The following is a 61,872-nucleotide window of genomic DNA, read 5'->3' as shown; positions in this document are numbered from 1 at the left end:
GATCCGCGCTCCCACCTTCCCCGCCAACTCTCACCCGGCACCACTGTTTCGAACCGGATTCCCAGCCCCGCCCCCGACGCCTGCCCCGATTGGCCCGCACTGTCCCCGCCCCCTTCCCACCCCACAGGGGACGAGAGGGAAGGCGGCCAGTCAGCAGGCAGGAAGAGCTAGTCCAGAGCCCTGCGTCATGAGCCGGGGAGCCAATAATAGACGGAGATGAGAATTAAGCTGCAGTCTGATAGGCCAATCAAGATATGGGGTGGGGCCAGATGTGGTGAATGGCGGGCAGCCGGACCAATGAAGAGTCCAAGGAGGGGTTTGCCCCTGAGTGAGGGCTCAATTGATCAATCATCAACGGGAATGTGGAACAGCAGCACGATTGACAAACCAAGCAGCCAGTCAGCCGAGGATGGGGGCGGGTAGTTCCTTATAGCTAACCAATCAAGAGCCAAGAGAGGGCCAGCAGGCGGGGAAGAGGGGGCAGCTTCCTGGTTCAGCAAAGTGTCAGCTTGGTGACCTCTGACCCCAGAGGCAGGGTTAGGGGCCCTCACGTCACGGGCCTCCCCTCCCCCCAGCAACCTGGTCACATGACCTGACCAGTGCCCTGGGCTGTCACATGGCAAACACTGACCCCAGCTGACCCCCCCCCTCCGTGCCCCCAGGTCACATGATGGCCCAGTCCCCACCCCCCCCATGTCCCTTGTGACACGGGCCCTGGGGTGGGGCCAGGGACACTGCAGTGGGGGGGCTGCCCTGGGCGTGTCCTGTCCCCGAGGCCCCGTACAGCCCAGGGCGGCAAATGTCACCTCAGCCCCCCCGCGCTGAGCCCAGCCCCTTGCGTTTGGCTAAAGCATCTGGGCTGGATGTGAACGGGGATGGGGGGGCTCGTATCACTCTCCCCAGTGCACGCGATTCACCTTCCTGCTCCTCCTCATCCACAGCTCGCTGGGCGCTCGTTTGTCCGCTCTGACCCCTAGATCCTTTTCAATGTCGCTGCTGCCTTGGCTACAGTCCCCCATTCGCGTGCTCTGGCCTGCGTGTCTCGGTCCCAGCGGTATAGCTCTGCATTTGGTTGTGTTAGTGTAACCCACACACCTCCAGGGTGTGGTGCTCTGTCCCAGCTAGTAGCACAGAGACCACTTAGAGAGAGAGAGAGAGAAAATGAGTCTCCTCTACAGCCTTAGCCAACAGCCAGTTGGCTTTCAGCTCAGGTGGTAGAGGCTCATGCACTGAGGTCCCCAGTTCAATCCTGCCCCTTGATGACCAGGATCTGTCAATGTTACAAATGGGGGCTCACCTGGGATATCAACTGGGAAGTCTCTGAAGCTCAGGATGCACTTCTTCAGCTAGGGGAAGTATGTACCCACACACCTCACGGGTGTGGTGTTCTGTCCCATCTAGTGACACTGAGACTATTTAAAGAGAGAGAGAAATGAGTCTGCTCTACAGCCACTTGGCTTTTACCTCATGCGGTAGAGAATCAGAATATCAAGGTTGGAAGGGACCTCAGGAGGTCATCTAGTCCAACCCCCTGCTCAGATCAGGACCAGTCCCCAGCTAAATTAGAGGCTCGTGCACTGAGTTCCCAGGTTCAGTCCCACTCACTGACAAGCAGGTGCTGTTGGTGTTACATTAAGACCTATTTTGTTTGATTGGGCACAGCTTACTCTGACCCAGAGATCCCTTAGCGCCAACTGATGGATGACATAAGTGATGCACAGAGGTTTACAGGCACCCCCTGGGGGTGGTATATGCATAATAATTCACCAGTGAAGGGGCATGTGAGGTCTCCACTAAGCCAGTATGCTGCTAATCAGCTAATTTTTGCAAAATGATAATAATATTTAAGAAGTTACGTTTCTGTACAGAACATTGTGGTCTTCATGTGTGTAAGTTAAGACAGGTCAACTCAAGGTGGAGGTGCTTATCTCTCCCTGGCTGACCATTGTGTATTCCGTCTCTTACAATGTAAATCTATCAGCATTCGGAGCCACCAGCTAATCAAGACTGCAAAGTCAACAAAAGATCACAAAATCTACAGGAAGCAGCACCACACAATAGGAAGGGTTGTCCTGTTTATGACTAAGATCAAAGCATTAGTCTGGTATATCAGGAGGAGCATGCAGAGAGACATACGGTATCCTTCACAGAAGGGACAAGCTGCCTGCCAGCTTTGTCTTATGAATGGAGGATCACAGCTGGCCTGCTTGTTGCTCACTGGGAGAAAGACTTTGGGTGACCTAAACGTCATTAGACCAGGAAAGTGTCTTGTTATTTAAATCTAGACTCTAGAAGGCAAATTATGATTTTGTTTTAAATGTAACCCATTGCTTCTAATACTTTTACCTACTTGCTATTATATGAATTGCTGTTGTTTGCTTTCACTGTACTTCTTTTCGCCATAAACAAAGAGAAGTGCTGGGTGTTAAGCAGAGCAGTGATCCTGTGGTAAGCTGAGGTGTAGCATTCCTTTGCAAAGAGGAGGTCTGTGAATTGTGTGTGTCCAGCGGAACAGAGGCTGGACACTCTTCAAATTTATCAGCACCTATTTACTTCCAGATCATTGATGAAAATGTCAAATAGTGTCTGGCCTAGTACCAATCTCTGCAGAACCCCGCTAGAAACACCCCCATTCAGGGATGATTCCCCATTGACAGCTGCTTCTTGAGAGCTGCAATGAGCCCATTCTTAATCCATTTAACCTGTGCTCTGTTGCTGTTGCATTGTGCTATATGTTTTATCAGAATGTCATGTGAGTCTAAGTCAACTGCCTTACAAAAACCCTAAATATATTACCGCTACCCAACTGCGTTTATCAACCAAATTCGTAAACTTGTTAAAGAATTTAATCAGCTTTGTCTGACAAAAATGTCTTTTCCATAAAACAGTGCGGTCTGGCTTTAACTACATCTTTTCAGTCGTCTTTGTTGATGGAATCCCTTATCAGCTTTTCCCTTATGTCTCCCAGGATTGATGTCACGCTAACCAGTCTATAATTCCCCTGGTCACACAGCTTGCTCGGCACAGTATTAGCATTCTACCAGTCTTCTGGAATTTCATTCCAACATCTATTAAACATGAACATTCGCAGGCCTGCGATCTCCTCGGCCAACTTTGTTAGGGCTTTTGGGGACATGTTACCTGGGCCTGTGATTGGAACGTGTTTAGTAGATGTTGTTTAACATCCTCCTTGGTCATTAATGGACTGGAAAGTACTTCATCATCCTCATATGATAGGAGTTCATCATCCTGCTTCTCTCTAAATACAAAGCACCTTTTGTACATCCTTATTAACAGCTTTACCATCTCCGTCTAGGAATGGAATCAGTCTGGTCCTTAGCCCTACCAGCCTTGGATTTTTCCTTGATGTTTTTAGGTTCCTTTATCGCCATCTCTGCTGCGAATAGACAATCACAGACGATCCTGTCCTACTCCCCACCCTGGTCTCTCTGAAGTCTCAGTCCCAAGCCACGGAGAAGCTGGAGCTGCTCCAGAACTGGCAGGGCTGGGGAGATTCCAGGCCAGTTGTGGTGAGATGCAGCCAGGGCAACTCCCATCCTGCAGTCCCAGGAGAGAAAAATCAGATCTGGGAATCCCCCTGATCCCCCAGAGCCAATGAGGAGCAGCAGGAGATCACTCTGCCCTGGCAATCAGGTAGGAGATGAGTCCCATGAGCAGCGGTACCAGGATGAGCAGAGACACCCAGACCCCGATGCTGAGAAGGGAGAACCGAAAGGACTTCCGGGCCCAGAGATCCGTGTCAGGAGAGTTTGTCTTCCGCTTCTCGTTGGCCTGGGGAGAAAAGAGAAAGTCACCAGAAGCACGGCCTGTCATCCTCCCTCACTGCTACATCCCAGCCCCTGGTAGTCCCCAGCACCTAGACATGGCCCCCTGCCCCCCGCTAAATCCCAGTCCCCAGTAGCCCCCAGCTCTGAAACACAAGCCCATGCCCCCTGCTAAATCCCAGTCCCGGTAGCCCCTGGCACTGAGATGTGGCACAGTAACCCCCGCTACATCCCAGCCCCCAGCAGCCCCCAGCACTGAGACCCGGCCCAATGCCCCCTGCTAAATCCCAGCCCCCAGTAGCCACTAGCACCAAGACATGGTCCCGTGCCCCTCGCTACATCCCAGTCCCTGGTAGCTCCTGGCACCAAGACGTAGTCCTGTGCCCCCCATTACATCCCAGTCCCTGGTAGCTCCTGGCACTGAGACGTAGTCCTGTGCTCCCCACTACATCCCAGTCCCTGGTAGCTCCTGGCACTGAGACACAGCCCCGTGCCCCCCACTACATCCCAGTTCCTGGCACTAAGACAGGGCCCTGTGCCCCCATCACCACCATATCCCAGCTCTTGGGAACATCCAGCACCAAGACATGGCCCCAGCCCCACCTCACCCTATTATATCCCAGCTCCCAGAACCCTCCAGCACTGAGACATGTCTCCATCCTCCCTGCTGTATCCCAGCCCCCCTCACCTTGACAGCATAGATTAGGGCCAGCACCCCCAGGCAGGAGCAGCCGCAGATGATGCTGCCTATGGCCAGGTTGCGGAGGGCACGGGGACATGGGGTCCAGGTAGACGGCTTAGGCCGCAAGGGCCCCTCCTGGATCATCACCACAGTCTCTGCCTCATCCTCTGTGGGTTTCCCAGCGCAGCCGTTCCCCACGCTGAGTGCCATCTCCTCCCCCATGGGGCACCGAGGGCTCCCCCAGCATGGAGCCGCGGAGACACCTACGGGACAGAAACACGGATAGTCACATGCCACACCCCTGCCCTGCTCCAGGCATGACCATGCTCCCCCTCGGGGAGGGGAATCGGGGTGCCGGGGTCAGGGATAAGGTGTTGAGCCCAGAGTTATTAGGGAGAAGACCCCCCAGCACCAGCTCCCTTAAGGCTGGGTCCCCTCTGAGCTGGGTCCCCTCATGCTTCACGGGCTTCCCCTTTTGGGCTGTGTCTATGCCTGGGATTACTTGCGTCCTCCCTGGCTTCCATCGCCCTGAGTCACTGCCTGCAGGGGATTCCCCAGCTTCCCAGGGAAGAGAGGGTGGCACCGAATGCCAGGGCACAGCACATTCCTGAGCTTCCAGGGACAGCAGTGGTCTCAGCCAGCAAATGCCCCATCCCCCAATGCCCCCGAGAGGGGGAAGCCCCCCCCTGCTGAGCCAGCCAGTCTCCCCCAGTCTCTGGTTCAGAATTGTTCCTTCGCTCTTTCTGTCAGCTCTTTCCAAAGGCGGTTCTGAGTGCAGAGTAAACACCACCCCCTGGGTTTCGCAGTCATGTTGGGTGCCTCTCCAAAGCCTGCTGGGTCCCGACAGGGAATCTCAGGGCACACCCAACAGCCCTGGCTGGAAAATCATTAGCCACAACCCGGAGGGGCAAAGGGGGGGGGTGGCCTCTAGCCAAGAGTAGGATGCTAAGGGGAGTAACTATCCCATAGCGCCAGGGCAGCTGTGAGTCTGGTCTGCCCTAGGGAAAGGCAGGGAGTAGACTGGGGGAGGGGGGGACAGCCTGGATGGGCCCTGATGGGAAGTCGTCTCCATCTCTGCTGGGGAAACAGACTCTTGAGGAGGGGGCTGTGCAGAGGAGGAAGGGGTGGGGTGAAAGGAGGGGCCTCTTCTCCCCAGGGGAGAATTGTCTCACCTGGTGGCAGAGTCCTGGCCTGGGATCCCAGCTGCACCCGTCTCCCTCTGCCTGTTTGTTCCTGGTCCAGGTTTGGCAGTGCCTCTTTAGGGCTGGGCCAGCCTCTCAGCATGAGCTCATTGACTCTGACTCAAAGCTGGCCGGCTGCCTCGGCAAATGCCCCCACCCACCTTGCCCCTCTGGTCAAGTCCCTGCCAGATCCCTGGGTGGATAGTCAGGCTGGGCTAGTGGCTTGAGTCTTGACATCCCCCTGCCACTGAGGTGTGTGACAGGAGGGCTGTTTGCCATGGGCTAGGAGCTAGTTTCTGGGGCAGGGGAGCCGTCCGGCTGCCGCCTTCAATTAGCTTGGGAGTTTTGCTCTCTCCATGCCTGGCAGCCCCCTCCCCATGGGCAGCAGCAGCAGGACAGGCGAGTGTCTGTCCCTCTGCCTCTCAGCATGTGTCTATCCAGCAGCCCCAAGGCCGAGCCAATGTGTGACAAGCCACTGCTCCCTCTCCAGGAGGGGCTGAATCAGGAAGCACTTGGGGCCCAGTGCTGGGGATGATCCACCCTGGGACTGCCCGAGCCAGCCAGGAAACCGGTCTTCACTCATTCCTGTGGCATGCCCCGGGGCTGGGGCGCTACAACCCCATGCCCTCATATGGCACAGCTGGGGGTGTGTCACTTCCCCCTGCCCTTATATGGCACAGCTGGGGAGGTCACCCCTTTGCCATGCCCTTATATGGCACCTCCAAGTGTCATGTTCCCAGCAGTGCCATATAAGGGCAGGGGGAGGTGTCAAGCTACCTGGCTGTGCCACCTAAGAACAGTAAGTTCTGCCTGTGCTCTATTTTGCCCATATACATAGTACCACATCTACGTGTGTGAGAATGTTTGTGGTACTGTTAGAGGGCAGTAAATGTGGCCATTATGGGATGCCAAATAATGCTCTATGCAGAGGATGTGCTAATACAATTCAAAGGCCTGCGTAGAATAAGTTTTAAAAGTGTACTCACCGATGGTTAAAGTTTGGAGGGATACAGTTACGATGACGTGTGTGCCTGCGGAAATAAGTTGCCACAAATGATGTTTAAGAGCTTGCAGGAAGCTATGTGGATAATTGGTGTGACTTTAGCGAAATACAGCGAAACAAAGGTGTTCAACATTCCACGTGCCGTTCTGAGTCTTTGCTCTAGCACTCTAGCTGGGTCATCTGCCTCTGGCCCTTTGAGCACCCTCTCTGGTCTTTGAGCTGAGCGATTCTGCAGAGGCACTGCAGTGTGCATCCCAACGTGGTAATATTTAAAACACTCTCCATGCACAAATTTAACACAACTATCTGATTTTATGGTTCACATCATAAAAAACATAAGAGCTGCCATGTTGGGTCACAGACCATGGTCTGTCTTGCTCAGAATCTGGTCTCTGACAGTGGCCCATGACAGAGCTTAAGAGTGTGCACAGTACAGGGCAAATATGGAGTGATCCACCCAGTCTTCTGCTCCTGACTTCTGGTAGTCAGAGGTTTAGGATAACCTTGAGCATGAGGTTCCATCTCTGACCATCTTGGCTAATGGCCATTGGTGGACCTGTCCTCCATAATCTTATCCAGTTCTTTTTAAAAGCCTGTTATAGTTGGGTCATCACCATGGTCATGGCCAGGGGCATCTACAGCACAAACTGGGCAGTCCCCAACTTGCTTCTCTCTCAGAAAGTCATTGGCCTCCCTCAAGGAGGAATTTCTGTTTGGGGCATAGTAGGCCAGGGATCACTGTTGAAAGGGCAAATACATTTGCACACTTAGTTCTGAATTATTTTTCTCATACATGTTGGTAAGTTAGAGTTTGTCAAGAACAAGAGACACGTGGCCCCATGTCCTCCCGAGCATGTGGTAGGTCTATGGGCAGCAGAGCATCTAGTCTGTCACAAAGTAGCCCTCAGCCACTCGACTCCTACCACTGGTGCACATGGCGAACAGTCGATCACTGTCCCCTTTGTAACACCCCGTAACATCTTTGAAGACTGTTATCAGGTCCCCGCTGAGTCTTTTTGTCTCAAGACTAAAAATGCTCATTTTTTTTGCCCTTCCTCATAGCTCAGGTTTGCTAAACTTTTCATCATTTTCTTGATCTCCTCTGGACTCTCTCCAATTTCTCCACCTCTTTCCTAAAATGGAGTGTCCAGAACTGGACACAGTGCTCCAGCTGAAACCTCACCAGTGCTGAGTTGAGCGGGACAGTTACCTCCTGTGTCTTACATACAATGCCTCTGTTAGAACACCACAGAATGACATTAGCCTTTTTCACAACTGCATCACATTGTTGACTCATATTGAATTTGTGATCCACTATACCCCCAGATCCCTTTTTTGCAGTACTATCATCTAGCTAGTTATTCCCCATTTTGTATTTGTGCCTTTGATTTTTCCTCCCTAAATGTAATATTTTTCACTTATCTTTACTGAATTTCATCTTGTTGAATTCAGACCAAGTCCTTAATTTGTCACAGTCATTCTGAATTCTAATCCTGTCTGCCAAAGTGCTTGCAACCCCTCCCAGGTTGGCGTCAGTAACAAATTTTATAAGCCTACTCTCCACTCCATTATCTAAGTTACTAATAAAAATAGTGAATAGTACTAGACCCAGGACTGGCCCCTGGGACACTCCACTAGATACACCCTCCCACTTTGACAGTGAATCATTGATAACTACTCTTCCAATCAGTTTTGCACCCACCTTATAGCAATTTCATCCAGACATTACTCTAGTTTGCCTATGAGAATGTCATGTCTCAAAAGCCTTATTAAAATCGATATATCATAGCTATTGCTTCCACCCTAACCACTAGGCCAGTAGCCCTGTCAACGAAGGAAAATTAGGTTGATTTGGGATGATTTGTTCTCATACTCACTTCCACTTCAGTGGTGCCTTTTAACTCCTCCCTTCCCCCGTCTCTCTACATTAGAATTTTGTCATCATAACACCTGTTTTCAGTAATTTCTCAGCTCTCTCATCTACTGACTTGTATTATTTAATGCTGTCACATATCTAGAGTTACAGCTTGTGTAAAAGCAAAATGTAAAGTGTTATATATTTATATCGGTAAGAACGGAAAAAAAATCATTATTTTGGGGCCCTTGATTGTGATATAAAAACAAAGAATGTAATTGTTGCTTTGCAGATACTGCTGCAAAATATTGCCCATTGTGTGCTCTCTCCTATGCTTTGTTAATGGTATTTATTCACTAGTCTGATAGTCCACGGAACAGTACAACTATATTTGATTAAACTTAACAGACATTTAAGAGGCAAATGTGGAGTAGGTTGCAGTTTCAGACAAAGAAAAATTCAGAAAGGGAGGAGAGGGCATGGAACAATGTCAGAGGCTGCAGCCTTATCTCTGAACCAAATGCAGGCATAAAGCCATGGCTTTTGCTTTTTAACATTTTACTTTTTTATTGTAAAATCCCTGAACTGAGCAGATTTATAGCGTGCTTGGAATTTAAGTCTTTCTTTACAATTGGCAAGTGATGAGCCTAGTAGAATATCAGGGTTGGAAAGGACCTCAGGAGGTCATCTAGTCCAACCCCCTGCTCAAAGCAGGACCAACCCCCAACTAAATCATCCCAGCCAGGGCTTTGTCAAGCCTGACCTTAAAAACCTCTAGGGAAGGAGATTCCACCACCTCCCTAGGTAACCCATTCCAGTGCTTCACCACCCTCCTAGTGAAAAAGTTTTTCCTAATATCCAACCCAAATCTCCCCCACTGCCACTTGAAACCGTCAGGGTACGTCTTCACTATCGCTCTATTGGGGATCAATTTATTGCATCTAGTGTAGACACGGATAAATCAATCCCCAATCGCTTTGCTGTTGACTCCAGAATTCCACGGCGGCAAGAAGCGGAGGCGGAGTCAACGGGGGAGCGTTGGCAGTTGCTCCTGCACCATGAGGATGCGAGGTAAGTCGAACTAAGATACGTCGATTTCAGCTACGCTATTCTCATAGCTGAAGTTGCGTATCTTAGGTCGATTCCTCTCCCGCCCAGTGTAGAACAGGGCTCACTCAGGTACTTGGTAAGAGACCTATGTCCCATCTTTGTCAACTATCTTTAGAGAAGGTATTTGGGTGGTTGGGGGGTTTTCTAGTCTGGGCTATTCATTTAGCCAAAACTTCAAAAATAAACTAACACGATTTTTTAAAGGTAGAGAAAGATCTTTAAAACATTGATACGTAATTTTTATTTCACTAGACCTCTTCATCTTTAACACAAAACTAAAATACTAAACAATCTGTTCCACCTAGTATTTAGCTGTCACAGAATACCTTCCCCAGACCTCTACCTAATTCAACTGATAATGCACAGACTTGGCTCAGCCATATAGAGCAATGGCTTACTGTGTTGTTAAAACAGGGAGACCAGAAAGGAAAGATTTATAGAGGTGTTCCAGCCTACTAGAGAACAACAGATCTTGAAGGGACTTTGCATTGAACACTACAACAAGAGTAAGGAGCATCAAAGCAGATGGAGAGTCTCTGCACAAAATTATAAACTTTAAATTGAACATTTCACCGTTAGTGGCATTAATGGAGGAACTGGAACTTGAGTAAGCAGAACTGCACAAATTGTCCAAGGGCTGCAAAGCAACTTGTGTAGGTAAATTGCTGACCAATGCAAACAAGCCAATGCTCAAGGTATGTCCCAAGATGATTGTACCAACCAACAGTCATGGCCTAACTTGTTTTACACAAGCCGGTGTGATAAGATGTGCAGCACAAAGAGACTAGAAAGTTCCAGTCCCAGCTGCAAAACCTCAAAAGCTGATGTTTCATTCCCTAATTGGATGGCACATTTCAAATCTTTACCATCCACACCAGCACTTCCAAGAAAAGGAATACATGCTGTCTCCTTCAGCACACAGCCACCTGGAAGGGAGAAGACAGAGATCCTGAGCTGATCCTCAAGTCCTCCTGGTGACATGAGGTATCTGTCTCAGATAGGCACTTTTAACTGTCTTAATTTTCCAGCAATTCAGGTTGCCTGCTAATGCACTGGGAAAAGACTGTGGTCATGTGCCTCCTTTGCTCCACCTGTGTTTGCAACATCAGCTCTTACGGTAAATAGTAACAGTGCTCAAAGCTGACAAGTGAGCAAAGATCTGGTAAGTAACACACAGACTTTCTCTTGGGTGATGACCCAAGTCAATCAACTGACCACTTCCTGAAACTGGGTTCCTAATTAGTAAGGAAGTATATACATGCTTGTGTATGAGCTTTAAAGAGTGTCACGGAATGCATTCTTGTTTTGTAGCAAATTCCATTCAAGATTGTTGTACAGTAGCTTTGACATTGAACAAATGACTGCTGGTAACTAAGATGGTATAACACTGTATGCACGTCTACCATAGTTAATGTTCCATACTGGTGTCCCAGTTCAGGGCAGGTGGAACTGTATCTGCCATCAGTGGTTCTGTGAGGGCATCCAATCTTCAGGCTTCCAGCACCACAGCCGTTGCCTTTACTGAGTGGAGCCCTGGGTGTCTCTCCCTTCTGACCAGGGTATTTCCAGGATGGACAGTTCCTTGCCTTCGCTCCCAGCACAGACATGGTGCCCAAACAGACCTGCTTGCTTCCTCTTCAGAGACAAACAGCAACCGCCAGCAATACAAGTTACCGTACAAAGCATGACAGAGAACTATTAAAACCAATGAAAGAACTGGCACCCGTACTAATAAGCTTACCAGAGTTCAACCCGTCTCTTACATAGGCTGTGGCAAGACCCCTCTTTCAACCTTCACTCCCAGGGGCTTCCTTGTGATCATAAGTTCAGCAGAGCTTCAGTCACAAGTACACAGTCTTAAGAGGCCTCGTAGGCCAAGTCCTTCCAATCTACCTCTGAGGATTGGGGCCCTCCATGAAGCAAGGGTCCAGTCTGTTTGCTGGATCAGGAAGAAAGGCCCAACTCCACCTTAGCTGTTGTCTGTGGGGTTCTAGAGAATCCAGTTGGAACTAGTCTATGAGTATCTCCCCAGGGAGGGGGCTTCAAAGACTGAATGCAGGAAGTTAGTTAGCACCGCATTCCCTACTAGAGAAGGTACATACAGTGCTGCAATAACAGACATCTGCATTTTTAATACCATGTACCCCAAAGGCGTTAACTCTGTAAAGTTTCTCTTAGTTGCATATGATTTGTTCAGGACATTGTGGGATATTGTCAGCGTGGCACACCTTCCAGTCAAGTCCTGGGCACATACAGATATCAAATGAGACCAAGCGGGCAAGCTTCTTGATCTCCACTCAGTCTACACGACTCATTAGAATGCAGGAATTCATCTTAGCTACTTCAGAGTGTTAGAGCCTGGAGCTAATCTCACTCCTTGGGAAACAGGTAACAAGGGTTGATTACTATGCCTCCACGGGTGAACTGGCATGTAAGTAATTGGCAGATTGTCTTCTACTCTAGTTTTGGATTGTGTTTCCTCTGATGTTGAGAGCAGCACCAAAGTTGCTGACACCAACAGGCATAAGTGAGACCCAGTTTTGAGTGACTGAGTAAAAGCGTTTTTGATGGCAGTTGTGTGATTTGATTCTGAAAATCTACATGGTTATATTGACCGTGCTAGTTTATGGAGCCACATCATAGTGCAACACTATTCTTGTCTTCTTATGTCTTAAACTCATAGTTGCTGCTAAGGATATTTAATCCAATTCAACTCCCATGACCTTTTCTTTAGTTAAGCAATCAGCATGAGAAGAACCCTAAGAAAGGTGAACCAGGTAATCAGATAATCAGTTGCTTAACCAACGTTTATTTTATACCCTGTATTTCTTACATGGGCCAGCGACTTCTTGCTGTGTTGAGCCCAATGACTTCTGTTAGATCAAATCATTTCAGCCCTGTTGTGAGACACAGGCAGAGAACAGGGGGAACTGAGCTGCCAGCCTGAGGATGTGGCAATGGGAGGGAACTGCTGAGGTGAGATGCCCAGATGACCCCTGCAGACGAGCACCCCATGGTGCAGAGGAAGGAGGTCAGAGGAGATGGGCATTGCCTTGAAGGAATGGGAGAACAGAGGCACACAACTCACTGCAGAGGATGTGCTGGTAGTTTTCTCTCTATTTTTTAAAAACACTTTATTCATAGCATTATTCCGAAAAGAGTTTACATCAGCCCTCTGTACAAGTTCTGAACATGCTTCAGTGGGAAAGACAGCTCCACAGGAACACCTCCCCCCACCCCCGGCCCCCCAACCACATAGTCCCTGCCCCTTCCCAGAGAATGGCTGCTGCCCCTAGTCCTGCTACTGAGGGGGAAACTGTTGTGTTCCCTTATACAAAATACTGAGGAGTCAATTTAAATTACTGATCAATGGCACATCAGCTAACCATGCTCGGTCAGTTTATTAAGCAAAGACAGATCAGCACAATACAGAAAAGCAAAGGTTAGCACTGTACCAGCTGGGGATACAGGCTCACAGTTTTCAATCTTTTCCAAAATCATGAGCTTAGCTGACATATTTATATCCTACATTTTCAACGGCAGAAAACCAGCATCTCACGGTCACATCAAAGATCTAATTTCCCTATTGCTATCTACTTTCCCCACCTGTTTTTCAAGGTTTACCGACATTTTCACCCAAGATACCTGCACCAATCATTCTTCTTACTTTATACCCTGTATTTTGTACACTGTTATTTGGCAAACCTTAAAATATACATCTCGTTTGACAGTTCCTACACTTACAAATACCAGAAGTTATATACAGCTCACTCCATAGTCTTTTGATTAAGTTAGAGTGCACAAATCACTGATCACGGTACTCACACAGCTACGTAAAATTTATCACACTGACATTGGTGGGTCTCACACAGATCTGAAGACGAGTTAATACTCAACTGAAAAGAAAACAGCAAAATGGTTCCTTGCCTTGCACATGCTCACAACCTCATGGAGACCACCAGAAGCATCACAGGTGAAGATGGAAGAAACAGTAAGTGGAGAAACACCATAAGTAGACATGATTCCACTATCCTGTCATCTTGGTATATGGAGTTGGTCTGACCAGCTTTTAACTCATTTTCCAAACAACCCACCAAATTATTTGAGACCGTAAGCAAGCCATTCCCAGCAAAGAGAAAATAGTTTCTTTTTAAATATGGACCTTCCAAAAATCAGCTCAGGGATCACAAGTCAACAACTGTAAGCTTAGCATGAACGTAAAGCATGCTAGGAGTCTGCTTCATAGTTACAGAACTTAGTGTAAGTGCAGAAAATACAAAACTGTCAGAAATAAGATATTGGCTAATACCCCCCCCGCCCCATTATAGCAACAGGGTGACACCCTGGGGGAAAAAAATGTAGCTGATGTGAAAGCATTTAAATTAAGTTTAGGCTGTTTTAGCAAAATACATGACAAAATAAAACTGACAAACACAAAATCAATACAATTAAAGCCTTAAGAGTAATCTCTACCCAAGCATTAAACTAAGTATTTCTACGTCACCATCATGCCTGATTGTGTGTAGCCTTTTCTGCTTTGTGCATGACATTGCTAATTTGAGTAAGATGCATATCTCTTCAGTCCAATGATGTTTTTACATTTGAGGTTAGTGGATCAATGTGTAGGTTAAACAACTGGTATTTTTTAACTTCATCCTGGTGATGTGGTTCACTGTGGATAATGGATTCATTGATGCCTGTTTCAACCTACACATTATGGTTTGACTTGCAACACTGTGGGTCAAACAAAGTTGGAGCGGTGATATCACAAGCAAAGTCTCTATAAAAATTTTTTTTAACTGATTACTATGCAATACCATCTCTCCAGAGCCTAGGTCGCCCTAACTGCTGGTTGTCACCACTGGATGAGCCTTGCAGGACAAGAGGCTGTAGAATCTTGTTCATCTGTCTCATTGAGCCATGTCAGGCTGGCATGGACACGGACAGGAGTTACGATGTCAAAGGCAGCAGGCTACGTGTAGTGGGCTCCAGGTTAGTACTGCTGAATGAAATACCAGCAGCTGTGGTACATCCAGACACTCGCTGTAGATGTTTTCTTCCAGGTAATCAAGTGACTGGACAAATGCCAATTTATTAAACATGGCAGCACTAAAATTTGGACAATGGAAGCCAAGACTGTTTAGATCAACACGTACCTCTGTCATGATGAGGTATCACTGACTCCAAATTAAAAAATTGTGCTCAAGGGAATCTGTTTGCAGGATCTGAGACACTGACGGTTTACAAGAGCCTTTGAATACACTGAGGGAAACACCAGTTAGCTACTTCTTTGTCATTGATAAAAATCAGGAAATTTATCCACTTCAACATCACCTGACAAACTGGTTATGGCAGTTAACACATAACTTCCGTAAACTGTGCAAATAATCTCCTTACCTATCCCATGTTCCTTTTCTTTCCTGTTATTTATTAATTAAGGAATTTTCGTGTCCAGCTGAACAGTTTAGCAATGTCATGCTTATTATACACACACAAAATATACCTTTCCTCAGTAGTTAGGCCATTAATGCCATATTATAGGTTTAGAAACTGTTTCCACTGCCTGGTACTTGAAATAGTTAAATAAGTCTTTTTATATTTTCCAGATCTTGCCTATTCGAAAAAGGCATCCCTGATCCAAATAATCCTAAAATGGAACAAACAATTCCCTCAAAACTTCAGAGTTGCCTATTTTGAAAGATACCAGACTATGTAATAGTTTATTGAGCAGCTCCCAGATTTTGCACTTGTCCCTGATAAAATGCTATTAAGTCTAATAACAAAGATGCGTACAGCACCAATACACTGGTTTTTACACAGTGGACAAATTCAGCAATATTTCATTGAGAAAGATTTAAAACAACAGATACATGCATAAACTGCACATTATTAAGCAAAGCACCAGGGACTGAAATAGCAGTTAGACCAGTAGGCAAGCACAGGTCCAACCTTAGGGCACTGTAACATCTCTATAGCCAACTGCATACTCAGTTCTAACATAGTAGATGGAAGTGTAATTGGCTCATCTGTAGGTTTATCTTTCCTTCCGATGCCTGGGGGTTTCTTCACTGTGCACTGATATATCTCTGTGTCTTTGGTCTCTAAAACAGCTGAAGTTGGGTAGCATGCTAAACTTTATACACATTTCTCTTATTTCCAGTAATCCGAGTACACATAGATGAGTTTAATTTACCCACAGTTCATGTCATGCTTTTCACTTTGATATTCCCAATTCATTAGCTATGTACACATGTGCTCGTTTAAGGTAGTCTTTGAAATTTTTTACACAAAACATCCATTTTTATTCCCTCAGTCCTGTGCATCATTAGTTTTTATAGACGCTTTGAAAGTCTCATTTCTCCATGCATCATTACCTCAAACAAAATGCAATTTCTTTCACTAGCAAAGCAGCCCAGTTAGCATGTGAAGTAATGGAATGAGACTGTCCTGGTCTCTTCCTTTTAGAGAGAAACTTTCTCAACATCAGTCTGACTATTCTGTTCATCCTTTCCACCTGTCCTGAGCACAGTATGGAATGTGGAACTTTTGTTTTGTCCCCAACAACAAAAGACAATTTTCTAAGATTTTTTTCCTGTAAAATTAGTTCCTCAATCTGATTTCAATTTTGCCAGTAGGGCCCAATAGGAGAATACCTGGACTACAACACACGAGCCGTTACTGAAGCATAAAATATTTATTTCCTTTTTAACTTGCAGGTAACAGTCCCACCAAATGAATCTGCAAAGGAGACCATGGCCCTGAATCTTTATGAGCTGTAAGGGGAGCACCGTTCTTATTACTTCAAGATCATTTTGAGCACAGATCAAGCAATCATCACAGTATTATTTCACATCATTTCCTATCTCTGGCTACAAACCTACTCTCGCCAATCTTTGCCTGGTTTTATCAGTCCCTTGCTATCCTCCTGAGGGAACATCATGAACCAAATAAATCCAATTTTCAATATTTGCTCTGGCACCAGTCATATTAGTGCCCCATTCCCTTTTTACATTAGAAAGCAAATCTCCATGGCTCTCTATTTCGGTATGTAAGATTTTAAAAGTGAGTCCTATGATAATTCCTTCTTTGCCTGCACCTGTTTTATTGTTTCTGACAACACAGCAATCTACCTCTGCAGAGCCTACAAATCAGGTACGGTCTCTGCAAGACTGATTGCTAAAACAGAAATGCTCACAATTTTATGGAAAGAGCCCATCACTTCCTGGACACCCCTGAGTACTTGGTGTAGCAAAAATTAGCGATAAGATTTTCATTATGAAATGGAGCCATCTTCATTAGCACAATGGTGACTATCACTGCCCATCCTGCAGCAGACTGGGGTCTGATTCCCAACAAGGAGGCTGCACTTCAAGGTTTAGGAATTTACCAGTGACTCTGGTAAGAACAGAGCACCTTTAAACAAATCAAGTAATGAAATGAGAAGGGCGAGGTGAGGGACACAACAATAAAATGACAAAGAATGCAAGCACCACAAAAAAAAAAAGTAAGAAAAAATCTGAGGAGAGCACAGAATACAGAAGGAAAAGCAATTTATAAGCGATGGGAGGAGAAAGTCTATGCCCAGCGCAGGAGGTCAGACTAGAAGGATCACAATGGTTTCTTCTGACCTTGGAATCTAGGAAACCTTTAGAACAATGGGAGAGGATGAAGCGAGGGAAGCAATGTAGGAAAGGAAAGAGGCAAGATCAGGGGCAGGTTTATTAGAAAGGCTGGAATTCGGTGGGGGCATTACAGAGCCATGCAGAATTGGAGAGCGAAAGCAAGAGTATGAGGAAACCAGTGGAGCATTCCAAAGCACAGGCAACAGCACCAAGTTCAGCACCCTGAGTTGAGCGAGGAGAGAAAGGAGCAGACCATGAACACCGAAGCCTTTGAGTTAAACTGTTCCCATCAGACAGTGCTGTGGGAATTTGAAGATTTAAAGGCTGCTCTTTTTTCCCTTTAGACCTGTTCCTTTCTTCTCCTTTTCTACATTCTGAGTGAGCCACTGATGGGCCCCGTTTTGCTACTGCTAACTGCTGCTGTGCTACGGGTGGAACGGACTGGAGGGTGTTCAGAGGCACCGCTTTCCCCCAACGAGTTGCCATCCGGCTCTGCTTCAGGGGCGGCATTCTGGGGTGGGAGCAGGGCCGAGGTCTCACTGCCCAAGTCTGGTTTTTCTTTCTGCCAGAGCGGGGCCACCCCATCCTCACTATCCAACGAGCTCTCGCTGCCGGCCAGGACAGGCTCCTCCTTCCTCCACCGCCTCCTCCTCTTGCGGCCAGGTAGAGGTGGCTCATTCTCAGCAGAGGTGTCACGGTCTGAGGCTGACCCGGAGCACATGACTGCCACCTCTATGCGGGGCAAAGCTGGGCTCTTGGAGGGCCGGCCCCGCTTGCGCTTGGAGGGTGATTCAGCGGTGGGGACAGCCGGGGCCCAGGGCACTTTGGGGGGCCGGCCCCGCCGGCGCTTCTCCAGGGGCTGCTCACTGCTTACTGTCTTGCTTCTGGACGAGGCTGGCTCAGGGGCACTGGATCCTGGCTTCTGGGCATGTGGCTTTGGGGTGCTGGGTGAAGGCTGTGCTTCCCCCTCCCCTGGCAGTTCTGAGGTCCCGCTCCCTGGTGAGGAGAGTTCAGGCATCTTAGTCTCCAGCTTCATGACATGGGACGTGGGGACACCGGGTGGTGGTTGCACATCTCCCTTGTTGATTTCTGGAGATTTGTTTTTGGAGGGCCGGTGCCTCTCATGGGGCAAATCAGTATGGGGGATGACCAGGGCACCGCGCACCTTGGGAGGTCGGCCCTGCTTGCGCTTCTCCAGGCGGGAGTTGCTCTCACAGCTGTCTGTCTCGCTCCCGGGTGAGAACAATTCAGGGGCCTTCGTCTCCAGCTTCCTCATGTGGGACTTAGGAGTGCCAGATAGCAACTGCGCCTCCCCCTGGCTCAGCTGCTCCAGAGACTTGATCTTGGGAGGTCGACCTCGCTTGCGGGGAGACTCAGCACTGTGGGCGACCGGGGCACACCCTGCCTTGGGAGGCCGGCCCCGCTTTCGGGGTGATTCAGAACTGGGGGTGACCACTACCAGGGAACGCTGTGCCTTGGGTGGCCGGCCCCGCTTGCGAGGTGACTCAGAGCTGGTGGTGACCACTACCATGGAATGCTGTGCCTTGGGAGGCCGGCCCCGCTTGCGGGGTGACTCAGAACTAGGGCGAACTATGCAACACTGTGCCTTGGGAGGTTGGCCTGGCTTGCGGGGAGACTCAGCACTGGAGGCGATTGGGACACAGTGAGCCTTGGGAGGCCGGCCCCGCTTGCGGGGTGACTCAGCACTGTGGGCAACCAGGGGACATCCTGCCTTGGGAGGCCGGCCTGGCTTGCGGGGAGACTCAGCACTGGGGGCGATTGGGACATGGTGCACCTTGGGAGGCCGGCCCCGCTTGCGCTTCTCCAGGGGAGAGTCATTCTCAAGGATCTTCTTGCTTCTGGGCAAGAAAAGCTCAGGCGCCTTGGTCTCTGGCTTCATGGCCTGGGACTTGGAGGTGCTGGCTGGGGGCTGCACCTTCCCCTGGCTTGGCTGCTCCACAGACTTGTTCTTGGGGGGCCGGCCCCGTTTAGGCTTGACAGGTACTGGAGACAGGCTGAGGGCCATCTCTGGCTCAGAAGCTTCGTCTTCACTCTCCACCTGAATCTTGTGGCTGGTGGGCTGGCTGCGGCGCTGCAGCAACTCCTCGCCGCTGGAGGACAGCGCCAGTGCTGAGATGCTGCTGGCCCAGCTGCTGCCGCTGTCATTATCTTTCTGGCCCAACTCCCTCCTGCCACCGAGTTCAGGCAGTTTGTTCTCAAGCCCCATGTCCTGGGTCATGCTAGTCAGCTTCTCCTGGAGCTAAGCTCACAGACCTGCAGGCCAGCTGGGGGAGGGGAGAGACAGACACCAAGTGGGGAGGGGGAAGTGACTCACCTCTATCTGCACTTCCCCGTCCCCAAGCATTAGAGCCCCACCCCCAGGTCCCCCCTCCTTCCCTAACCACCCCCGTCAACCCAGCCAATCTACGTCTAGCTCCCCCCTCTGCCAATCAACCGTATTCCCAGATACCACTCACCTCCTCCCAGCTCCCCCTAGCCAAACAACCCTCTCCCCCAGACACAACTCACCTCCCTCCAGCCTCTCCCCCCCGCTCCCCCCTCAGCCAGCCAACCCCCCCCACACCACTCAGCTCCTCCCAGCTCCCCATAGCCAGCAACCCTCCCCCAGACACCACTCACCTGCCCCAGCTCCCTCCTCCAGCCCCTCCCCAGCTCCCCCTCAGCCAACTACTCCCCCAGACACCACTCACCTCCCCCAGCTCCCCTCCTCCGCCCCTCCCCCGCTCCCCCTCAGCCAACAACCCTCCCCAGAACACCACTCACCTCCCCCAGCTCCCCCTCCTCCGCCCTCCCCAGCCACCAACCCCCCCAGACACCATTCCCCTCCCCAGCTCCCCTCCTCCAGCCCCCCCCTCCCCCAGTCCCCTCAGCCAACAACCTCCCCTTAGACACACTCACCTCCCCCAGCTCCCCTCCAGCCCCTCCCCAGCTCCCCCCTCAGCCAACCAACCCTCCCCTTAGACCACTCACCTCCCCCACTCCCCTCCTCCAGCCCTCCCCCCAGCCAACCAACCTCCCCCTTAGACACACTCACCTCTCCCCCAGCTCCCTCCTCCAGCCGGCCTCCCGCACCAGACCACTGGCACCTCCCCGCAGTTGCCCCACCCCCGCGGCCGGAGCCCCCCACGCGCCCAGCACCTCGGTTCCAGGCCGCGCGACTTCGAGTGGGGCGCGCGCCGAGCCCGCTTCCGGAGCGGAGACTGGCTGCCCACGCGCCAAGGAGGCAAGACAATCCGCGGGCACTGGCAGTGGGCGAATGGAGGGCGGGCCCGGGGAATGGAGCGGCAGCCGGATTGACCAATCGAGCTCCGGGGCTGGGCCTCGGTGGGTGAGCAGCGTGGAGCGCGGCCAAACAGAAAGGGAAGAAGGAGTTTGAAGATGAGTGACGGCTGGGAAAGCCAATCATAAATACAAGTACAGCGCCCCACTGTGATTGACGAGCCACTCAGCCAATCAGACGAGAGGAGGGAGCTGTTATCGCAAGTAGCCAACCAGTCAGGAGCCAAGCGACGGGAGCCGGTCAGCCAATAGGGGAAGAGAAGGAGCTCTTAAATGGATAGTTTCCTGGGTTAACATGGGGTCAGTCAGGTGACCTCTGACCCCAGAGGCACGGTTAGGGGCCCTTACGCCAAGGGGGGGGTGTCACCACTGCAGCCTGGTCATGTGACCTGACCACTGCCCTGGGGTGTCACATGGCAAATGCTGACCCCAGCTGACCCCGTGGTGCCCCTAGGTCATGTGACAGCCCAGCCCCCAGTGACCCTTGTGACATGGTCCCTCGGGTGGCTGGGTCACGGCCAGGGATGCCGCAGTGGGGGGCTGCCCTGGGCACATCCTGGCCCCAGCCAGGCCCAGGTTCCCTGAGGCCAGAGGGGCCCGTTAGGCCCCCGTGCCGAAGCCCCCTAGAGCACCCGTGAGATCAACGCACATAACATATGTTCGGGGGTAGCGTGACCAGGTGTCCGGTTTGTGACTGGAACACCCAGTGGAAAAGGAATCCTGGCCGGCCCACAACATTTTGGAACCTGAGGCGCGGAGCTCAACTGACGCCCCCATGCCCCCTCGCTTGGCCCAAAACTTTGAAAGGTTTCAATTCTGCCTTCTTCCTGTTCTACTCCTCTCATGGTACTGCTCTGCTGCCTACCCCAATAAAGGAGAAATAACAACTTAAAATGCCTTGTTCAAAAATTTTAACACTTAACTTTCAAACATCTGAACAGCAAATGTAACTTGTCTTGTCTGCGTAGTAAACACTGGCATTTTTATCTGTTTGAATTATCAAAGTGGTGCTTTCCGTGTCTTCTTAGTTGCAAAGGTATGAACTGCTTCGTGCTGAAGGTTCACAGTCTGGGCCAGCTCATGCTCTACTATAGATGATTGCAAGGCTGACCAGCCTCTCCTGTGTCATTGTGGAGCGTAGATGTGTTTTTATTAACTTTTGCTTGGAGAAGCTGCATTCTCCACTGGAAACTGTTACAGGAAGTGTTAGAAGTATGTGCAGAGCAACAAAAGCTTTTGGAAAGAGGGTGGTCATCTCATTTGTGCACATATATTCCAGAACAGCCTTTGGAATTGATTCTGCCGAAATGTATCTTGAAAGGGCTTTCAGTTCATCACCTAAATCACTGGCATCAATATCGCACATGTCATCATGTGTCAGCACTGTCTCTAGTGCCCTGCATTACTGGTGTAGGTCTTCTCAGGTACAGTGAGGAGTTTTGGATTATCATACAACATCTCAAATATACTGCTGTGTTCCTTAAGCTGCATGAAACATTCTTTAACTGACTGTATTGCTCAATCTAGCACCTGGTTAAAGAATTCAACTTTGAATTCTTGTTTGGGATCTCTTATGGGCTTATCCTGTATCTCATAATCAAAATGTCTTCTTCTTCAGTGATTTTTTGTATTCTTGAATGGGTGGGAAAATAGCTTCAGTGTGAAGTTCCTCTACCAACTTCTGTGCACTCTTCGGAACATTTTGAAATCCCTCATCTGACCGGTAAGACTGTAGGTCTGACTTTGCTTTGTCCAGTTGTTCCATTGCTCCAGATTTATCAAGGTCAACACCTTGGAGTCTCTTGCTTACAACATTTATTTCAAACAGTATGTCAGGCCACAACGCTAAGCCAGACAGAAATTTGAAGTTATGTTTCTGGTGATTCCATTTCCCTCTGCCACAGGTCTCCCAAGAACAGTTCCTGTCATAGCATTATCCTCCATAATAGCAACTATGGCATCATCTGTCTTCCCAATTTGGTGTTTGATAGGCTTTATCGGCTCCACTCGACTTTCCCATCATGTGGCACTCAGTGGTTTCAGTGTCAGAGAGGATGTTCCCAGATGTTCCTTCAAAATTTGCCGTTGATGAGTTGATGCAGAGAAAAATACATAGATGCTTTGAATTACATGAGAAAATTCAGCAGTCTCACTAGAAGGTGATGCTGCATCACTGACCATCAGGGGTGATTCTATGTTTTTTGCCGCCTCAAGCATGGCAGTCAGGCGGCCTTCGGCAGCGGTTCTGCAGAAGGTCCGCTGGTCACACGGATTCGACGGCGTTCCTGCGGGTGATCTGCTGGTCCTGCGCCTTCACCGTACCCGCCGCCAAATTGCCGCTGAAGCCGCGGGACTGCCGGACCTCCTGCAGGCATGCTGCCAAAAGCTGCCTGACTGGTGTCCTCATGGCAACCGGCAGGCCGCCCCCCCGCGGCTTGCCACCCCAGGTACACGATTGCTGCACTGGTGCCTGGAGCCACTTCTGCTGACCACCAAGTTCAATGAATGAGAACTGCATGGGACAAAAAAAGCTTGAGGGTGTCTGCGCTCCTCTGTTCTTTCCTCTCATGTTCTTTCCTCTCATTATCATAGCTCTGACCTCTCATGTCAGCTATCGCAATTCCCTTATCTTCCAGCTTTTTAAGAAGCACATTTGTCATACCAGTTCCTGTAATATCATCAATATCAATACATTCTAGAAAATGCTCTCTGACAGTTACCATTGCAGGGACATTTTCACTAGGTTCTCTTCTTGTTACAACACACACCATTAAAGTCATTTGTTCCATATGGCTGATGTCAGGTGTGCAGTCCAGAATAACAGAGTAATGTCTTGCTGACTTCCGATCTGCAACAATCTCCTGTTTGATTTTTGTTGCCAGTAACTGTATGATCTCATTTTGAATTGTTTTTCGAAGGTAGTGAGGTGTGTCCATTTCTTGAGTGGGGCCTCTTCTTAGATGCTCCTGGAGCTCAGCATCAAACTCAGTCATCAGCTCCACAGTTTTAAGGAAGTTTCCATTGTTTGGCACAGGCAGCTGATTTGAAGTGCCGCGCAGTGCTGGGTTTTGGGTAGCAAGCACTCTCACAATGGCAAAGAGCCTTTTCAGAACTCTGATGCAATCATCTCTTGATGGTGATCATCTATGGTGGCCTTTAACCTTAGTCTCATCTCAAGCTCTTTCCACCTTTGGAATGCTCTCTGGTGATTTGCTGCCTTCTCATGGCATACCACACCACATTTCTAGCTAGATTTTTCCAGTCCTTTGTTCCTGTAGAACACAATGTGACTGGACCATTAGACTGGAAGAGTTTGCAACAAAACCAGTATGCAGCATTCTGGGTTTTGAGTACGTAAGCCATGGCCTCTCCACTTTGTCACCATTGAGGATTTCACACCAGTAATGTTGTTTAATGGAAACTTCTATTTTCATTGCCTTTGGGGAACATGAAGTTTTTCACTTGCTGTGGCCCGTGCAGTACAAGGAAGTCCCTCAGGCTACTGCTCAAGTGGGTCCACAGTCCTGGATCATCTAAGACTTAAGGAACTAAACTCAGCAGCAGCTATTTCTTGTGCCTCCACTACACTCTTCTCTGCTCTACACTTTTCTTCAGGAATGTGCAGGGTTACATCCATTTGAGATGGAGATAAGGATGCTGCAGTTGCTGCCAGGTCACCTGCACTCTGACTAACTGGAAGATCAGAGAATCTCCTCACCAGTCACATCCTCACTGGGGCTGAAAGACTCACCATGAACATTTGTGTCTCTGTATCTCAGGAGAGCTCCTTCCTGCTTAGACAGAAAAGCTTCCTTTGCTTTCTCTCCTTTTCTGAATGCTGCCGCAGAGGGGCGTTTTCTTCTTTCACTCATGGCTGCTGTTCTGTGCCAGCTAGAGTGGCTCTCAACACTCAGTTGAAGGGGACAAATAAGCAGGCTGATAGCAGGGTCTGAGTGAGGGAAGATATCAGCGTCTTAAGCGCCTACTCGGCTCCTACTACTTCAGTTGACTGCCTGTTCTCCTCAAGCGGGTTCAGGGAAGCAGCAGGAAACAGGAAGCTCCCTGACAAGCTGGTGTTAATCAGTCCAAGCTCCTTGGGGTGCTCGAGAGGTACATAAGAGGCTCCTCCTCCTCTCTGTAGGGTGACCAGATGTCCTAATATTTAGGCGTTTGTCCCGCGTCGATATTTCACGGCTTTGCTTCTTTTCTTTTTTTCACTCCGTTGGCGGCACCCGACGTTTTTTTTTTTTTTCCTGCACTGGCAGCCCCCCCATGTGTCCCCACTATTTCTTTCTATCATCTGGTCACCCTACTCTTCTCCCCTGCAGCCCTGCTGCTTCTGTTATTCCTCTCCCCTTTTCTCCTGTCTGCTGTTATGTCCTTGTGCCCTCCTTCGCCAGCACAGCACTCCACATCTCTGTGCGTCTAGAGCAGAGAGAAAACATATGCACCCCAGCAGACACAATTTCTACACTCTGGGTCCTAATGGTGCCCGCACCCCCAGTCTGGCACCTGAGGCAGCTGCCTCGGTTCGCCTCATGTAAGGCCAGCCTCCCGCGCGCTGGCCCCACGCTGGGGCTCTGTTCTTGGCCCGCACATGGGGTCCTGGCTGACAGCCCGCCCAGGGATCTTCGCCTGGCCCATGCCTCCCCCAGCTGTGGCCTCGCCCTTACCCCTGTCGGGTCCCCCTCTCCTGGAGACACAGCCCTGTTCCCACCTCGGGTGGGATGGGCAGCAATAGGTGAGGGGCTGGCTTTCCAGCACCCCCACTACTAAAAATGTTCTCAGCGCCACTGGTGGCAGACAGGCAGGCAGTCTGCCTTAACCGCCCGCCGCTGCACCACTGATGGAGCCACCCGAGGTAAGCCAGAGCCCAACCTGAGCCCCCAACCCAGAGCCCCTCCTGTACCCAAACCCATCATACGTCAGGCCCGACCCAGAGCTCTCCTCGCTCCCACCCGCCCAACTCCCTGCCCCAGGAGCCCCCTCCCACACCTTGAACCCCATAATTTCTGGCCCTACCTCAGAGCCTGCACCCCTAGTAAGAGACCTCACCCCCTCCCGCACTCCAACCCCCTGCCCCAGCCCAGTAAAAGTGAGTGAGGGTGGTGGAGAGCGAGACACAGAGGGAGGTAGAATGTAGTGGGCAGGGGCGGGGCCTCAGAGAAGGGGCAGGGCTAGGATGTTTTTTTTGTGACTAGAAATTTGGCAACCCTAGAGGGAGGGCTCTCATGCCAGGCTATGGGGGTGGCACCATGCCAATAGTGTGGGCACAGGAATAAGTAAAGACCAGATGACTCTGCAATTTCCCTGGCTTGGGTGGTCCCAGGGTGGATCATCCCCAGCACTAGGCCCCAAGTGCTTCCTGATTCAGCTCCTCCTGGAGAGGGAGCAGTGGCTTGTGATATGTTGGCTTGGTTTTGGGGCTGCTGGACAGACACATGCTGAGAGGCAGAGGGACACATGCAGAGACTCACCTGTTCTGTTGCTGCTGCTGCCCATGGGGATGGGGCTGCCGGGCATGGAGAGAGCAAAACTCCCAAGCTAATTGAAGGAGGCAGCCATAGCTGATCAGACGGCTCCCCTGCCCCAGAAACTAGCTCCTAGCCCATGGCAAACAGGCCTCCTGTCACTTGCACCAGTGGCATCAGGATTTAAACAGAAATGCAGCAACAACAAGGGGGAAACTGAGCCACAAAGAGGGGACGAGACATGCATTATGAGACAGAGGAAAGGCTAGGAGCCCAGGCATCCTGACTCACAGGCCATCCTCTGGTCTAACCCACAAGCCCCACAGATTCCTGCCTAGCACTGTGGCTAGAACCCTGGAGGGCACATTCCCCGTTGCCTGAACCAGCCTGAACGTCTACCATATCCTGGGGACCTGGCAGGTACTTGGCCAGAGGGGAAAGGTGGGTGGAGGCGTTTGCCGAGGCAGCGGGCCAGCTTTGAATCAGAGTCAATGAGCTCATGCTGAGAGGCTGGGCCCAGCCCTAAAAAGGCACTGCCAAACCTGGACCGGGAACTCACCGGTGTGCAGACAAACAAGCAGAGGGAGACGGGTGCAGCTGGGATCCCAGGCCAGGACCCTGCCACCAGGTGAGACAATTCTCCCCTGGGGGGGGGGTCCTCCTCCTGAGGGGTTTGGGCTGCAGGAGGGTGCTCCAGGCTGGGATGTGTGGCAGGGGGGCTCTGGGCTGGGGCACGGGGGTTGGGATATGGGCTCTGGGCTTGGGGGTGCAGGCTCTAGGGTGGGGCCAGAAATGAGGGAGGGGGCTCTGGGCTGTGGCAGGGGATGAGGGGGCTCTGGGCTGGGGGTGCAAGATCTTGGGTGGGGCTGGGGATGAGGGGTTTAGGGTGCAGGGGGAGTTGGGGTTTGGCCTCTGGGTGGCTCTGGCAGGTGCAGTTTGAGGAGGCTCTGGGAGGCATTGACCTCAGGTGGCCACTTAGCAGACCCACCAGCGCTGCCCTGGCATTTCCTGGGGGTGGAAGAAGTACATGCGGCTCCCAGGAAGCAGCAGTATGTCCCTCCAGCTCCTAGGTTGCGGAGTGACCAGGGGGCACCATATGCTGCTCCTGCCCGTGGGTGCCACCCTGAGTGCCTGCTCCACAGCTCCCACTGGCCTCAGCCATGGTGCCCCAGATTCGCACCCACCATGGCTTCCCAACTAATGGCACCTATAGAGCTGGCTCTCAGGGTAGGGGCAATGCACGGAGCCCCCCGGCCGCTCGTCCGCCTAGGAGCCAGACATGCTGGCCGCTTCCTGTGAACTGCGTGGAGCTGGGCAGGGAGCCTGCCTTAGCCCCGCTGCGGCCAGCTGGCCTTTTCAAGGCCTGGTTAAATGTACTGACTGGAGCTGCTAGGGGCCCTTTTTGAAAACCAGACACCTGGCAACCCTAGTCACAGCTAAACAAGAGGAGCAGATAGTTCAGCATAAGCCAGTAACACCTGTGCTAAGGGCCCATTCAAGATGAAATGGCCCGTTAGTTGGAGGGTGTTTGAAATGGAGAGAGAGAGAAATTCGACCCGGGGAGGGGAATTGATTGTGAACCAGAGACTGGGGGGGACTGGCTGGCTCGGGGGGGGGTCTTCCCCCTCTCGGGGGCACTGGGTGATGGGGCACGGCTGGCTGAGGCAGCTGCTGTCCATGGAAGCTCAGGAATGTGCTGTGCCCTGGCATTTGGTGTCACCCTCCCTTCCCTGAGCAGCTGGGGACACCCCTGAGGAAAACCAGGAGGGGCCACGCACAGATAGCCCGAAATGGGGGCCCCGCAAAGAACAAGGGTGCCCAGCCTGGGGCTCCTCCCAAAAGGAGAGTGGAACCCTGCGGGGCTGCTTCATCACTCTGCTTAGCACCCCCTCCTGGAGCTGCTGGGGACCCTGGCACCGATTTCCCTGCCCAAGGGAAGAGTGGAAAGCATACCGGGACTGCAGCAGCCGAAGCGGGATGGGACAGGGTAGGGCCACGTGACTGTTCATGCCTTTGTCCTGTAGGTGTCCCCCATGGCTTGGATCTCAGTCCCACCCTGGGGGAACCCTTGGTGCCCCATGGCGGAGGAGATGGCACTTGGCATGCGGAATGGCTGCGCTGGGAAACCCACAGGGCATGAGGCACAGACTGTGGTGACGAACCATGCGCGGACCTCACGGCCTCAGACACCCGCCCAGCCCCTGTGCCATCCTGGTGCTGGAGGTTCTGGGGGCTGGAATATAGCAAGGGAACAGGGCTGTGTCCTGGTGGCAGAGGTTCCTGAGAGCTGGGATATGGTGGGGGGATAGGGCTGTGTCTTGATGCCAGGGGCTCCTGGAGTTGGGTATAGTGGGGCTGAGTCTTGGTGCGAGAAGTTCCTGGGGACTGGGATATAATGGGGGGGTCCCACAGGGATCTTGGCCCTATGCTATGTAAGATTTTTATGAGTAGCCTGGCACAAAACAAACGCCTCACTGATAAAGTTTGCAGATGACACAGATCGGGGGAAGTAGTAAATATAGACGATGAGAAGTCGCTGAGTCAGAGCAACCTGGATTGCCTGGTAGATGGGTTGCAAAGAAATACTGTGTGTTCAGATACAGCTAAGTCTCCATGTGTAGATCTAGAAACACAGAACGCAGGCCATGCTGAGATCATGAGCCAGGCGGAGAGTGCAGGGGCTGGGTGTGGAGCAGGGCGGGCTGGAGGCAGTGTGTGTGGGGCACAGGACAGGGTAGACAGGGATCAGAGTGGGCAGGTGAGGCGCAGGAAGGTGGACTGCAGGGTGGGCAGGAGGGCATATGGATTGCTCAGACAAACCAGGCTCTACGATATATGGTATTAGGGAGACACGTGTATGTATATTTCACACACACACAGAGAATACTCTGAAGAGCACGAGGAGCCATCATGTGCCAGGCTGTTACTCCGCCAGCTGTACCATGTAAGGGCAGAGAGAGGGTAGCGTGGAGTCACAGGATGTGCTGTCCTGGCCATTAATGTGCCAGACACTCAGGGCTACTGCTGTACCACCACGGCAGGGCCCATCCTGACCGGGTCTTTGAGCTCCAGCATCACGTCTCAGTAGTGAAGCCAACAGAGAGCAGTTTCCTGAGGGAGCGATGCAGCCAGCAGTCTTCGGATGATGCTGCATAACCTTTCCAAACAAGGCAGCAGCCGTTAGTCACCTAGACATCAGCATGAGCAAGTCCTTAGGGTGTCATGGACAAGCCAGGTTTCAGAGTCCCCACCGGAAGGGGCCATGGCCCCACACTGCCCTGCTCTTGAGATCCATTCTGGCTCCCTGGCACACACCCTGTTCCTCTGTCTCCTGCTGCGGGTCATTTCCCCCCATGGGATCATGGCTTCTACTTTGCCAGCACAGGGTCTGCCCTTCAAGGGGTTTCCAGCCAGTTCTCGGCTCAGCTGAAACCCTAGCCCTAATCGCCCCTGGCCAAGGGGTGGCCATACCACGTGGGAAGAGGCCCTGAGTCACTGAAAGCACAGGGAGGTGTCATGCCCCCGGCTGTGCTATGCCCCCAGCTGTGCCACACAAGGGCACAGAAAGGTGCGACTGATAGTGGAACCACAGGTGGTATCTGGGGTGGAGGGTAGTTTACATTTAAAGCCTGAAGACCTCCAAAAGCCACTAGTGAGCTAGGCCAGACGGTATGAAGCACACAATATTCACAGCCCATTGCAGCAATACAGGGGATGAGAATTTGTGGGAAGTTCTCACACCCCCCTCTTAAGTGGCTAGTACTGGGCACTGCCAGATGGGATACTTCTGGCTGCCCCGTCCCTTCTCAAAGACATGCTCTAGCCTGGCCATCAGATACAGGGTTCAACCCAGGAACTGGGGCCTGGACTGCTCCAGATGGGGCTGTTCTACAGATTTAAAGCCCAGGAGGAGGCTAACAGAGCATCTACTGTGACTCACTGTGGAGTACAGGCCATTAAATCCCACCCAGTTCCCCATGTTGAGCCCCATGGCTTTAGTTAGCCCAAAGCATTTCAGTCTTCTGCTGAACCACAGAGAACCGGGGTGGTGGTGATGGGGAAGACAGGTGAAGGGCAAGATAGGTGAAGGACCACCAGTGCCCAAGGCCCTTGAAATGACAAGAAATACCCCCGATCCCAGTGTGTGAACATGCCAGGCTGCGGTGGAAGGTGAAAAGGCAGAGTGGCAGGTCAGATGAGACACTCATAGCCACCAGGGAAGGCTGAGACAGTGGATGGGAGACAAGAGGGTACAGGAGGCACAAACCACACTGCAGAGGCCGGGGCTGTGCTGTCGGTTTTTCTTTCTTTCTTTTCTTTTTTTTTTTTAAACACTTTATTCATAGCATTATTCTGAAGAAAGATTACATCGGACCTCTGTACACGTTCTGAACATGCTTCAGCAGGAAAGACAGCTCCATGGGAACACCTCCCCCCTCCCAGTCCCTACACCCCCTGCTCCCCAACCACACGCTCCCCCCCAACCCGAGAACCGCTGCCACCCCCAGTCCTGCCATGGAGGGGGGAATGGTGTGCTCCCCTATACAAAATAACCTTTGCATAGATTATGTTCAAAAGAACCTATTTTACAACAAGGGCTGTACATAAAGAGAAAGGTGAGGGGGGGCTTGTGTGTTGGGGGGGTCCAACCAATCAGAGCCCCAAGAGTCCTTGGAGCTGTGAGTCTGAAATGTACATAATTAAAAAGAGGACAATTTCTCCTGTCTCTCTGTGTTGGGGGGCCGCTGCACCCCGTGTTCCAGTCTGTCCCCAGCGGCCAGATTGGGCTGCCCCAGCCTGACAACCTGGCTCCTGCATGGAAGAGCAGGAAGGAAATCGAGAAAAACACCAGGTGGGAGTGGGAGGCCGCGAATTTGGTTGCATCAGTTAAAAACCAACCCAAGCTAGTTAAAAAGAAAGGGTGAGTTTTTAGAAATAGGGGGGGAGCTCCCTCCACTGGGGGGAGCAGGAGGGAGGATCTGAACCAACTCTGGATTGGGCAAGAGGATAGAAATAAAAAAGGGGGTGAAACGCCTGGGCCAATTCAGCCAGGGCCTTGGGCTAATCCCACGACCAGAACCAGGTGGAGTCGCGTACACCTCCCGCCCTGGTTGTCGCCCTGCCTGCTCCGTGATGCCAAGGAGCCGAGCCCTGTTCCTTCACAGGCCGCGTCTTCCCCAGGGCAGAGCAGCATGCCCCCCCCCCTCCCCAGGCTGCCGAGGCTTACAGCTGGGTTAGCCTGTGCCCAGAGCCAAGGGAACCAGACAGCCATGCCACCAGCCCCCCCCGCGTTCAAGTAGTGGTTTAACAGTCCAGACGGGGATGGCAGAGATGTGGGAAGCCCAGAGTGGCTGTACTGCTGTCCAAGAAGGGCGAGGATGGGGGTGAGTGGGTAGGTGAGCTCCAATCTATCCCAATGGGAAGCGACTCTGGCATCTCCCAGACTGTGGTCACGTTTTGGGCTTGCGGCCTCTGATACTTAGTGAGGAGGTAACCATGGCGGCAGGAGCAGCGGTGGCCGACGGGGTGGGGGCTCCAGCCACACCCCCCGGCGTGGGGCCGGTGGCCGAGCGGGTGTTGCTGGCTGGGGTGGCGGCAGCGCTTCGCAGGACGCGGTCGGCCGAACTGCCCCGTGGGCACTGCCGCCTCCTGCTGCCAGTGGCTCGGCCTGCGTGACGGCGGCGGCGTTTGGGCCGCCGCTCACCCTCCTCGCCGCTCAACTCTGCTGAGGACTCTGACTCGCCCCCCCCGTCGTCCTCCGATGAGCCGGCCGCCCTGGGGGACTTGCCGCCCTCTGACAAGCACCCCCTCTTGCGCCTTTGATGCTCCTGCTCCAGCGGTGGCACCAAGCTGCCAGGGCGCTGGCGGGTGGAGCGGGCCGGGGTCTGCTCGGAGGTGCTGCTCTCCCCTGAGGAGGTGCCGTCTGGCTCCGGCTTAGGGGCAGCGCTCTGGGATGGGAGCAGGGTTGAACACTCACTGCCCGACTCCAGCTTCTCTTCTTGCCGGAGACGGGCCAGCCGGGTGAGGGGGCGGGCCTCCTCGCCATCCGACGAGCTCTCACTGGGGGCCTGGCCAGGCTCTTCCTTCCTTCTCCACCTCCTCTTGCGGCCAGGTGGGGGCAGCTCCTTCTCGGCGGAGGTGTCGCGGTCCGAGGTTGAGCCAGGGCGGGGGGCTGCTGTCTCCACGCGGGGGGAAGCTGGGTTTTTGGGGGGCCGGCCCCGCTTGCGCTTGGGGGGTGACTCAGTGCTGGGAGTGGCGGGGGCCCAGTGTGCCTTGGGGGGTCGGCCACGCCGGCGCTTCTCCAAGGGGGAGTCATTCTCACTGCTCTCTGTCTTGCTCCGGGGTGAAGCTGGCTCAGGGGCCTTGGGTTCCAGCTTCTGGGCACGTGGCTTCAGGGTGCCGGGCGGTGGCCGTGCCTCCCCCTTACATGGCTGCTTCAGGGTCTTGGGTGAGGATGGCTCAGGAGTCTTGATCTCTGGCTTCCTGATGCGGGGTACATGGGTGCTGGGTGGTAGCTGTGTTTCTCCCTGGCTTGGCTGCTCTGGAGACTTGTTCTTGGGGGGCCGGCCCCGTTTACGTTTGAGGGGTGGCGGGGGCAGGCTGGGGGGCAGCTCCAGCCCAGACCCCTCATCTCCCCTCTCCTTGGCGGCCCGGCTCTCAAGCTCAATCCTGCGGCGGGCAGGCAGGTCGCGGAGCAGTGGCAGCTCCTTGCTGGAGGGGGACAACTCCAGCTCGGAGATACTGTGGGCCGAACTGCTGCTGGGGCTCACCACAGCGCTGCTGGTGGCATCCAGCTTGTGGATGCGGTTGCGCCGGCGTCGGATCAGCTCCTTCTCCTCCACCACAGTGACCAGGCGGCCTGGCAGCTTGCGCAAGACCTTGGCAGCTGGGCCGTCCTGGCCCTGGTGGTTCTGCCGGATCTCTACGTCAGCGCTGGTGCGCCGGCGCGGTGTTTTGGCTGGCGATGGACTGTCCGAGGAGGAGGTCGTCCCTGGCTGCATTTCCCCCAGCCCCAGGGAGGCAGTGTTGGCTGCACTCACTCCATCTGGGTGCTTGGGCTTGTGTTCCTGGTCGAGCCCCCTCTTGGACACCTCCTTCAGGCTGCTGCTGCACCCAATGGCTATCTCCAGTGGCTCTGTGGCACCCTGTGCCAGCTCCCTGGGCTGGGGCTTGGCCAGGCTGTTGGAGAGAGGGGAAGGCTGCTCTAGTCCGTTGTGCTCCTTGCTGGGGGGTGGTGTTTTCAGTCGAGGCAGGGAGTTGTCAGCCTCCACCGGCTGGTTCAGGGAGCCCAAGAGAGGCCAGGCTGGCTGGGGCTCCACCTCTCCTGGCCCTTTGCCCTCTGTGGTGGAGAAAGGCTCAGCAGCGGACAGTTCAACCCCTGTCCTAGCAGCGACGTGGGCAGGTGTCTCCGGGGGGAGCTCTGCTGCGGGCCCATCGGGTGCCAGGCTCTCTGGCTCCTCCAGGGCACGCCTGACTGGCTCTCCCCTCTTCACATCCATACCGTCCAGCTCCACTGGGCGTTGGGCCAGCTCTCCGGCTACCTCAGCTTTGTCCAAAGATCCCTTGGCTCCTTCGGGTGGCTCCTCCCCTGAGGCTAGCGTCTCCGGGCTTGGCACCGGCTTGTGGGGGGCTGGGATCTCCAGGCTGCAGGGGGCTGGTAGGGGAACTTTCTCTGAGGCAGAAGATGACTCCACGCTCCCCATCTTCACCCCCGTTGTGAGCTCCATGGATCCCAGCACTTTTTCCCAAGTGGGTGGGGGTTCCACCCTCGGCATGTGCTCAGCAGGGGGCTTCTTTGAGGCTAGCTCCCCTGTGGGTGCTGTGCTCTCATGCCCTAGCAGGGCCGGCACCCCCAAGACTATCCCCATCTCGGTAGCTTGGAGTGTTGGTTGGGGGGTCTCCTCTCTGACAGGTGCTACCTCAGGTCTTGGCTGGAGGAGCTTCGCACCAGTCACTGGTGCCTCAGGTCTCAGATCCTGCTCCCCAGCAGGAGGTGCCCCTGGTCTGAGCGGGGCCAGCCGGGGCATCCTGTCCCCAGGAGCTAGAGTGTCTGTTCTCAAGGGTGCACTGCGCAGCACCCGCTCCATGGTAGCCAGGGGCTCTGCTCGTTGTGGGGCACCTCGTAGCATCCTGTCCCCGGGGACTAGGGTGTCTGCTCTCTGAGGGATGGCTCGGAGCACCCGCTCTATGGGGGCTGGGGGCTCAGCTCTCTGGGAGGTGCCTCGCAGCACCTTGTCTCCGGTGGCAGGGGGTTCAGGTCTCTGTGGAGAGGTCCGGAGCACCCTCTCCCCAATGACGGGGGCCTCTGTTCTGTGAGGGATGGGCCGCAGCACCCTCTCGCCAGCCCCTGGGACCTTGGTCCCCAACTCCTCCCTCTTGGCCGCGGCCTTGCGGGTCAGAGGTGGCGTCTCCTCCCGCACCAGGTCCCTGCGGATGGCTGCGCCACGTGTGTGCTGGGCCACCAGGGACAGGTGGTCTTCTGCCTCCTCGGCCTCCAGCCTGGCATGGTGGCCCCGCAGATGGCGCAGGCTGGGGAGCCGGGCCTGAGGTGACTCGGTGTCCACTCCATCCGCCTCGCGCAGGGAGAGGCGAGTGCCCCGCAGTCGCTCACTCATGCGTGTGCCAGTGCGCTCTGGGCCCGCACGGCTGGGCACCTTGGCTTTCTTGCTCTTTTTGATGTAGCCTTCCTCGCTGAGCCGACCCTCGTCCTCGTCGTCGGGCAGCTTGAACACCACTTCATCCTTGGCCTGGTCTATGTCCTTCCGGGCAGCCTCCACCTGCTCCTGTAAAGGAGAGAGACAGTGGTCATCTGCCAGGCAATCAGGCATCTCGTCTGGGCCGGGGGAGGGATACTTGGCCAGATGGGCCCATTGGTCTGATCCAGGGCAGGATATTGGGCTAGATGGGCCCATGGGTCTGAGATAGGGCAGCAGGGAGGGGGCAGGGTACAGGGCTTGAGGGTCCTGTGGGTCTCATCCAGGGCAGGATATGAGAGGGGTGTTTGTGCCTCCAGGGTCCCATGGGCATGATCTGGGGCAGAATACAGGGGGATAGATAATCCTATGGATGTGATCTGGGGCGGCAGGGGGGAATGGGATTCCGGGCTAGATGGACCCCCAGATGTGATCTGGGAAGGCAGGGAGGATGGGATAGCTGGCTAGATGGACCCCTGGACGTGATCTGGGGTGGTGGGGGGACAGGATACTGGGCTAGATGGGCCCCTGGAATGTGATCTGGGATGGCAGGGAAGACAGGATACCTGGCTAGATGAGTTTACAGAATGCCTCAGTACCCTGTGGCCACTCCCGTCTCCCACGCAGCTGGTGCCCCAGTGTCATCTCCATGAAAGGTCATAAGCCCAGGGGAGTGGGGCTTACAACAGCCTGGGAGACGGTTGCTGTGCGGCCACACCACCGAAGCTGCGTTGCATGGGGGGAGCCACGCGCTTGAGGTTTGGAGGTGCTGCCGAAGCCACGGCTGTGGACAAAGCTACTCTGGCCAGCCAGGGTGAGATCCCCCACCCAGCTTCAAGTGATGAAAGGGCTAAAGGGAGTCACATTCACCTCTGCCTGCTTCAGCTCCTCTCGGCTGATGTCTTCCAGAGAGGCCTCCAGGAAGTTCATGGCATAGCGTTCAATGGGGGTGAGCTGCAAGGGCAGGAGATGGTGAACAGGAGTTACCAGAGGGACTGGGGAAGTCAGGACTTCTGGGTTTTATCCCCAGCTCCGGGAGGGGAGTGGGGTCTGCTGGACTAGAGCAGCAGAGGGCTGGCAGTCAGGTCTCCTGGGTCCTATTGCACATAAAAGAGCCCTGAAATAGTGGGCACATATTGTTGGCTAAACCCAGAGCGCAGGGTCTGCTGGAAGAGCTTGTGAGATTCTGAACCCACCCACCAAGAGCAGGGCTCATTCCCTCCAGCAGGTGGCAGAAAGGACACAGCCACCCACTCCCTTCCCATGGTCCAACGCTCCCCCAGCTGAGATACACTAGGGTTTGCTCTGCCGCAGGGTAGGAGCAAGGGTAGATCTCTTTCTAGCCAATCTGCCCCCGTCCTGCACCTGCTCCATGAGCGAGGCGATCTCCTGCTCAGCCTTCGACATCTCCTCCTCCTCCTCCTTGCTGGGCCGCTCGTCCGCGTCCAGGGGGATGTTCTCGTTGAACTCTGCCAGCTCTGCCACCTGCTCAGCCTTGGCCTGCGTGGCCGCACGGATGTCCTCAGGGTCCTCAGCCTTGCACAGCGCCTGCCAGCCAGACATACTTGTCTCAGTGGGTGGGGAGGTGGAGCTGAGGGAAAATTGGCCTTCCCTGTGGCTGGGTGGGGCTTACCTGTTCCAGGATCTGGGTCTGCTTGTTGGCCATGGGATCCTCCTCGTCCTCCTGCGCTATGGTGAAGACCTCCCCTTCCTTCTTGGCTGGCTCATCCAGGGGCATTTCGAAGAGCTCCCGGATGGTTTGCTGAGGGGCAGACACACACAGGTCAGGCAAAGATACCCCCAGGTTATACTGAGCTGTGACCTGCTAGAGTGAGGGGCTTTGTAAGAGTAAGAGCAGGAGCAATGTACTCGGCCAGATTTCTGGGACTGGAGTCTCTCAGAGGAAGGGGCTCAGGCTTGGTCAGGAATCCTGGGTTCTCTCCCCAGCTCAAATTCAATGTTGATTAATGCAAAGTAATATACGCTGGAAAACAATCCCAACTGTACATATAAGATGATGGGATCTAAATTGGCTGTTACCATTCAAGAAAGATCTTGGAATTATTGTGGATAGTCCTCTGACAACACCCACTCAATGTGCAGCGACAGTCAAAAGAGCAAACACAACGTTGTGAATCATTAAGAAAGGGATAGATAATAAGACAGAAAATATCATATTGCCTCTATATGAATCCATGGCACACCCACATCTTGAATACTGTGTGCAGATGTGGTTGCCCCATCTCAAAAAAGATATATTGGAATTGGAAAAGGTTCAGAAAAAGGCAATAAAAATTATTAGGGGTATGGTACAGTTGCTATATGAGGAGAGATTAATAAGACTGGGACTTTTCAGCTTGGAAAAGAGACGACAAAGAGGAGATATGATGAAGATCTCTAAAATCATTACTGGTGTGGAGAAAGTCAATAAGGTAGTGTTATTTACTCCTTCTCATAACACAAAACTAGGGGTCACCAAATGAAATTAATAAGCAGCAGGTTTAAAACAAACAAAAGGAAGTATTTTTTCACACAACGCACAGTCAACCTGTGGAACTCCTTACCAGAGGATGTTGTGAAGACCAAGACTGTAATAGGGTTCAAAAAAGAACTAGATAAATTCATGGGAGGATAGGTCCATCAATGGCTATTAGCCAGGATGGTCAGGGATGGTGTCCCTAGCCTCTGTTTGCCAGAAGCAGGAATGGGCGACGGGATGGATCACTTGATGATTCCCTGTTCTGTTCATTCCCTTTGGGGCACCTGGCATTAGTCACTGTTGGTAGACAGGATACTGGGCTAGACAGACCTTTGGTCTGACCCAGTATGGCCGTTCTTATGTTCTCTTCTGGGCGGGAAGTGGTATCTGTTGGGTTAGAGCAGGGGGTGCTGGGAGTCAGGACTCCTGGGTTCCCTGCCCAGCTCTGGGAGGGGAGCTGCGTCTGGTAGGTTGTGGGTGCTGGGAATCACTAATCCTGGGACTCAGCAGGGAGTTTCAGCTTGCAGCCCATGACATAGCTGGTCAGCGAGGGTTGCAATGCAGCAGGGAGTGTGACGGCTGCAGCAGGGCCAGGTACCTGTTTGAAGTAAGCTGTGGTGAAGTTCCCGCCCTCAATGGCCATGTCTCCCAGCATCCTCTTCTGATTGGCCTTCTTCAGGATGTTCTCCTCCACTGTCCGCTCGCTGATCAGCCTGCAGGGGGAGGCAGAGAGGCAACTTACCCTCTGGGACAGTGGGAGGGGAGGAGACATGCACTGCACAGGCTCCCTCTGCTGGACAAGAAGAGTCAGAGCAGGTATCACTGGGTGCTGACCTGTAGATGTGGACATCGCGGGTCTGGCCGATGCGGTGGCAGCGGTCCTGGGCCTGGGCGTCCATGGTGGGGTTCCAGTCGCTGTCGTAGAACACCACAGTGTCAGCGCCCGTCAGGTTCACACCCACGCCTCCGCTGCGTGTCGACAGGATGAAGCAGAAGATGCGCTTGTCAGCGTTGAAACGCTCCATCAGCGCCTGCCAGGGGGTGGGAAGCCACAGTGAGGGGTAGCAGACAGGATATGGGGCAGCTGGGGCCTAGAGGTTACAGCAGCGGGGCTGGGAGTCAGGACTCCTGGGTTCTGTCCCCAGCTCTGAGAGGATGAATAGCAGGAGAGGCCTGGGGGCTCTGAGGAGTCCCTAGCCTGGCTGTTGAGGGAACCCCCATGACACATGGGCGCACGGACAAGGTGACAGCCGGCGATACCTGTCTCTGCTCCACGCGAGTGCTGCCATCCAGGCGCAGGTAGATGTGCCCATGGTAGTTGAGGAACTGCTCCAGCACGTCTAGCATGCGGGTCATCTGGGTGAAGATGAGGACCCGGTGCGCTCCAGCCTTCAGCTGTCGCAGCAACAGGTCCAGGGTCTGGAGCTTCCCTGCAGGAAGGAACGGGGATGGTGACTAGGCCAGCCAAACAGGGGTGGGGACCAAGAACAGCCTGGCCCCTCTGCTTCTCCCTCAGCCCCTGCCTGAGTAGAGCGTCTCTGCCCAGCCTCCCTGCTTCCCACCCCTCTCCTGGATCGGCCAGGGGCTCAGCTAGCCATGGCCCCCACTGCCCGGCCCACCCACATACCGCAGTCATACTGGATGAGGCGCAGGTCGGGGAACTGGGTGCGCATGTTGCAGACGATGCGATGCAGGCCGCTGGCGCGGGGCGAGATCTCCCGCCGCAGTGTCTCCTTGAAGATGGCCTGGTGGAGCAGGAGTGACGGGGGCGGGTGAGAGGTGTGAATGGTGATGGCAGGCGCCTCCACGGGAGGCATAGCAAAGATGAACCTGCAGATACAACGGGCATGGCTGAGGGTGCGAACAGCCGTGGCACAGCAGCAGGCCAGGGGGACGGAGGATGCGCCTCTGCTGTTGTCAAGTTCCAGGAGGGGAGCGGGATCTGGTGGGTTACAGTGGGGTGGAGAAGAGGCCTGGGAGTCAGGGTTGCTGGGTTCCAGCCCCAGGCCTGGAATGGGGCAGGGTGGGCCTGGGAGCCAGGACTCTTGAGTTCGAACCCCAGCTTCCCAAGGCACCTGCACAGATCCCCGTTCCTCACAGAGGGGCCCAGCCGCGCTGCCAGGAGGCGTTACCTCTCAATGATGTCTGCCAACTGCTCAACCCTCTGCTGGGGAGTCAGGATGGCCTGGGCAATGGCTGTGGCCCGCTGCCAATACGCCTCTAGGTGCTGGGGGTCCCGATGCATCTGTGCCATGTAGCAATGGCTGTAGCTGGTCCCCCTCCAGCCATCCAGCTCGGGTGCCACTTCCTGCCCCTCCTCCTCCTGCTCCCGAGGAGGGCCGGGTGGGAAGAGGGTGCAGAGGCGCAGCACCTCGGTGCCATAGATGGGGGCCAGGTTGCAGTGCTGCTCATTGAGGCGGAAGAGCCGGTCCAGGCGCTCCTCCTTCTGCTTCTTCCGCTTCTCTTCAAGTGATTCCTGCCACCGGGACCGCACGGACGGATGTCAGTGCTGGTGACGGGACGCGCCCCCCCGAGGCTGCCTTGCACCTGAGATCCTCTCCCCTCCATCCGGGCCAGTTTGGGCTAGCACAGCTCCCACCTCTTCCGAGATCCTCCCCCAGCCCAGTTGGTCCAGATACTTCTCCTCCCCATCTCCTGGCCCAGTCCTATCCCTGCCCCACCGCACTGAGATCCTCCTCCCCAGGGACTATCCCAGACCCTCCCTGCCCCCACCTTCCCCCCAAGACCAGTCCTTGGCTCCCTGCACATTCACTCACCAGATAGAAGGGAGACCGGGGTGGGGGAGGGGGCTGCCGTCTGTGCCGTGGGGCCCGTGGCGACGGGGGAGGCGGGGTGGGCGTGGTGGACCGTAGCATTAGTGTCTCAGGTTCCTCCTTGGGCCCCGGGCTGGGCGCGGCTGCGGGCCGGGGAGCCAGTGCAGGGCAGATAGCAGCAGCGATGGTGGTGGCAGGGGGGTTGGGGAGAGGGGTGGCCGTGACGGGAGAAGATGGAGCCGGTGCTGGAGCTGCAGAGGAAAGCCAAGTGGGGTTAGTGAGAGTCCTAGGCCACAACGCCCCGGCTAGGAAGGCAAAGACGACCTGCTTACATGACTGCTCCATGCTGGGCACTGGCGCCTGCACCACCCGGATCATGGGTCGCACCAGGGCCTGCAGTGGGGTGGGTGTTCGCACTGGAACCAGTGGCTGAGTGGGCAACCGCACAGGCGGCATGGGTGCCACGGGGAGCTGGGCTCGTTGTGCCATCAGAGCGGCCGGCAGGCTAGGCAGGGTGGTGGCTGTGGCTGGGCGTGGAGGCTGCTGTAGGGCTGGGGCAGGCACCAGGCCGTCCCGTGGGGCCTGCCGCACCACGATCTTCACCACACCAGAGCTGTTCACCATGGAGGAGGGCACTGGGGGTGAGGAAAGCAGGGTCAGAGCCTGGCAGACATCTTCCCCCACACAAACCACTGGACCCCACTCCCTTCCCAGAGCGAGGCACAAAACCTAATTCCCAGCCCCTTCTGCCCTAACCCACTAGCTTCACCCTGCTCCCAGAACTGGGGCTAGAACCCAGGGGTCCGGCCTGCCGCTCGTCCTGATCTGCCCCCAGGCCACTGACACTCACCTTGCGTGGTAGCTATGGGAACGCTGATGGCTGCTGAAGTGGCGGCTGCCGTGGTGGCAGAGGCTGGGGCAGGCAGGATGGTGGTGGGCTGGGGGCCTGGCATGGCCTGCACCCCACCCTGTGCCTGCCCGCCCTGCTGGGTCATGGCCTGGATGAGAGCCACCTGGGCTGGCTGGCTGATGATGTGGTGCTGCCCCCCGGCAGAGACCAGGTGAACTACATTCCCTGCAAGGGAGAAAGCATGAACAGGTGGCAGGGGCGAGCTTTCCCACCAGAGCATGCCCACCCCCTCCGTCCTCTGTGTACCCCCCTGCAGCGACCCAGCCGGGCTGGCAGTGGGCCTTACAGCAGAGTCAGGCTTGGAGTTTTGCTCTCTCCCTCGGGTCAACAGACGCCTCACGGGCAGAGACGGCTGGAGCTTAGAGGGATCCCACCCTGGCCCTCTGCCCCGCCATCCCCCAGCACTCCCTTATGGTGCCCCTCCGCTCTCTGCCTACCAATGCCCCTTGGTTCCCCACTCCCCACCCCACCGGCATCCCTCCGTGCACTGCTGCCCATCGCCCCCAATCAGCACCCCACCGGTGCCCCATGGCTCCCCTTGACCCAATGGCTGTTGGTTCCCTGCTCTTCCTCACCGTGCCCCTCGACTGTTCCCCCACACCCCACTTCCCCAGATCCGTTCTTACCCACCCACCAGGGCCCCCTGGTTCTTCCATCTCCTCCCCCAAGTGCTGCAGTCTCTCGTGCCCCCTCCCTCCACCCTGCCTCGTCAGGTCTAAGAACGAGTGTTCAGCAGAGCTCTAGCTGAGCGGAGGGGAAGAGAAGAGAAAGCAAGTGAGCCAGCCAAGCAGTCAGGGGACAGAGACAGTGATAACTGCAATGGTGGAAGCAGGGGAGCGAGGGTTTGGGTCAGGGAGAGGGCTCTTAGCAGAAGGATCTCTGAGTGTACAGGGACTGATGAGATGCAGCCACCTCTAGGGTGGGGTGTGGGGGCTGTTTACACAGGGATCCCTCACCAGGATGGAAGGAGGGGAGGAGGGAGCAGAGGTGACTGAGGGCACGTGGGAAGGGAGGGGTTTACCTACTTTGCAGCTGTCGGGGCTGGGCCATGGTGACCTGCCGCACCTGGGTGCCCGTCAGGGTCAGCTTGTTGCCTTGGATCTGGAAGGTGAGGGGCTTGCTGCCTGGGGCGCTCTGCAGGGGCCGGTTGGCCAGCGAAGCCAGTTGTGCGATGCTCACCACCTCGCCCGCTGCAGAGAAGAGATGGGGTCAGTTCCCAGGACACCCACCCGCTACCCATCCCCTGCCCTGCAGCGCCCCTTGTACTCACAGGGCAGCCGGGCCTGCATGTCCGGAGAGAGCAGCACCCTCTGCTGCACAGCGCTGGTGGCCGGGAAGTTGTAGCCAGGCAGGGCGCTGGTGGTGGAATGGACTGTCACTGGCTTCATCATGCTCCCCACAGCGCCCGGGTTCAGGGGGTTGGTGGCTAGCCGCATGGCGGGGGCTGGCAGCGGGCCGGGCTTGAGGGTGGAGGCAGCAGCCGCGGTGGCAGGGGCCGGCAGCACGGGGGGCTGGGGGGCATTCGGAACCAGCTGGGCTGCAGGCATCAGTGTGGGCAAGACTATGGGAGGAAAGAGGGGCTGGTTAGAGGGGTGGAGTCAGCCAGCCTAGCCACACCCCTACGGAAGGGAGACAGGGATACCAGCCCACCTCTTCCACCCTCAGAAAAATGGGGCAGGGCTCAAGGAGGTGTTACCTGGCCCTGCCCTGCCCCCCAAAAAGGAGAGGGGAGGGAAATCCTGGCAACACCCCCCCTGCAGGGCATTTCAGCCTTCAGGCAGAGGAAAGGGCCCCGCCCCGGGGATCCCAGTGGGCACCCAGCCCCATCCCACCCTCCCACTGGGCAGGGTCCTTACCCTGCGGGGCGGACACTGGGGCCTGGAGCACTGCGGCAGCGGTGTTGTTCTGGCTCAGCGTAGGCACTAGCGTTGGGCCCTGCGGCCTGGTAGAGGGAGGCACCGGCACCGGGGATGGCGGGAGGGGCAGGGGCAGCGAGATGGGTACGGCCATGGGGTGAGGGAGCAGGGGAGGCTGAACGGGCCCCGGGAGAACTGGGCCCATGGGGTACATGGGGGCCAGGGCCTCTGGCAACACAGGAGTCATAGGTCTCTGCAAGGGGGCTACGGGGCGAGGGCTGTTCACCAGCACCACGGTCCGGTTCTCTGGCTTTGGCACCGGCTGCAGCATCCTGCAGGGAGGGAGGACAGACAAGGTTAAAGTGGTGGTAGGGAAGTGAATTCACCACTCCTGCTGACACGCACTCCCCCACCCCCAAATCCTGGACTCCCCTCCAACCCCCTGCTCTGCGCTATGGAAGCCCCCTCCACAAACATCCCCAAGAACCCTGCTAGCATCGGCTACGGAAGCTTCCTCCACTGCCCCTGAGATCCCCCTCTCCCTGGGCTATGGCAGCCCCATGCCCCCAACTGAGATCCCCATCCCCCCAGCCCATGGCCATGGCAGCCCCCTTCCCTCCCCATTAGGGGGCTGTGGTACCTGTTCACTTTCATCTTGACAGGTTTGGGCCTGGGCGGGGGGTCCGGGGACTCGGCGATCTCCTCAATCAGCTTCCTTGTCACCTTCCACTTAGGCAGGAAGGTGTCGGCCTCGTAGCGGGACACGCGCCCCTCCAGGTTGATGAGGTCGAAAATGCCCATGTCCACATGCTGCAAGGGGCCAGGCCCAGTTAGGAGAGGACCAGCCCTCCCCATGGCGCCTGGTACTTCCCCCTGAAGCAACCCTAACATGTGGGCAGGCGGGAAGGGGAAAAGGCCTGTGTCCCATTCCCGCCTCCCCCTCGAGCAAGCCAGTCCCCGGCAGGGCCGGAAGTCCTAGAGGAGAAAGGTTCCATCTCTTCCCTTCCCCCGGTCTTCCTTGAGCCAGCCAAGCCCTTGTCCTGGGGCTGAAGACCCCTAGAACCCTTTGTCCCAATCCCCACCCCCTTTAAAGGGTTGGGGGCACCTGCCTTAAAGGGATCCTGGTTGAGGGCGCACAGAATGAGGGAGGCGGTGCTGAAGCAGATGCCCTCGGTGATGAAGGGCGAGTGGATGGGCCGGGGGTCGAAGAGGTTGGGATGGTTGCACACCTTCCGCAGCTGCATCAGGATGTTGATGACGCTCATGAAATGCCCTGTGGCCAGAGTCTCCTTGGTGCTGAGACAAAACCAAGAGCAGAATCAGCCAGAGCTCTGGGCTGCCACCACATGCTGCATTTCTGGGCTGACAGGTGGGTAAGAACCACCCAGCAATGCCACCCTGGGATCGACCACCCAGCGCTGAGATGCGGCGCAGCAGCCAGGTAACCACACTGTGACACTGCACAGAAACCCCTCAGTCAATTTGGAAATGCAGCTACCTCTGGGGTAGGGAGCAGTAACAAATTAACACAGCAGTGCAACAGAGCAATTTGGGACAGGAAGTGAAGGTAGATTCTGTACCCAACTAACACAACAGGCAGGAGTTAGAGAGGCAGAATGCAATCACCTGAGTTGGGATCTGGCCCCATCCCTCCCAGAGCTGGGGACAGAACCCAGGAGTGCTAGCTCCCAGCCCCCACTAGACACCCCACACTCCCAAGAGCCAGGGATAAACCCAAGCATCCTGTCCTCTCTGCACTCACGTGGCCTGGGCCATGAAGTCGTCGTAGAGATAGCGCTGGCGCTTGGACAGCCGGCACTTGATGACGTGCTCATATTTCTTTGGCATTTGCTTCTCCACATCCACTTTCACCCTCCGCAGGAGGAAGGGCCGCAGCACCTGGTAGGGGTGGGACAGAGCCATCAGTCTGCATGCCAGCCCCACCCCCAACGGTCCTGATTGGCCACCACTGGCTAGCGGCACTCTGATCCCTCCCAGAGGCACCCCCTAGGAGGATCCTGCTTGGGGACAATGCCTGGCTCCCACTGATTGGCTCGACTATACTATTTAAACCAGCAGGAGCCACAGAAAGTTGTCTGAGCAACCTACTGACTTCCTGACAGGTTCCTGACCTGGCCTCGCCTCTGACCACTAGGCCTGTCACCTTTGCTCCGAGCATGAGATCAAACCACCTACGTCCCAGTCCTGCCCCAATCCCAGTCCCTCGCAGACCCTACCGCAGGCCTGATTCCTAGCAGCTCCCTCTCCCTTCCACTGCAGCCCCAGCAATTCCCACCCTCACCTTGTGCAGCCGCTTGACCAGGCTCTCGTTGTACTCCTGGCTACCCTCAATCATGCCTGTCAGGGGATTGGAGAACCACTCCTTGAACTCGCGGTGCGACTGGAAGACGTGGGGCATCAGGAAGTGCATGAGGGACCAGAGCTCCATCAGGCTGTTCTGCAGGGGGGTGCCTGTCAGCAGCAGCCTCCTCTGACTGGAAGATACACGGGGAAAGGAAGGGCAGAGCAGTGAGCGTGCAGGGCCACACAGGGCCAAGGCCCTCTCCCCCCTCACGGGGAGTACCCCGCCCACCTGTTGAAGTTGAGCAGCGACTGCCAGCGCTGGGATTTGAAGTTCTTGATGTTCTGGGCCTCATCCAGGATCAGGTACTTCCAGTTCTTGCGCCGGAATGCCTGGTGATCCTGCAGCACCAGCTTGTACGAGGTGATGCAGATATGGAAGGCATTGGGCTTGGTCCAGCCCTAAGGAGGGGAGCTGAGTTATATTGGGAGCGGCCAGAGAAGATAGGCCACCCAAATCCCCTTCTCATCCCCAAACCAGGTGGTTCCACAGCCCAGGACAAGACTGGAGCTGGTGCCCCCGAAGGGGAAAGGCCCCACGTCCATTCCCTGACACCCGAGTCAGCCAGTAACCCGTGCAACCCCGCAGAAGTCTGCCTGCTCCTAGAGCAGGAGTGTGCTAATGATACAGACCTGGGAGGCACTGTCAATACAGAAGATTGGAAATATTATACAGGAAGATCGGACCTTGAAGACTACAGTGACAGAAATGGGATGAAATTCAGCAGGACAAAAATACAAGATCCTGCAACTCAAGTCTAATAATAAGAATTTCTGTTACAAGCTTATCAGTTGGAAGCAAGAGAGGAGAGAGACGTGGCTGTGGAGGTCTATCACAGAATGACTATGAGCCACCAATGTGATGCAGCAGAGACAAAGGCAAATGTGATCCTAGGATGCCTCAGGATATGCATTTCCGGTAGAGAGGGAGAAGTATTAATGCCATTGTCCAAGGTACTAAGAAGACCTCCCTGGGAATGCTGTGCACAGTGCTGGGCCCCCCGGTTCCAGAAAGGTGAATTCCAGCTGGAAGAGGTGCAGAGAACAGCGAAGAGGATGACCAGGCAAATGGAGGGCCGATCCTACCAGAGGGGACTGGAAGAGCGTGGCTTATTTAGTCTAGTCAAACAAAGACTGAGGGAGATCTGATTGAGCTCTATAAATACACCAGGCAGTGGGGGGGTGTGTGCGTGTGCAAATACTGGGGAGGGCGAAGAGCTATTGAAGCTAAAGGACAAAGTTGGCACGAGAACAAATGGATATAAACTGGACATGAACAAGTTCAGGCTGGAAATGAGAAGGCGGCGTCTAACTATCAGGAGGGTGAGATTCTGGAACAGGCCCCAGTAGGAGTTTTGGAAGCAAAAATCTTCATTAGTTTTAAGAGAAAGCTCGGAAAATGTATGTGTGCGATTGTATGAGGGGGTTGTTTGTGCTGGCAGGGGGCAGATTTATTTCTTATGTTCCTAAAGCTCATGCTTCAGAACTTCGGCCAGGGTCTGGAAGGGATTTCCTCCACATATTCTGTTTTTGTGAGGCTTTTATCATCTCCTTCCTCTGAAGCATCAGGGATGGCCATGCTGGAAATGGGACATTGGGAGGGCGGGCCAGGGCACTCGGATGGCACCAAACAGTCTCTATCTCCAGTGCTTGGCTGGCTGGTTCTTGCTCCACAAGGGCTGAGTCTCACTGATCGCTGTATGTGGGGTTGGGAAGGAATTTTTCCCCAGGTCAGACTGGTAGGAACCCTGGGTTGGGGGAAGACGACTTCCCCTTCCTCTGCAGCGTGTGGATGCAGGTTGCATGCTGGGGCCATCTGGGGATCTTGCATCTAATCATTTCCCTGCTGGTGCCAGGGCACCAGTCCCTCCTATTCTGCCCATGGCACACAAGAGTTTAGTCAATACGTTGGCCACATTTCGCTGGCTGGATTAGTGTGTGGGTGCTGGTGGCTTGTGCTCTATATGGAAGCCAGACTAGATCTAATGGTCCCTTCTGGCTTACACTCTATGACTCTCATTCCCCATGCCAGGGAGAGTGGATAACTCTCACCCACTGTGGGGAGGCAGTCTTGTATCCCAGCTGGGGGGTGCACTTGGGGTGATGGAGGGGCCCCTGGTTCCTCACCTGACGCTTGAGCTTGCGCTCCTTCTGTGCCCCATAGTAGGTGAGGATCTTGAAACTGGGGCACCAGCGCTTGATCTCCATCTCCCAGTTCAGCATAACACTGGTGGGCACGATGATCAGGTGGGGACCCCAGCTACCTGTGGGACCAACACAGAGCAGGGCTGCTCTCAAGCTGTGGGTTCAGGGATCTTGGAGCGCCAAGGTGGGCAGAGCCTGGGCAGTGGCATGGCAATCTCTGCTATGCACCCTCCTCACCAATGAACCTCCCCGAGCCAAGGAAGCTCCACCTCCACAGTCTGTCAGCCCTGGGTCTCTCTCCACATGCCACCAGTGAGGTAGGTGGCTATTGCAATCCAGGCATCTGGGCCCATCTAGCCCGTCCCCACCTGGGGCAGGACTGTCCTCGTCTATCTAAACGCTGGAAGAGATGGAGTCGCCTCATGCAGCCCCATCCCACCCCCTCACCCTTCTCGCAGGCCAGGTGAGCCAGCAGGGAGATGGTCTGGATGGTCTTCCCCAGCCCCATCTCATCCGCCAGGATCCCGTTGAGCTTCTTTTCATACATGGTGACCAGCCAGTCCAGGCCGATGTGCTGATACTCCCGCAGGGTCCCCCGCAGCAGGTAAGGGATGGGTGTCTTCACCTGCGCAAAGGGGGAGGAGCTGGTTAGTCTGGCTGCCTTCCCTCCTCCAACCCCCTTCCCACTGCGATCCCGCTTACCTGGGTGGTGGCCAGGGTGTAGCCCTTGGGCTGCAGGCTCTCGGCAGTGGCTGCGATGTCTGTGATCTCCTTCTTGGGTCCCAGGGCGGGGGCTGCGTCATTACCCCCCTCTCCCCGATCCTCATCCCTTTTCAATAGGTACTCCACGCCGAAGTCTTCCTCTTGGCTCGCTGCCGTCGCTTCCTCAGCGGGGGCATCCTCCTCCTCCTCGCTCTCCTCCTCCTCCTCACTCTCCTCCTCTGCAGTGGAGTCTAGGGCAAGACCCAGCCAGCATCAGCCCTGCCTTAAGACACCCACCCACTCCTCAGACCGCACCCCCTCACCCCTCCATACCTGACTGGCTGCTGCTGTCCTCGTCCTCTGACTCCTCCTCGTACTCCGAGGTGCTGGGCTCCGAGGCATCCGAGGAGCTATCTGACTCATCCATCTCAAAGTCTGAGGCATAGGCGCCGGCGTATCTCTGCAGCAGCTCCTCCATGGGCAACTCCCCTGCCAGACAGCGACAGGGTCAGGGGTGCATGGGAACACGCAGAGGGTGGGACGGGGCAAGGGCCATGTCATGTCCCACCCCTGCCCTGTGACTAGATGTCTCTCCAAATCTGTAACGCAGCCAGCACAGGAAGGACCTGGCTGCGGGTTGCAATGGAGAGGTTCCTCTGAGCACCAGCTACCAAATCCCATCCTATGGGGCCAGGCAGAGACCTGTTTAAGTGCTCTCCGAACACTGATCACATGACTTGGGGAACAGTTTGCAAGGAGCCCTGGGGATGGTGGGACAGAGAAACTGACCCTATGTCCCTGAGAGAGATCCAGGCCATGTCAAACATCAGAGCTACATGGCTGGAATCAGTCTCCTCCCATCCACTCCGTACCTTCCTGGGCCAAGTCATCCAGTTCCTTCCTGTGATCCATGTCCCCTTCCAGCTTCTCTTCAGCATCGATTGTCTCCTCTTCATCCTCAGCTGAGGAAAAAGGGGGCTGTGTTACCAGGTGGATGGGAGAAGGCCCTGTTAACCTGTCACCCCATCAGCCACCAGTGGCAGCCAGGTCCCTCCCATCCACCCAGAGCCTAGATGCTCCAGCAGATCCCTTGCCATGCTCACCTTCCTCCTCGTTGGCCGTGAACTCCTCATCCTCCTTGTCAGGTTTCCATGGCCTTTTGTTCCTCTGCATGACGGACTTTGCTTTCTCCTGCTGGAGGCACGAAGGAGAGCGCTGGGGCCAGGCCCTCCTACCCCAAAGGGAGAGCCCTGTCCCCTCCAAGCCCTCCTACCCTGGCCTAGCTGGGACACATAGAGCATGCAGCTTAAAGTTTTTGAATGCAGCTGCCTCTCCAGGTCAGTGGGCAGCAAAGAGAGGTGCTTGCTCTGAGCAAAGTGCTGCCCCAGTCAGGGGTGTCCTGTCTACAGCCCCACAGACTCCTGCCGATCACCAATCCCCTTAGCCTCCCTGGGAGGTCTGACCCACCCCTCCGCTACCTTTACAATCTTGGATTGTTTCTCTACCTCCTCCTCACTCTCCCCCACTGCCTCCTCCTCCTCGTTGTTGTTGGAGCTGGAGATGGAGGGGGCAGTGCTGCAGGAATTCTCCAGGATCTGGGAGGGCAGGGACTGCAACAGCTCTTCCAGGGGCAGCTCACTCTCCTGTTTCAGCAGCTCTATCTCACGCCGGTGCGTCTCCGAGTCGTTCCCTTCCTGCTGCTCCTCCACCTCAATCGTCTCCTCGTCGTCTGACTCCTCATGGGGCTGGAAGTCCCCATCTGTGGGAGGAGGAAGCAGGGGATGAACCATACACCTGGGGCACTGATAGGGCAAGTGGGGAACCCTGGGGCTAAGGAGCCCTGGAAGTGAAACCTGGTACCTTTTCCCTGTAGGAGGCGCTGGCTGATCTGGCCCTGGGGGGATGGGACTGGAGGGCTCAGGGAATGGGACATGGAATCTTTCATCTCCAAAGAGTGCTATCTCCAATCCTGCCCCAGGGCAGGAGAGACTGACCAACTCAGGGGAAAGGGACACAAGACCTTTAACCTCTAGGGGAGGACTGGCTGGCTCAAGGTGAGCAGGGAATGGGACGCAGGATGTTTTGGTTCCATACCTTCTTCGTCAGTGAGGTGTAGAGGTGGCGGGGGGCTGGAAGCGGTGGAGCCAGCATGGGAGGAGCTGATGTGGGAGGAGGAGCCAGTCTTGCTGGCCATGGGGAAGGTTTCGTTGAGGCTCTGAGTCAGCAGATCTGAGTACTTCTCCGTCTGGCCCACGATGAAGTCCAGCTGCAGGTCCAGGGCCTTCTTCCTTTTCTCCTCCAGGCGAGACTGCTGCTTGAACTGCACCACCTGCCAGTGGAGGGCCATGGGGGTGGGGAGGGACATCCAAGTGAAAAAGAAGGGTAAGAGGGAGGTCTCAATAGGCAGCATATTGTTAGCCTGTCGTACTCGCTTCTGAACAACCTTCCTGCTGTGGCCCAGCTGAGGGGCAAAAGGAAATCTCCCCTCTGACGACTGTATTCTACTGTTCAATACAAGATGCTGTGTTAGTGAAACCCACCCTGGAGCCCCGGAGAGGCAGGGACCTTGGGCTAGAGAGTCCTGATGCCCAAGCTGAAATGACAGAGAATAGTGGATGCTGGGAGAGAGAAGCCCAACAGCCTGAGCTAGAGCAGTGAAGAGGCACGGATACCAGGCTAGAGAGGCCTGTATGTTATGTGACAATTCTTATATGACAAAGGCCAGGCCCAAAGCCAGCCTAAGCACTCCCTCTAGCGCTGCACGCCCTACCCACCTTCTCCACATTGCTCCAGAACTGCTTGACCTCTTTGGCGATGGAGGAGGCGATGCGCCTCAGCTTGGCCTGCTCCTCCCGCTTGGCTCGCTCCTCCTTCTGTTTCTGCTCCTCATGGTGTCGGATCACCATCCGCACGACCTGGGGGAGAGGAGGAGGAGGGTGAGATGCACTCAGGGGGGACATCGGAGCTTCACTGACCCAGAGCAGACTGTATTGGGGGGTGAGGGAGATCTCTCTAGTTGGAGCCACAGCCTAGGGACTTGCTGCCAACCAACAGCTGGGTCACCAGCCACAGTTTGAGAAGGGTCATGGAGGTTTCCGTTCAGCACCTAGGACAGACAGAGCAAGCCTAGATGGAGCACAGAAACATGGATAGATGGATGGGTGCTTGGATGGATGGACAGGCAGATGGTGCCTGGATGGATTCCAGAGCGCTTGGAAATGCCATCTCTTAAGCCAGAAGGAGTGCTCTCTGGGTAGAACTCTTAGTAAATCCCCTGCAAAATGTGCCCAGCAGTCACAGAGAGCTGCTGAGGGCAGGACTTGAACTCACAGCACATGGGAGCCATCCAGCTACCCCGATACCAGGCGACCTGCAAACTCTCTGCCTTGCAATAGAGACACTGTCCTGCTGAACATGTGCCTCTCCACCCTCTTTGGCATAGAATGGTGAACAAAAATCTATGGTTTTTTTTAAATCAGATTTTCAACATTTAAATTAGCTATAGGTTTACATTTTAATAATAAACCTATTTAAAGTTAAATTTGAAATGACAACCTACGTTAAGACCTCAACTTACTATAATCTATTGCGTCTATAAAATAATCAAAATTAAATACCAAATGTGCACTGCTAATTTTTGTGCCAAGTTTTAAAGAAAGACAATGCACTGAACTTGTGGAAGTCACAGGCAAAGAACCTTGAACCAGAGTTTGTTGTAGTTTTAAACTAGCTTTTGACACAAGTAGCCTCTTCTGCAGCTGCAGAATAATTTGCTTCATTTCAGTTTATCCAACTAACTCAGTTCAATGACTAGATAATTCAGAGTTATGAAATGAGCTGGCTGTTGAAAAAGCAGAAAAACTTGTTTTCTTCTTCCAATCTATGAATAAAAACTAGGCATGAGAGGACGTGATCTACTAATTCTAAATTTCTGAAGGACATGGTGACCAAAACCACAGTTCAATGCATGAAGTACTTCCTTTGTTTAATAAATCAGTTTTCAGCATAAAACATGTTTTGATAAACTGATAAACTTTTCTTGTTTATCTAGCATGTTTAAGACAGTTTAACTATTTAAAAAACATTCAAAACTTTTTTTGTGCATTTAGCTGACTCTCCATTTAGCTTGGCACAAATCACATGTAAAAAAGAAATGCATCATTCACTGTTTTCTAAACTAACAAAAATGTAAAAATTAAGAATCAGAGTAAATGTAATTTAAACTATGTACTTGCTTAAATGAAGATGTAAGTAGCATATCCTGCTGGTTAACTAAAAGAAGCACCAAATTTAGTACAAAGGTTATATTTAGTTGTAAATCAGTATGTTGTAAGTGTTACCAATCAATGAGAATCAACCTTTCCTTAAGAAAGTAACTAAAAAGTACAAATGCAGAACAAGAGTAAAATAAATGATTTAAATCAAGGCTACCGGCTTGCAGATTTAAATCATGATTAAGATAAGGCATTTAAATAGCTTTGATTTAAAACAATCCACCCTGCACTGTGGCTTGACCTATGCCGGTATTCCCAGATTTGGCCTTCAATGACTCTTGTGCTATTGATTTCCCAGGGGACCAGTGGGTATGAAATGCTGGCTGAGATCAATCCTGAGTGGGGGAGGATCACAGCAATAGGTTTGAGCCCCAGATGCGTGTAAGAGAGAGTTAGAAGACACAGAACATTTTGATGTCATGGGATACTTTCACAGGTCTATCGCAAACGCCCCCAGGTTTGGACTATTTACCCTACGGCTCAAGGCACAGCAATTTCCAAGACAATCCAAACCCACCTTTGGGCTTTAGGGGACTTAATAAACCAGTTAGAGCTGTTTCAGGGAGGGGCAGAGCTCACCTTTCTGGCCACTCCCCTCTTCCAGCGTCTCTCTTGGGCAAAGTCTGCCGAAAGCCACTGCATCTCCTCACAGAGGTAATCCCAGTGTACCTTGGGGCGAACTGGCTCCGGCACCTTGGAGAGCCTCTTCAAAGACCAGAAACCCTCCTTCTTCATCTCCGCGATGCGGTTCTCAATCTCCGCCTCCTGGAACACAGCACCAAGTCAGCAGGGATCCCAGCCCCCACCCATCACAGGAGATTGGAAGGCAGGGGTAAATCAGGGAGACCCACAGCAACCATCCTCTGGGCCGAGACCCATCTGACCCTAAACAAAAGATGACCCCACAGTGACACAGGTGTAAGGGACCTAAAGGAGCTCTGAGTCACATTATCCCTCCTTCCCAGCCCCACTTCCTTCCACTCCCCCGCCCTGGGATGGGCTCCTTGAGGGCATCTGTGTCATGGCCATGGGAGCATGGAGGGCTCCAGCTCAGGGGACCCTTCAGACACAGTCAGCTCCTCACATGCTTGGCCTGCTCAGCGATCTCAGCATGCGTCTTGTCCCACATGCTGGCCGGGTCCGAGGTGTAAACTCCTGGGGACGCCAGAGCTTTGCTTTGCAGCCTGGGCACATCAAAGCCCAGGTGACTGTCCAGAGAGGAATCGTGAGTTTGGTGTGATGGTGAGATGCTGCCACTGGAGGCAGGTGACCCCGAAGAGGCCGGTGACACAGGATTGCTCCCCGTCATTTTGTCTGGTGCAATCTGGGGGCGAAAGAGGATGAGGTGACTGGGACAGCCACTGCCACAGCTACATATGGAACCAGTGAACTCAGCAGCCTGTTCAGACTAAGGACTGTAAAGTGCTTTTCCCCATGTGTATGCACAAGACAGACTTGCCTGGTGCTGAGATGCAGCTGTCCCTGGAGTGGAGAAGGGGGCTGTTTATACAGGGATCCCTCACCCAGCACCCAGGTGCAGCCAGCTCTCGGCTGAGGCATGGCCTCTAATTATCAGCTGCACATAACAGTTTTGGACGGGAAGTGACAGAAAATCCCATATCCACCTGAGACTGCAGACGGAATTAAGGAAGCGGAATGGAATTACATTTAAGATTTGGACAGGACAGTAAGATTAATACTCCAAGTCTTGGAAAAAAAAGGGCCAAGCCAGCTTTCGCAGAAAGCAGTTTCTTAAATCTCTTAATGCTGCGATACTCGGACCTCAGTGATTCAGGAACCAAATTAGCGATCAACATTACCCAAAAAAGCCGCAGTAGTGTGAATTCACTGTTTCATTTACTATAGAAATATATAATAAATTCTCACAGTAAAATGATTAACCGCATAATTATTTTATCAACTACAATTGATTAAAAATATAGTAACAACACCCTGATTGGTTAATGACTTAGACTGGTTAATAATTAAATCACACAGTGTTTTAACATCATGTGGCACAAAGAGCTGCAGGAAACAGTTTAAAGAGCTAAATGCGGCTCCTGCGCCTCAGTCCAAGTATCACTGTCTTAATGAAAGACCTACAGCAAAGGCCTGCTCTACACTACAGCCTTGCGTTGACCTAGCTGTGGAAGTTCCTTCACTTAAATTTGACCTCTGCCGATGCAAGTGCCTCTCTACATTGATTTAGTAACACCACCGCCCCCAGCAGCGTAGAGCCACAGTCGATATAATTAGGTCGACGCAATGTCAGTGTTGTTTACGCTGCTAGTTACTGGCTTTCAGGAGCTGTCCCACAATGCCCCACGCTGATAATACAATCGATACAAGTGCTCCTGGTGAGAACAGGCACCGACAACACAAGGAACCAAGTGTGAACCCACACAAGCAATATAACAACTGCAGTGGCTGTACGCAGACATAAGTTAGGTGAACATCATTTTCTAGCGTAGACATAGCAGTAGTGACTGTCAGCATGGCATTGGGGCCAGCACTGCCTGTGAGGGAAGAGCACCCCCTACTGAGCTTCCACCCTGCTTCATACAGCACAGTGCTCCCTAGCCTTGCACTGGTGTTGACACGGACTCTGAAGTGAGAGTGTTCCCTACCCTGCAACACAGCTCCTCCAAGGGCTGGGCTCAGCATTGACTGAAGGGCAGGAGCCCCCTAGTGAGGCCCCACATTGCTCCTTGCAGCACAGCTCCCCCAAGCACCACACTGGGATCAGCACTGACTGCGAGAGGAGAGCGCCCCCTTCTGAAACCCCAGCAACATTCGAGTTTCTCCAGCTCTGCCTCCCAGGCAGCAATGCAGTGTGTTCCTGATCAGCTCCAAGGCCAGGCTGGGAGCCCCTACCTCACTGTGCAGTGCATGGTGCTGTTGGGGAGGATTGCTCTGCATTTTACTGCTCCCTTGCTCTTCGCCTCGCGCCCCGATAGCTTTGCTCGTGGCCGAAGTGCTGTCGTCCTGCTCCAGTGCATGCTGGGAACCGGCCTCATTCTGGTCAAGCAACCGCTGGGACGAACTGTCCAGCTCCTGGGTCCCCTGGCAGCCCAGCCTGCGCTCGGGGCTGCCTGTCTCTGAATCACCTGACAAGAGATGGGGAAGTAGCCATTGAACGTGTATTCATGCTGTCAGCTGGGCGAGCTGATGGGACTCCTCTGCTACAGAAGGCTGCCCATACTCAAAAGGCAACACTCATCTCCTCTGGGGAGACTCACCTTGCAAAAACACAACTAGATAACTAGATGGGAGTATGTTTAATGGTTAGAGCAAAGGGCTGGAAGTCAGAACTCCTGGGTTTTAGCCCTGGCTCTGGGAGAGGATTGGGGTCTAGTGGATCAGAGCAGGAGGGAACAGAGCCAGGATTCCTTGGTTCTGTGCTGTGGGGTAGACGCTGATCTTCAATGGGAAAAAAAAAAAAAGTTTACAATGGGGAAAAACTCCATCCCTGACTACACTGCCTTTTGCTGCCAGTTCTACCTGTCAATTAACTACCAAGAACTGGGAACCAAGCTCAGGACACAGGACACTTTATTTTCAATTGTTGTTCATATTTTAACAGCTGCTGAAGTTGGGATAAGCACAAATTTGGCCTGATCTAAGTTTAAAAAAATCTGCACTGATTTACATTACATCAATAAACATGCACTGTGACAACTCCATAATACAGATACAGTCTACTGCCTTAAGTGGAAAGAGCTGATCAGGAAGTTTCCGAGTTCAGCATCACTAGTATAAGTGCAATTTTAATGCGTCCAGGACTAAGTTTTGCAGCTGAAATTAATTTACTTAGCAAGAATGTTCATATACTATCTTACTTATATTATTATTATAGTAGCATCTAGATGCGTGAGTCACAAACCAGGACTGCACTGCGCTAAGTGCTGTATGACAACACAACAAGAAGACAGCCCCACGGTGTCAAAGTTTCCTCCTAGCAGGAAACAAAAACATCTTGAAGTAAACATCATTTTGAAATAGTTGGAAATACACCACGTTCTTTGTCAGGAATCCCCCAAGAATGGCTGCTTCCCAGTTTGACACAGGGAATCCATAACCAACGTCTGCCCATTTGATCCCTCAGCCCTTTTCATCAGTGATCTGTGTTTTTTCTAACACTTTTGAATTTGGGATCTCAAAAGGGTTTCTTACAGTGGGAAGGATTCACTTGCCCGCTGCTGAAAAGCACCTGCCTGTGGGGTGAAACGTGACACTGTTCTGGAGAACATCCAAAGCTTCCCGCTGCAAAGGCAATGCTACACTGCTGGCTTCCCGCAAGAGGGGGACAAAGCCCTAAGCCACCAGAGAGCATGTCCCAGCCATACCTGTGTGAGCTGAGAACTCCTCCTCCTCGTCAGACTCCACTTCCACGGTTTCTCTTTCCCGGGGAAGACTGCTCCTGCAACAAGATGGGACCGGATGGGGGCCTGCATCCAGACTTCCTTCTCCCTTCACACTTTTCTAAGAGGTAACAAATAGTCCATCCGAGCCCTTTCCTTGGGAGGGTATTCCACAGGGATATAGACCCCTCACCTCCCCGTTCCTCCCACTTCTTCCTGCGCCCTTGGTCCAACATGGCTCGCACAAACCAGTCCTTGGGTTGAGCTAAACCTGTCTCTCCAAGCCTGAAATGCAGCCAGCAGACTATGGACCTAGCTGCAGGACACAACGGAGAGTTTTCTCTGAGCACCAGCTACCAAATCCCTGCCTACGGGGAAAGGCAGAGACCTGTTAAGGGTGCTGGGGAGAGGAAGGGACGGGGACACCCTGTCTGTCCAGTGCGGAGCCTGGGAGACGGCTGGCCGCCAACAGCAATGCCTAGATGTCGTCAAGGCTGGTATAACCCATCTCCACTTAGCTCGCTGGCTTGGCTCGTCTGCAAGAGATGATGTCCCAGAGGGATAGGGTAGAGTCAGGAGCCCAGACCCTTGCAGTCTCTCCTCTAACCCTGGCCACTTCCCTGTCTGCCACCTTGCCCATGCTGTTGCTGTAATGTTATCCCTTATCCCATATTAGCCCTTCTCCCCTTTCTAATCTCCCACCCCCTGATCTATTGATGCCCTGGCATCCCTGTTACACTCAATCTTGGCCCACCCTGTGACCCCTTCCTGACCCATCCCTTGTCACTCCACTCCATTGTCATTATCTGCAAACCCCTGGCTCCCACCCCACCGACTTCATCCTGCTCACCACATTACTGCACCCCCAAACCGCAACCTGCGTCCCCTCCCCTTCACTACCCTAACCCCCATAAGTCCCAATCCTATTACACCTTCCTGTTTCCTGGTCCCATGTGCCTAGCTGTTCCTTGTTACCCCATGCCCTGTCCCGTCCCTGCCAATCCCACAGCCCCACTTCCCCATCCCATCACGCCAGTCACCCTGTGTCCCACCACCACCAGTTCAGTCATTCCCTGATCCTTCTGTGCCCACCCCTGCCTCCGGTGTCCTGTCTTTGCTAACTCAGGGGCCCCTTGACCCCACTTTGTGATGCTGTGCCCTGGAACTCTCTGATCATGTCCCAACAACCCAGTGAACCCGTGCCCAACCACCTCCAACCCTGTAACCCCCTGACCCCGTACCGCCAACCTCCTTGCCCTGTATCCCTCCATTGCCAACCCCCAACCCACTGATTCTGTCACCCCAGGTCGCTCGCCTACCAACCGATGATCCGGTCCTGCCAGCCCCTGCATACCGTGCCCTGCCACCACCAACTCTGCCAAGGCCTGACCCTGTCCCACTAACTCCCTCACCCTGCACCCTTCCAATGCCAAACCTGCCATCCTGAGCCCCATTGCCTCCGTTGCTCCCAATACACGACCCTGTCCCTCTTGCCCCAGCCCCTCTTATCCTGCCGTCCCTGCCATCCTACGTTCGCATCTCACTGCCCCTTCCCACTCCAGCACCTCTGGACTTTGTCCCAACAACTTAATCACTCTATTTCCCGCCACCTTCAACCCACTAAGCCTCCGATCCTGGCCTGCGAGCCCTGTCACCCCTTTTCCCACCATCCCAGATGCTTCTACGACCTCCTTACCCAGTCCCACTTTTGCCTCCAGCCCCCTTGATACCTGAACCCATCCTGCCAAGCCTGTCATATCAGGGTTTTGTCCCACCACCCCTGTTCCCGCCACTACTACACCCTGGTCCTGTCCTGCCAACCCTACCAATTCCGTAGTCCTGTAATCTGTGTCCTTCAAGCCTGATACCCTGGGTACCGTCACCAAGTCCACTAACCCACTCACCCGCTGATCTCGTCCCGTCACTGCATATCCCTCTACCTCCAACCCCAGTACCTTCTGACCCCATCCAGCCAACCCAGGTACTCTGGATCTCTGTATCATTGAACCTGCCAACCCCATCATCCTATAACACCCCAACCACATTACCTTACAACTCTGTCTTGCCAAACCTGTCACCCCAACACCCACCATTTTCCTCTTCCCAAAACCCCATGCTGCCAAATCCTTTTTGTCAACCACCTCTGTCCTGCCTGGAGACTGTCCTGCCTCCGCTGTCACTACTAATCTTGACATACTGTGTCCCAGCAACCCCTGACCCAAACTGACAAACTCCCTTTCCCCCTGATCCTGCCCCACCAGCCCTGGTGCCCCTGGATCCTGCCCCACAAACTCCATGACTGCCTGTTGTGCCAACACCAGTGTCCCCTACCCCACTAAACCCGTGGCTGCCTGCTGGGCAAACTCCTGATCCTGTCCCATCAACCCTGATGCTCCCTGCCCCACGGATCCTGCAACCGCCTGTTGCACAAGCTCTGACACCCCCTGACCCTGCTCAGACCCCCTCAGATCTACTACTCTCTGAGACAGACCCCCTAGCTGTGCTACCCCTGACTCCATAGCCCCTGACCTACTGCAACCCAACCCTTCTTGCCCTTTGACCTCTAACCCCTGCCCTCCTTCAGCCCCTAACCCTATTCCCCCTTGATCCTGTCAGCCTCAGCCCCTAACCCTATTCCCCCTTGATCCTGTCAGCCCCAGCCCAGCCCCCTCTTGCCCCTTGATCCCCAGTGCCTAACCCAACACCCTTTGACCCCCACCCTAACCCAACACTCTTTGACCTCTGACCCTTTAACCTCTGACCCCTACAGGCCATGCCAACACCCTTTTGCCCCTCGACCCCTGCACACCCTAACCCACCGCCCTTTTGCCCTTTGACCCCACGCCAGTTGCCCAGCACTCCTCAGAGCGAGGCTACCCTCTCTAGGGGAGGCGGTGGTTAGTGCCACGCGGGTAGGGGGACCGGCCGTTGGCGGCGCACGCGCCCCCTCCCATCCCAAGCGCGTCTCGCGCCCCCATGGGTAGAGGCGGGGGGGGAGCGCGGAGCCCCGGCCGGGCCGCCATCTTACCTGGGTGGGAGGGGGGAGGAGGGAGGGAGGCGCCTCCTGCTCCGCCTCCCTTCCTGCGCCGCCTCAGCCCCAGCGCCGCCGCGCCGCGGGCAAGATCCGCCGCAACCGCAGCCCCCCGGCCGCAGCCACCCGCCCTCCCCTGCGTTCGGTCCGCCGGCCTCGATCAGCCCCGCGCTGGCCCCTCACCCCCGAATGCCGACCCCGAACCAGGCCCCGCCGAGCCGAGCCGAGCCGCCGCGGCAAAATGGCGGACGCCACCACCTCCACCACCAGGGCCGGCCCCCCCCGCCCGCTTCGCCGCCCGCCAACTCTCGCGAGAGCTAACTGGGAGACACAGTCAGAGCTGCGAGGGACAACGGGAAGTGGAGTTCGAGCAGGACTAGGGGGCAGAGCAGGGCCAACGCGGCCCCGAAGTCTCGCGAGAGGAGGAAGCTGGAGAGCGCGGGAAGTGAAGTCCCGACTCCCAGCGAGGAAAGAAAGAGCACTGAGCTCAGGGAATTGTGGGAAATGGAGTCCAGCCCGGAGACATGGCGCAGGGGATGACGGGAAAAATAGTTCCATGGAGGGGGCGGCAGCAGAGGCGGGCGTTTGGAAATGCTATTCCATAGAGCCGGGACAGAAGGGGGTGCTGAAAAGGGTAGTTCCATGGAACCGGGCGGGGAGAGACGGGAGGATGCTGGGAAATGTAGTTCCATGGGAGGGTATCAAGGCTTTTCCCCACCAGTTTTTGAGAGGGTCTTTCCCTTGAGCTCTTCCCTAAGAACATTAGACCCGAACCACGGTGGAGTGTCAATATCTACTGACTATGGAACAAGCAAAACCCTGTGATCATTTTTCTCTGCAAAATTTTCTGCCATAGCCCTTTTGCTGGTGCTTGTGTGCGGATGTGATCGGCGCCTTCGCCTAGATGGAGCCATGGATGGGCTTTAAGAGAGAGAGCGCGCAAGCGGATAGGCCTGTGCTATCACTTGCTAAACTCGTAAGGTCAGGAATTAGCTCCCATTGGACGATCTAGCTGGAATCCCACAGGGTTGGGAACCTCCCCCAATACTTCCTGCATCCAGCCCCCCACCTCCCTGACTGATCTAGAGCAGAGTTGAGAAAAAGATGTCTTGTCATTATTTAAAAACTCCTCCTAAGAAAGAATCGACCCTGTTTCTGCATAAACAGTCCCAGTAGCTAATAGATAGATGGAGCAGTGATTAGAGTAAGGGGGGTGTAGGACTGAGTGTATGGAGATAGATACATGGCGGGGGTGGGAGGATGGATAGAAGTGTCCATATGGGGAAGAATGGATGGAAAGATATGCACATGGAGGGATGGATGCAGATGTATGTGTATGGGAAGGGACGGATAGAGAGGGCCACTGTATGGGGATGGATAGATTGGTGTATTCAGAAGTAAGGACAGGTTAAGTGGGTGTGGATGTGGAAGGAGGCAGGAATAGAGGGGTGTGTATGAGGATAGATGGACTGGGTGTAGGTGGAGGGATGACAGATGTAGATGGGTGTGCATGGGGAAAAAGAGATGGATGTAGCTGGGTGTGGATGAGGATAGATGGATGTGAAAGGGGAGGGATATGTGGAGGGAGGAAGGGGTGTGCATGGGCAGAGGTGGAGAGAGGAGGATATGTGGACAGAAAACTAGCTCTGGAGCTGCAGTCAAATCCCATTTCAAGGTAATGGGATGCTACCAAATCGTACATTGCAAACAAGTCTGTTCTTTTTGCTGTCTTACTACCACCCCCTGGGGACAGCAGTCAGCTGCACTTGAACCATCCAGCAACTCTTCCCCAAACATCCTGTTTCCCTCTGAATTAACACAGCAGGATCCTTTAGGGCTCATCTTCCCCCTAGTCCTGAGATCTCGCTTCTTCTCTGTTCCCCTTTGAACAGCCTTTGTTAAGTATGAATGAGACCCCTTTCACTCCGTTATTGCTCATGGCTCCATCCACTGGAGGAAATAGGTCAGCCTATCACCAAACAACAGGAGGCATCCCTACCCCTAGCCGTGGGTTTTGTTAGGTCAGATTGTCCCCTGCACCGCAAAAAGACGGTTACTCATCTTTGTAACTGTTGTTCTTCGAGATGTGTTGCTCATATCCATTACAATTAGGTGTGCGCGTGCTGCATGCATGTTCATCAGAAGATTTTTACCGTAGAACACTCGCTGGGTCGACTGGGTCGTCCCCTAGAGTGGCACCACCATGGCGCCGGATATATACCCGTGCCGACCCAACGGCCCCTCAGTTCCTTCTTGCCGGCTATTCTGACAGAGGGG

At 54.1% G+C, this 61,872-nt stretch overlaps 3 protein-coding genes across 8 annotated transcripts; all 3 read right to left on the bottom strand.

Moving 5' to 3' along the window:
* Positions 1-2,828: 2,828 nt before the first annotated feature.
* Positions 2,829-7,100, bottom strand: TMEM265 (transmembrane protein 265). 2 transcript variants are annotated; one of them, XM_032763201.2, is made up of 3 exons: positions 6,635-7,100; positions 4,474-4,730; positions 2,829-3,792 (listed from the first exon to the last, which is right to left on the bottom strand). In XM_032763201.2, exons 2-3 carry the CDS (start codon positions 4,687-4,689, stop codon positions 3,634-3,636), a joined length of 375 nt encoding a protein of 124 aa, XP_032619092.1. In that variant the 5' UTR covers positions 4,690-4,730; positions 6,635-7,100; the 3' UTR covers positions 2,829-3,633. The 2 variants fall into 2 exon arrangements, with proteins under 2 accessions (XP_032619092.1, XP_032619091.1); XM_032763200.2 differs by lacking the exon at positions 6,635-7,100 and adding an exon at positions 5,640-5,691.
* A 5,898-nt stretch (positions 7,101-12,998) lies between these two features.
* On the bottom strand, positions 12,999-20,549 carry LOC116815090 (uncharacterized). 2 transcript variants are annotated; one of them, XM_075065901.1, is made up of 2 exons: positions 20,346-20,549; positions 12,999-19,523 (listed from the first exon to the last, which is right to left on the bottom strand). In XM_075065901.1, the coding sequence occupies exon 2, from the start codon at positions 19,475-19,477 to the stop codon at positions 17,606-17,608; it is 1,872 nt and encodes a 623-aa protein (XP_074922002.1). In that variant the 5' UTR covers positions 19,478-19,523; positions 20,346-20,549; the 3' UTR covers positions 12,999-17,605. The 2 variants fall into 2 exon arrangements, with proteins under 2 accessions (XP_074922002.1, XP_032619038.1); XM_032763147.2 differs by having other exon boundaries at positions 20,398-20,516.
* Positions 20,550-30,307: 9,758 nt separating this feature from the next.
* Positions 30,308-59,681, bottom strand: SRCAP (Snf2 related CREBBP activator protein). Of its 4 annotated transcripts, none has more exons than XM_032763123.2 (34): positions 59,593-59,681; positions 56,550-56,623; positions 55,078-55,310; positions 53,288-53,527; positions 52,783-52,968; positions 50,704-50,844; positions 50,024-50,258; positions 49,435-49,688; positions 49,033-49,123; positions 48,802-48,891; positions 48,263-48,418; positions 47,930-48,180; positions 47,675-47,852; positions 47,210-47,346; positions 45,315-45,484; positions 45,024-45,216; positions 44,484-44,620; positions 43,831-44,017; positions 43,362-43,531; positions 42,722-43,053; positions 42,136-42,426; positions 41,891-42,055; positions 40,806-41,030; positions 40,288-40,590; positions 39,959-40,206; positions 39,314-39,657; positions 38,809-39,011; positions 38,442-38,611; positions 38,016-38,212; positions 37,780-37,894; positions 36,336-36,464; positions 36,068-36,250; positions 35,573-35,656; positions 30,308-34,792 (listed from the first exon to the last, which is right to left on the bottom strand). In XM_032763123.2, exons 3-34 carry the CDS (start codon positions 55,120-55,122, stop codon positions 31,460-31,462), a joined length of 9,183 nt encoding a protein of 3,060 aa, XP_032619014.1. In that variant the 5' UTR covers positions 55,123-55,310; positions 56,550-56,623; positions 59,593-59,681; the 3' UTR covers positions 30,308-31,459. The 4 variants fall into 4 exon arrangements, with proteins under 4 accessions (XP_032619014.1, XP_032619013.1, XP_074921971.1 ...); XM_032763122.2 differs by lacking the exon at positions 59,593-59,681 and adding an exon at positions 56,953-59,582; XM_075065870.1 differs by lacking the exon at positions 59,593-59,681 and having other exon boundaries at positions 49,033-49,120; positions 56,550-59,582.
* Between the last annotated feature and the right edge of the window lie 2,191 nt (positions 59,682-61,872).

This window comes from Chelonoidis abingdonii, chromosome 4 (assembly GCF_003597395.2).
Source record: "Chelonoidis abingdonii isolate Lonesome George chromosome 4, CheloAbing_2.0, whole genome shotgun sequence".
Lineage (NCBI taxonomy): Eukaryota > Metazoa > Chordata > Testudines > Testudinidae > Chelonoidis > Chelonoidis abingdonii.
This window is presented reverse-complemented; position numbering and strand designations above follow the sequence as displayed.

Excerpts from the sequence above, each read along its gene's own strand:
- TMEM265 (XM_032763201.2), bottom strand. The coding sequence starts at position 4,689 with ATGGGGGAGGAGATGGCACTCAGCGTGGGGAACGGCTGCGCTGGGAAA. Across the intron at positions 3,793-4,473 it reads CCCTAATCTATGCTGTCAAG|GCCAACGAGAAGCGGAAGAC; the intron begins GTGAGGGGGGCT and ends TTTTCTCCCCAG.
- LOC116815090 (XM_075065901.1), bottom strand. The coding sequence starts at position 19,477 with ATGACCCAGGACATGGGGCTTGAGAACAAACTGCCTGAACTCGGTGGC.
- SRCAP (XM_032763123.2), bottom strand. The coding sequence starts at position 55,122 with ATGCAGAGCAATCCTCCCCAACAGCACCATGCACTGCACAGTGAG. Across the intron at positions 47,347-47,674 it reads TCACCTGGCCTGCGAGAAGG|GTAGCTGGGGTCCCCACCTG; the intron begins GTGAGGGGGTGG and ends TTGGTCCCACAG. Across the intron at positions 44,018-44,483 it reads GACTTCATGGCCCAGGCCAC|CACCAAGGAGACTCTGGCCA; the intron begins GTGAGTGCAGAG and ends GTTTTGTCTCAG.